Source organism: Cyprinodon tularosa, unplaced genomic scaffold, assembly GCF_016077235.1.
Source record: "Cyprinodon tularosa strain WSP-4 unplaced genomic scaffold, ASM1607723v1 ctg55, whole genome shotgun sequence".
Taxonomy (NCBI): domain Eukaryota; kingdom Metazoa; phylum Chordata; class Actinopteri; order Cyprinodontiformes; family Cyprinodontidae; genus Cyprinodon; species Cyprinodon tularosa.
In genome coordinates this window covers 181,062-252,546 of record NW_024039285.1, presented here as the reverse complement: position 1 = coordinate 252,546, position 71,485 = coordinate 181,062, and the positions used below count along the sequence as shown (strand labels likewise).

Genomic DNA, 71,485 nt, shown 5'->3' with positions numbered 1-71,485 from the left:
GGCCCTACATTTTGCCAATTAGTTAAAGGGGTTTATGTTATTTTTCATTTTTTTTGTATTGTACATCCTCTTGTTCACTGGAGAAAAGTAAAAAAAATTAGTCAACTTTTGATGAATAAAAATCTTTCGAAACTAATTTTGCACATTTTTTTTCTTTAAAACTTTTTAAAAAATTCAAGTGGAGGGGAAAAATCAAGTATTCCCAAAATTTTTTGGTGGGGTGAAAATATAAAAAGATAGAATTTGGTGTTTAAAATTAAAATTTAAACTGCTTTTTTGGGGGTTTAGTGAAGAGGGTCCCTTTTTACCCGGGGATAAAAAGGGGGTTAAAACAAAAAAAATGAGGGCAACAGGACAAAAAAACGTGTCTGTTTTTGAAATTTTCAAAAATTCCAAAATTTTCAAACAGTTCAAATTTTTGTAAAATTTTTAAATGCATAAGTCTTAAAGGTTTTTCCTAATTGAAAACAAAATATTTTTTTAATTTATATTTTAAATTTTTTTTCCAAAAACCCGTCCTGAATTGGGGAAAATTTCTCCCAAAATGAGTCCTGAGTTTCTCTAACAGGTTTTCCCGTGTATAAAACCCTTAGTCAAAAAAACGATCAACCAGTTTTCTGAAAACGATTTGGGGGTGCATCTTTGGTTTAAACCCTCAGTTGGCAACATTATTTCTCTATATAGTCAGAAAACAACACAATGTTAATTTTCCCCCGAGAATTTATGAACAATTTTTGGACAGAGTTTAACCCGCCCGGAGAAAAAGAAAGGGGGTGAGGCCCGAAAGGGGGAAATAGTTGGGGAAAGCAAAAAAATCAGAAGAGGCTGAGGACATCTGCCCGTTTCCATTTTGTCCAAAATCAGGGCATGGGTGAGAAACCCCCAACATGACGTGATGGGAGGTCCTCCCAAACCCCAATTTTTCATTCCTTAACCCCACTAGGAAAAAAGATCCTCAGTGGAGTTTAAAGGGAAAAAAGTGACTTTGGAAAAATTTTAAATTTGGAATGTAAAATTTTTTTCAGCACTGTACCCCGTTTTCCCCTTTAGGAAAATTTTTTCCCCGTGGCTCCTTTTTACTTTTTTTGTTTTTCTGCTTTTTTGTTTTTTTTCTTTATGGGAAACACCAAGGGATGGGCCCCCGAATAAATTTTTAGCCAAAAACGGGAAATAGTGTTTTCCCAAACCTGGTCTTCAGGGCACCCTGTCCTGCAGGGTTTTGGTTTTCCCTTCTGCCCCCACCCTTTAAAAAATATCTTGGATGATTAACAAGCTTCTGAAATACTTGATTTTTCATCCAATCAATTTTAATCAGCTTTTTCTTGGGGTAGAGGCACATTTTAAAACATGCAGAGAGGGGGGGGGTGAGGAGCAGGGTTGAGAAACACTGGCGGGGAAAAATTTATCCTTTTGGGAGTCTCTTCTCATGATAATCAATTTGCTGTTTATCGTACATTGAGAACTATAACTTTTTATTTTTTAGTCACTGATATTTTAACAGACAGAATTTTAAGAGCTGAAAATAAGGATTTTTAAAAACAAACAAATGCTATTTTTCCTGTTTCCAAATTGTTTTTAGAATTGGGGCTTACTGTTTTGTAAAAAAGCCCAAAAATGCTTGAAAAAATGCACCCAAAAATGAATGAGGAAAAAAATAAAACCCAGCAAAAATTGTCTCAGCTGTATCAAATTTTTTTGCCCGTTTAAAAAGGGGTTCACATTTTAAAAGGGTTTGTTTCTGCTACTTTCAGGAAATGTAACTTACAAAAAGGGGTTTAAGAAAAACCTATTGGCCTTCATGAGACTCAGATAAATGGTGATATCTATTTCATAAATTCCTAAAACATTTAATTTTTTTTTTTTGTTTTTTTTTTTGTGTTTTTTTGTCTGGTTGCAGACCAGGGATCCCCACCGTTGGAAAAACAAACAAAGGTTTTTAATATGAATTTTCAGTCAAAATGTCGCACCAAACCCGGTTTTAAGGGAAACCCGTGGGCCATATTGGCCCCCAAATCAACAAAGGTGGAAAAAAAACAAATTTTAAACGAATAAAATTTTTAAAGTAGTGCATCTTTCTAACTTTTTCTTTTTTTTTTCCCCGCAGAGAAAGGGAAAAACCCCATTGACAACATCGGTCTCAATTTCAACCTTTGACTGGGAAGGGCTACAACCATCCTGGGCAACGTCTTATCTCAGCGACTTGTGACTCTCCCAACCCAGAAAAAAGAAAACCTTTTTTTTACCATTTTGCTTCTACAATATGTTTTTTCTCTTATGTGGACAAATATGTTTGTTTTTTTTCTGTTTTCCAGATCTCAGTAATACCGTGAGGAAACCCCGGCAGAAAATTTGAATCAGTTTTTTTAAATTGACTTTTTAAAAAGAAATTGTTTCTTTTTAAATGGATTACTCGTAAACTGTATTTTTTTTTTAATTAGAAATTATTTTCTTTTTAACTTTCTGTATGAAAAAGCTTGACAAGTTACAAATTCCCCTTGGGGTGTTTTTACTATAATTTTGTATGGTAAAATTCTGGTAGGGAAAAGGAAAACCCTTTAAATTTTCCAAAAAGTTTTTTTTGGGGGGGGGGGGTTTTTCAATTTAAAAAGTCAATATATAAACCGTCTGGATGTGTTTTTTTTCTCCCGGGGAAATTATGCCTCAGTCAGGCCCAAAAAAAAAAGGGCCGTATTTTACTAAAGGCAAAACCACATTTTATTTTTTTTTTAAAATTTTTGGAAGGGAAAGGTTTTTTTACCGTATATTAAAAATACCCGGTTTAAAATTTCCTTTCATTTTTGCAAAAAAAAACGGGGAAAAAAAATTTGGGGCCCGTGGTTTTTCCAGAAAATTTTTGTATTTTAAAAAAACGGTAAAATCCTGCATTTAGCAAATACGGTAAAAAACTGGCACTGTGGTTGCCGAATTTTCCGTATTTTAAAAAATTTCCGGGTAAAAATCCCTGCCTTTACAAATACGGTTTTAAAAAACCCGGCAGCTGTGGTTGCCAGAATTTTACCGTTTTTTAAAAATACGGTTTTTAAACCTTGGGTTTTGAAAAAACCCCCGGGGAAAAATTTTGGGCTTGGGGCCAAATTTTAGGGGTTTTTAAAAATTTTTTTTCGGTTTAAAAACCTTTTCATTTACAAAAAAACCGGTTAAAAAAAACTGGCACTGTGGTTGCCAGAATTTTTCCGTATTTTTAAAAAAAACCGGGGTTTTTTTAAAATTTTTTTCCCGCCCCATTTTTTTTGCAAAATACCCGGTTTAAAAAAAAATGGGGAAACTGTGGTTGCCCGAATTTTTCCGTATATTAAAAATAAAGGGGAAAAAACCTGATTTAGCCCAAAAACGGTAAAAAAAATGGCAACTGTGGTGGGCCCAAAATTTTTCCGGAATTTTTTAAATTCGGTAAAAAATGGCAGCTTTGGTTTTTCCCGAATTTTTTCCGTATTTTAGAAATTACCCGGGAAAAAACCCGGCAGTTTTTTGGGTTTCCAAAATTTTACCGTATAAAAGCGTTAAACTTCTGGCAAACCTAGCTCCAGTTTTTTTCCCCAAAAAAGAAGGGGGGTTTTTTTTTTTTTTTGGGGTATGGCTTATTGTTGCTACTTTAGATTTGGGAAATGAAAACTTTTACAAAGAAATGAAAGATTTCAAGGAAACGGGGGCTGGTCATAAAATTAGAATATCATGAAAAAGTAGATTGATTTCAGTAATTCCATTTAAAAACTGAAACTTGTATATTATATTCATACATTATATACAAACTCATATATTTCAGATGTTTATTTTGTTTAATTTTGATGATTACAAATGACAACAAATGAAAATCTCAAATTCATCATATCAGAAAATTAGAATATTGTGAAAAGGTTCAAAATTGATGGCCCCTGGTGCCACACTCTAATCAGCTAATTAACTCAAACCACCTGCAAAAGCCTTTAAATGGTCTTTCAGTCTAGTTCTATAGGCTACACAATCATGGGGAAGACTGCTGACTTGACAGTTGTCCAAAAGACGACCATCGACACCTTGCACAAGGAGGGCAAGACACAAAAGGTCATCGCTAAAGAGGCTGGCTGTTCACAGAGCTCAGTGTCCAAGCACATTAATAGAGAGGCGAAGGGAAGGAAAAGATGTGGTCGAAAAAAGTGTACAAGCAAGAGAGATAACCGCACCCTGGAGAGGATTGTGAAACAAAACCCATTCAAAAATGTGGGGGAGATTCACAAAGAGTGGACTGCAGCTGGAGTGAGTGCTTCAAGAACCACCACACACAGACGTATGAAAGACATGGGTTTCTGCTGTCGCATTCCTTGTGTCAAGCCACTCTTGAACCACAGACAGCGTCAGAAGCGTCTTGCCTGGGCTAAAGAGAAACAGGACTGGACTGCTGGTGAGTGGTCCAAAGTCATGTTCTCTGATGAAAGTAAATTTTGCATTTCCTTTGGAAATCAAGGTCCCAGAGTCTGGAGGAAAAGAAGAGAGGCACTTCATCCACGTTGCTTGAAGTCCAGTGTAAAGTTTCCACAGTCAGTGATGGTTTGGGGTGCCATGTCATCTGCTGGTGTTGGTCCATTGTGTTTTCTGAGGTCCAGGGTCAACGCAGCCACATACCAGGAAGTTTTAGAGCACTTCATGCTTCCTGCAGCTGACCAACTTTTTGGAGATGCAGATTTCATTTTCCAACAGGACTTGGCACCTGCACACAGTGCCAAAGCTACCAGTACCTGGTTGAAGGACCATGGTATCCCTGTTCTTAATTGGCCAGCAAACTCTCCTGACCTTAACCCCATAGAAAATCTATGGGGTATTGTGAAGAAGAAGATGCAATACACCAGACCCAACAATTCAGAAGAGCTAAAAGCCACTATTAGAGCAACCTGGGCTATCATAACACCTGAGCAGTGCCACAGACTGATCGACTCCATGCCACGCCGCATTGCTGCAGTAATACAGGCCAAAGGAGGCCCAACTAAATACTGAGTGCTGTACATGCTCATACTTTTCATGTTCATACTTTTCAGTTGGCCAACATTTCTATAAATCCTTTGTTTTTATTGGTCTTCAGTAATATTCTAATTTTCTGATATGATGAATTTGAGATTTTCATTTGTTGTCATTTGTAATCATCAAAATTAAACAAAATAAACATCTGAAATATATGAGTTTGAATGTAATGTATGAATATAATATACAAGTTTCACTTTTTAAATGGAATTACTGAAATCAATCAACTTTTTCATGATATTCTAATTTTATGACCAGCACCTGTACAAATGATCCGGCTCAACTGTTGCCGACAAAACTTTTAAAACAGAACCCTGTTTTTGATGCCACATAGTATTTTGTTCAGTTAAAAATGCAGCCATTCTATTTTAGTACAACATCTTGCTATGAAGGTTGTTTTATCTATTTTTACATGTTGTAGTAAAATAATTATTGGTGGAACATTAAAGCACTATAGTTTGTAGCACTATTGCCATGTATCAAGAATGTATTGGGTCTCCCAGCCATGGGGTCTTCGTCCCATGCAGTTAACATGTTCTCCCTGTGCCTGCGAGGGTTATCTCCAGGTATTCCGGCTTCCTCCCAAAGTCCAAAAAACATGTCTGTTAAGTATATTGGTGTCTCTAAATTGCCCTTAGGATTGGTGTCCATGGTTGTATGTCTCTGTGTTGCCTTGCGATGGGCTGGTAAGTCCTTAGTGTACCTTACCTTTCCCCCATAGACTGCTGTAGATAGGCACCAGCACTCCATAATCCTGGATGGATGTACTGCTATGACAGACAGAACCGATCGTTACCACATTTGATTTCACTCTTTACAATGTTTGATCTTTGATTATTGTCCTTCTTGTTCTTTTCAATTATCTCATTTAGTAGAAATACTAAAGACATGACATTGTACCACAAGCAGACAAAGTTTTGTGGTAGTGCAATGTACATTGTGAAGTAAAGTAATATATTATGCCTTTTGAAGCCTCCCAAAGTCACCTGTTGGCAAATGGGACAAAATAATGTCTGAAGTCCAAAAAATAAGTCCATAAGAAAGTCCAAAGAAAAACACGTCTTCTCTCCCCGTCTGGGTGCTTCCCATTTCATGACATCACCAAATCACACAACTTGTAAACTCACACAACTTGTGGCCTCTCCAAAAAAAAAAAGATGTGTTTTTTTTTTTTTTAATGACAGACATAACTTAAAGAAGGGAGGTTATTGCTCTATTTGGATTAGCTGATAAAAGAGCAACTTTGTCTTGACTTTGAGGCAGAATTATGGTGCTGTGCCTCACGTCTCCCATCCCTGATCAGAGAAAGTTGGTGTTTTCTTTAGTGTTGGCACAGCCCAGTTAGGCTTACTGCTTCCTGGAGGGGGCACTCTTAAGTAGTTATTTTCCAAATGCTCACTATGACAGGACAAGAAGGGGCTAGTGCTCAGACAGCAGAACCCATGAAGATAGCTCAGAGATAAATGAATCAATCCTGTGCCTGATTATAATTATTATTCTATTACAAAGTAATAGCATTATAATAGAGTTACAAGTTTATTTTGCATGAGTTAAGTCTTTTACATAGTTTTATTCACAGTAGTGCAAATGGGGCATTTGATCAGAACGATACACACTAAATCCTTTTTTGGGGTTAGTCATGAAGAAAAAGGAACATAGCAGAATATAGGTTTTGGACAGTAATTTAATCTTTGGGGAATCTGGGGATATGGATGTGATTTTGTTGTTGTTTTTTCCAATGGGATCACTGAAGATGGTCAAAGCTGACTGGAAGTTGGATGAAGTTGAATACAGGATAGTTCTAAAAGACAACCTATGAGACTACCATACAATCAGAGCTACTATAGATCAGATCAAATTATGTCTTTGTGTTAAATTGGCCCGTTCAAAGCCCAGACTTGTATAGAAGGAATCTGTGGCAAAATTTAAGCACTGTTGTTCATTGTACTCTCTAGTTAGACCTAGGTTGAGCTATTGAAGAAAAGAAGAATGGACAAAGAAGAATGGACAAAATTTTCCTGTACAGATGTGTTATGTTGGTACCAAAATAACCCATAATAGGTTCTTCAAAATAGAGCTCTAAGGGATTAAATATAGTAAACAAATACATCTATAAATGAATTTCTATTTTTTATTTATATCAAAACATAACATGCATTGCCATTGTTCCACTTAATGATTAGTTATACCTTGTGTTGGTGTACTACAAAGAGATCCCAATATAATGCATGGAACTTTGTGGTTGTAATGACCATTACAAAGAAAAGGCCAAAGCCTAAATATTGCTGCAGGAAACTGTTCTCCATGCCTTCACCTTACAGGAAGTCTGTTATTGACAACTTGTGTCATCAATGAAACAGAGCACACTAGAAATCCTTAAATATGTGCATGCATGTCTGAATAGTGTGGGGGATGTGGAATGGGGGGGGTGCAAACTTAAGAAAGAAACACTCCAGGGGGGGTTGATGGCCTCTGGTCTTTAGGTTTTGAGTATAATGGAGTAAAAGTATGGGACCCTATTGAGCTCCAAGGAGATCCCATTCACTCAGCACATTAACCCAGCCTGAAGCCATTACCTTAGTCTAAGAAAGTTTTGTTCTCTGTCTAGGCTGCAACAGAGGAGCGCGCACAAAATAATGAACCTTCTGTCCCTGAATAGACTACCCACTTCTCTTTTTACTAATATTTACTTTGACTAAAAAATTCAGCAAGAAGCTAAAAAAAAAAAACCAGAAGATGCAGAATAGGTCTGTCACTAAGCAGGTTTTGTTTAATTAACATAGAAGAGACATTTTAAATATAATTTACAAAACAAATATTTCAGAGACATGTTTCTTAGAACTGCAAGCATGAAATAAAAACTTAACTATGCTTTGCTTTTAAGTTGCTAAGAATAATAATAATCAGACTAACTATGGGTAAAGGTAACGTTCAGAAAAATTTTTTGTTTTATAAAATAAAAAAATATTTATATAATTCAACTGAAAGTAAAGAAACATCTTGCAGTAATGTTTAGTTACTGGAAAATGCTCCTGCATTTTCCCCCTGCTTGGGAAAAAAAAAAATTTCTTTAAAAAATGCAATTTATTCACTAGTCTTATTTTCATTTTAAGACAACAATTGGTCAAGGTTATTTTCCTTTTGTAGAATATAAGAGTGTGACTCCTCTGCACTTTAGTTGCCCCTTTAAGCCCCTGGGATCTCAGAATGCGTGTTTTATCATACTGCCACGGCAGATTACTCCACACATCTGTTTCAGCACCGTGGAAATGAAGCTTTGGATCCTGTCAGCCCTTTTTGTGCGCCTTCTCTTACTGCTGAAAACTTTCTCTTCAATAGGACAGCGGGAGGGAAACAAGGGAGGACAATCCCTGTCCAGCATGTCCAACAAAAGCCCCCTGATTGGCTGACTAAATACCCCCCCACAACCCTAGACATTTAACCCAGCTTGGACCCTTCCCCCCACTAAGTTTCTCTCATGAATCAACCCCTTCCTCCACCTTTCCCACCTCCATAAACCATAGACTTCACCCCCCATTCAACCTCTAATTATTGTGGGTCACTGGGGTTTTTTCAGCTCAGTTGCTTTTGCTAAATTTTGTATTTGTTGTCTTTTAAAATTATAAAAAGATGTCATACGTGTAGTTTCTAGAGTAATACTGTGACATCAGCTTATGTAATGCAGATAAAAGCTGCATTGCAAAGCATTTAACATAACTTTACTTTCTATTAAACTAGGTTCTCCAAACTATGTGCATAAATATCGTTTTAACAGTTCTAAGAAATCAAAAATCTTGGGAGATTGAGGTGATTTAAAATCATACAAATCTAAACTATAAGAATAAGAAAAAAAGAAAAAGAAAAAAAACTTTATTGATGTCACAATGGAGAAATTAACTCTGCACTCGCTTTAACTCTTAACTCGCTTTTGGGGAGCAGTGGGCTGCCACTCGGCAGCACTCATGGAAAATCAGGTGTTATGGGTCTTGCTCAGAGACCCAGAGTTGCAGTCTGTGGGAGTGAGTTTCAAACTCACAACCTCAGGATTCCGCTAGCTCCCTCAAAAAGCTTTGGGGAGGTGAATAATACATATATAACTTAATGAGCATGGACTACCTCCAAGATATTAGATACAATGTAATAACTTAATTGCAAGTGATTATAGAGATAGATAGATAGATAGATAGATAGATAGATAGATAGATAGATAGATAGATAGATAGATAGATAGATAGATAGATAGATAGATAGATAGATAGATAGATATTTGGCACCTTATTTTGACTATTGAGCTGACAATGATATAGTATCATCCTTGAAAGTGAAAGTAAACTTAATGGAATGACCTAATTTCTGATTAACGTGACTAAGAACTATTTGACCACTTGGGGGAACAAAGTACAATGGAGCTCTGCTGCCTGTCGAGGCGATTCTTGATGTTAAAAAAAAACAACCCTAAATACTACAAGAAGAAGGTTGCAGTAATAGTAAGATACCCAGTCCTTGCGTCTCCAAAGGCTTTGAAACTTTATGTCCTTTATCACAGAACAGAAACTCATTAAAAGCCACCTACAGACTTGATATTACGCTTAAAAAAACAAATCAGAATAAATAAAAATCTTACACCAATGTTCTTTTTAACATGTTTTGTAGAGATCAACTGAGGCCTTAGGCCGAAGCTTATTATTTACTATCCAATAGGCTAAAGAGCAGCATGGGATCTTGAATCAATTGTCAAAACATCTTAATAATCTAAAAAGAACATATCATTTTGATTTTTAATTCACTGGAAATATTGTATTAAATATAAAATGTTGTATTGGCTATGTGCTATTGTTGTTTTTGTAGGTCAAAAATGGCACAAACTGTATAAGTTAAAATAAGGCTGTCTTCACAAGGCGGATTTGTTGAATCTTTGTCTCCACATGGTTTAAAATAAAATTCCTTTCTTTTTCCAGATGCCAAAGTTGACAAAAAATCAAGACATTACATTTGTTAATGGGCAAATTAGAGCACAGTCTAAGTCTAAAAAACTGTAAATATAGTTGTTAAATAAGATATTTTCTTTTGGAACTGAAATCTAATGATTGCTTATGTCGCTTTAAGTAATTTTTTGTGCAATAATTAGAGTAATGTGTTCTACTGAAAATGACTTTTAAACTAACCAAAACAAATACAAACTTTCCATAGAGCTTCAGCAGGAGCTTGACCAAGAGAAGAGTCTGAACTCTGACATCACTAATCTTCGTGGTCTTCCACTGGGACAGCTGTTTTCTCTCTTCCTCCACTCCATGTGAAGAGTGACAGAGGAACAGAGTGAATGAAGTGCTCAGACATTGTACTGCTGCCCCATTGTGTGTTTTGCATCTGCATAAAAGAGGTGCCACTCGACTTTTCATCCAACCATTGGGTTGGAGAGCAGATCTTTTTTTCTAAGGAAGAAGAATAGCTGCCACAAATGGTTTTAAGACCCTTTATCGCAAGTGAAAGAGGAGCTATAGTTTTTCTTTTCTTCTTTTAGCGCATGGAGAGCTGCCTCAGCCATAACATGCATCCCTGGGTTGTCTACTTAAGAAAACTAAAAGAATCTTTACAACTGTGATAAGAATAATTGCACATATTCAACAACCATATTCTGTAATATATACTCTTATGCACAGAATAGATAAAATAATTAAATACTTCTACTACAGTGATAATAATATGTGTAGCTCCAGTCAACTTTGGTCTTTCTTTGGTTATACTGAAGTCAAAACATACAATAAACCAATGATTAAAAGTAATTTTCTCTCGTTTTATTTGTGCATTTTGCTCATGGTCTGTGACAATAGGGGCTGATTGTCACTTTGTCCTGTTATTATTTTGTTTTATTGTAGTTTTGGTTGTTGTTTCCATAAGCCCCAACTGGAGCCATTTTTTTTTACCAAAAGCGTGTCAATTTGTGCCCACTGGTAAAAAGGTTTGTAAACATCTCAGCCATCAAATGCCTTAAAATGAACTTTACTGTCTAAAGTCTACGGTAATAAAATGTCAATAAATAACTCAAATAAAAAGAAACCAGCATGGGGCGCTGCATGTTTTTTGGTCATGGATAGACAAGCAGTGCATTAATGATTATTGCACTCTATTAGCTTTGTCAGAAAGGAAAAGCAAGTGAAGAACCCAGTCCTTTAACATAAAACAACATTAAACAATCAAGTTGTGTTTTTATAAAACAACATTAAACAATGAAGTTGAGCAAAAACACCTTTAAAAAACATTTTATTCACTACAGGTTTACATTCATGGGTCTGTATTTATTTAGGGCACATAAAACCTCGGCTCATCAAGTCACAAGGATATTTTTCAAGCAGAACAACAAACAGAGTAAGAGAGGACAAACTAACCAAGTAAGCACCTTCATTTTGGCTCCAAATCCCCAACAATGCAAGTTATCCTTCTTTGGTCTGTTTGAACACATATTCCACAGGAATTAACACTTGTGTCTTAAGCAAACATCCATGTTTACATAGACAAGTGTGTCATTCTAAGAGCTTCCTATTGCAGATGTCACAATCTGCCCTGGGGTTTAAACACATTTAGGTAGCTTAAATGAACTTTGGTTTCTCTCAAATAAAATGGAAGTAACCATTTACTCCGGAACATTAGGCACTTGAACAAAGCATATATTTTCATCTGTAAACACACGGGGCTGTACAAAGGTGCGAATCACCTCACTGTACAGTGCAATATAAAAGCATTTTTTACATAATGTGACATTTAAATAAACACTGCATGTTTAGGTAAAGGACTACCGCTATACAATAACATAAAAAATGCTGTGAAGATGAACTTAAACCCTTCAAACCAATCTTATGATTACATTTTAGAGCCAGCCCAAAGCTACACATAAACTTTTCAACTGCTTAGGGCTCTCAGTTGGGCTTGGAAATTGATGGTTTTACTTGCTGTGATAAATGACAAATATTTAAACTAAATCTTCAACAGGATCCCCCCGTATTGTGTAACAGTTTTATATGTAGTGTTTTCCATTATTCTGGTTTTACATTAAGATTTATAGAGAAACATCCTAAACAAGAACCAGAAAAACTTACTAGTTCTTGAGTAAAATTATTTTATTTCACTGAGTATTTTAACAGCATGAACTTTGTAGTGCACCACTAAAACCGAGCACACGCTTGTTGCAAATAAGGAGCTTTGATTTTGCAGCTAACTATATACATATAACTATCATTTGTAGTGAAATTGGGTTGCATTTATGTGATCTCTTCAAATTTCATTGTTAACTCCTCCTCTCTTACTTGTGAATTTGCATGGAATAAACTACAAGTGTGGGGCCAAATTCAGTTCAGCTGAGGGCCTCATAAATCTTTAGGCTGGCCCTGGTGGAAAAAAACTTTGAATGATTTTTCCTCCTCAGATAAATCCAGTGACGTGCGGTGAGGTTCATAGCTGGTGAGGCACTGACGTCATCAGAATCAGATTTGCAAATAGATGCATAGATTGACAGCAGTTTACAGGTTATGTTTCACTTCTGCATCCTTACACATACAAACTGTAGCTCACAAAACACACATTTCCTTAAAAAACAAAACAAAATAAATGTTATTACTGTCTTACCTTTACTTATAAATGAATAGAAGTCCTCCTTATCTTCCTTCAGTTTTAAAAGTCTCTCTGTCTCAATGGAGATCACTGCCAGGGAAGAAAGCCTTCCTTGATCCGTCCTGTTCCTGCCTTATGTTTTCAGTCTCTTGAGCACCCCCTGCCATGAGGCAAGAGAACTGCCTGCCTCACCTCGAACTTGTTCTCTGCCGTTTATAATCGCTCATTACACGAAACACGTTACACAAACACAGTTGGTGACAAAAAGCTCTGTACATTATATACATAAGCCAAATTATTAGAAATAAGTTCACATATTACATTTGTTTAAACCATTTTATTGACGCCGTACAGCAACATGCTCTCTCCGCTTTGCAGCCAGCGCAGAGCCAGGGGTTGCGCAATCCAAGGTGAGGCAGAGCTCGCTGCTGCCTCACCGGCATCGCTTCCAAGCATTTGAATGGGAAAATAAGAAAATTCAGCGATTTTGAACAAATAAAAATCGAAATTGGTGAAGCTACATGAAAAATGAATATTTTTTAGTACAAACCACCGGATGAATATAACAATTTAAATTACTTTATGATTATATATTTTCTTTCTTTCCATGATGGCTGGTGAGGCACTGCCTCACCTGCCTCCCCTGACCGCACGTCACTGGATAAATCCCATGAAAATAACCACTAAGATGATGATTTTAAGATGTGCAGGTTGAGAGCTTCCTGAACTGTCAACATAATAATAATCATCCTGGTAAATATCATCATCATCTGTGTCCTCCATAGTGTCTGAGAATCCGCTTCCTCCATCGCTGGACTCCGAGCACAGAGTCCTCATGCTCAGCTTGATGTATTCGCAGATGTTCCTATCAGAGCCGTCGCAGACGCATGCGTCAAGCTGCAGCGCTTTCGGTATGGAGCGCATGTTGGCGATAACTTTGCGACAGCCCTCCGAACATCTCTGCCCCCCGAAAAGTTTCCTGCATTGGAACAAATAATCCCTCATGGCCGAGCTGCACGCCGGGTCCGTCTCGCACTGCAGCCGGGCTTCGGTGCATCCCATGGCGCGGGTGCGCGGTACGCACGGGTCGATGGCCTGCTGGGTGCTCCTGCACACCAGGTCCATGGCGCAGTCGCAGTCCTCCAGATCCGGGCCGTTTTGGGTCAGATTGAGCTGGATCAGGGATGATATGCAGTGACTGGGGCATATCTTGCGCACGCCGCTAATGACGGGCGCGCAGGCATGGATGTACTGGTCGTACGCGTAACGGCAGTCGGGTTCTCCGTGACACTTGAGGATGGCTTTCCAACACGCGGGGCGATGCTTATGGTTCGGAGATCCACCAGAAAAACCGATGGCTATGATCAACTCGCAGCATATCAACAGTAGAACCCGCTCCATTAATGTAGCACGACTGAATTGATCCAAAGATGTAAAGCTGACTTCATAGCGTCTCCATCATAAAGTCTCCTTGCTCATATTTTCACAGATGGTGGTTTTAAGGCAGCGAGGCGCCGCAGTTAAGTGTATAACTGGCCACCAGGGACTGCCGCGCTATTAAAACCATTTTTGGAAACTTTCAGAAATGAAACTTATCCATTTCAGTCCATTTCCATCGTTTCGCAGCCCGACGTCAGAAAAAAAGGAAAGCCCAATAAAACCAGTCCAGAATACTCACTGTTTCCCCTTAAAAATGTGTGAAGTTTTGGTTTTCCAGAGAGGATCCGATAGCCCACACTAGCTCCAGCCTCCCATCTCTGGATAATGAGGGAGCTGCAGCTATACAGCCTGATTTGGTTTAGCAACAAAGGCTGCTGATTGGTCTGCGGTGAACTGTGACGTAAGCTGCACAAACGTAGTGCTACTGAAATTCTGCCAGCCATGCAACCAGTGGCGGCTGGTGAAAAATATTTTTGGTGGGGCTGATATAGCCTAGTGTATGTCTCCAACTAATCCGGAATAAGAATTCAAATAAACAATTGGACAATACATACAATTTAACAGTAATGATTTAATTTACTATATAATAAGAGTAACAGTGATGATTTGGGTCACTGTGACGGGGTTCTTTGGCCTCCAAGAATCCAGTCTCAGTCGGGTTACCGGTGTTGGTGATTTATTGAGCTCAAAAACTCAAAACAGGGTGCAAAAGAAACTAAACATACAAGATACTCTGGGCCTCAGCCTCCCTCCAGTTACCAGCAATGTAACAAAGAAACAGAAAACAAAAATTGCCACTTTTCTTCCCACAGCCCTCATTAAATAGTTTAAGCCCCTCACATCAGGCTCTCTTATTTCTGATTTCTTCTCATTAATCAGTTTTGTCCATATATTACCTCCACAAACAATTGATGTACAAAAACAAATAATTTTTACAACTTAATTCTTTTACACAGATTCATTGACTTATTCAATTACACCAAACTGGGTTTGAACCCAGCAAAGACGCAGCCAGACTGAAGATGACAAGTCCCCGTAGCATAAACACGTACACATACCCCCCCCCCCCCCCCCCCCCCCCCACACACACACACACGGCTAACCCCACTGAAATATTAAGTGTGCACCCTCAATACGCCAGCAGGTAACCAGGAACAGCTTGTGTGTTTTAAGTTCATGGAGCTACTGGTCTCAGCGCGAGTGTATTGGTCCTCACAAACACAGTATAACAGGAATGTGTGTGTGGCGCGCAAAGTTAGAGAGGTTGTTTTAAGCGACGAGGTGGATTCGTCACAGTCACAATAAACATGACATGAAATGTTCATATCCTACAACAGGGATATTCTTCTGGCAAACGGGTAGATAAATAAGGATCTCACCGAATTTGGTGGAAGCTGCATCTCGGTCGTTACATTCGCCATCTCCCCTCTAACTGTCTGCACCTGCGCTTGGGTTCAGAAGCCTGTTAAAGCGCAGTATTTTCAGCGCCCCAATACCATAAAGTTCCGAGACGCTGATTGGCCATTAAATTCACCTAGCAATAGTACATGATTGACAGATTCTCTGCAAATGTGGGTCAGTCTGATCAGCGCCCCCAGAACAGAGACGGTAGGAGTCTGTCTGTGGAAATCCACAAATTAATGACAGTAGATAGGGAAATGTAGTTTATATAATTTGTTAAAACTGACATTTATGAGTTAATTTCTAAAAATATATTTTACGTTTCTCTCTTCTTATCAGGGAGGGCGGTGCCCCAGCGCCCCCTATGGGCCGGCCGCCACTGCATGCAACAAGCCAAATATATCGTCTTACACTATACTAAAAATGATAGGAAAATGCAACTCTTGGTTATCTTGATTACTCTAATTGCAAAATTCCACATACATGAAACCAAATTTTCCAATTATCCTTTCTTCCCTGTGTTTGAAAATTATTTAAAAAATTACTTCAATTGTATCCAAAGAATCAACAATAAAAAATGTATACACACTGTTAACGTAATCCAGGAAATATTTGGAGAAATGTAACATATCTTGCCCTTTTTTTATTTTATTTTTTATTGTTGTGTTTAAATATCTTCTGTTATTTATTTAAGTTAAAGTATGTTATATCTTAATTTTAATTGTACTCCATCATTGAACACTTATTTTGGAGATACTGTTCTATATCTTGTGATATTTTTTTGTCAATGTTTTGTAATTTGCAACTTTTCAATAAAGTTTTGGATTTAAGAAAAGGACAGAAAGAAAGTCTGCTATGCTGTCTCATCATAAAAATATATAGAAAGAAGAAACTAAACAAAATTGTTATTGTAATTGAAAGAAAGAAAGAAAGAAAGAAAGAAAGAAAGAAAGAAAGAAAGAAAGAAAGAAAGAAAGAAAGAAAGAAAGAAAGAAAGAAAGAAAGAAAGAAAGAAAGAAAGACACCTGAAATTAACAAAAACTGGCGGATCAGTCATATAAACCACCATTAAGGTTAACAGAAGGCATCTTTGACTAGTTTATTTTTTTAGGCTGACAACAGAGCAGCATACAGGCAACAAAACTAGGGCTGGGTAAAAAGATCAATTTATTTTGGATCGATTCCTTTACATTTTTGCAAAATTGATGTCTAGGTAATAAGATCGATTAGTTGTACAGTGACGTACGCATTCAAATGAGCAGGCATGTGCAAATGCCGACCCAAGTAACACTCCGCTCAGCAAGCTGTCCCAACAGAAGTCTAGAACCCACAGGCGTACCTTTCTGAAGGACTGGTGTTGACATGACCTCACCAACTTTTGACTGGTGGGGACAGTCCTCACAAATAATTTCAATACATAGACTTTGGCAATATTTGGGACAAATTTTTAAACTTTATTTAGCTGCTTTTAAAGGAGGATAATCACTAGTGCAGCCAAAAGGAAAAATATCCATCAGTCAATCCACATTTTGGATTGATGGATGGCTGAATGAAACTGAAATTGTGTTTATACTAGGGAGGCATAATATATTGCTGTTTGCATCGGAATCAGCTGTTATTTATCCTTTTTTATATATATATATATACATTGTCTATCTATAAACATAAATGTCAGTGTATTTTGGGTGTTTTGTGTTCTCAACAATAGGAAAGCAATCAATTCAGTAAATATATGTTTGATCTCATTTTTGGAATATTACAAACCCTATTTAAAGCGTTTGTGTGGAGTAACTGTAGGTCCATAAGCCACCACCCTCAGAGTGTCCCCACCAACTTTCAGGGTATACCCAAAATATACCCTTGCAGGAACCATTTTGGATTTAAAACAGCTAAAGATAATGAGCTGGATATGTGACATTAAGGTGACTTCCCATTACACTGATAATAAGTGGCGCCTTGCATCTCGTGCTACAGACCACCAAGACTACTGTACTTCAAGCCGGACAGCTGCAAATAGGGCCAAAAGGTTGACTAAAGACATTATCAAATGGGTGCTGACCAGCAAACACCCTGTAGTCGTTACAGACAATGCTGCAAATATGGTTTGTGCAGTGGAGATAATGCAGCTCATGCATGTCTGCTGTGTCCCCGCTGTGTCACGTCTGCTCGCTCAAGTGAGGCTTCGCTTTTTCACTTTTCGCAAACAAGTTTGCACTTTTGAGACAGTTTTGTTCACATCTCAAGTTTAAATTGTCCAATTTACAAGTTTGCACTTTGTCTTTAATATGACAGGAAAAAATACATGAGTATTTTGAAACACAGTTGAACCACTTTCATAATTGTAAAAACAGACTGAATCAAAATCAAATTGATTCAGGACTTAGGCGAAAATACCCTGCCCTAGACAAAACCATTCAGGAATTTGCAAGACACCTCTCTCTTTCTGACCCTGTCACATCACCATACTATAACTTCAGAGATCCGGCAGCTTTTAGGGGTCTTAGGATTCAAAATACCAATTAGAGGGATTAGAGAGGAGTCAAAACAAAGAGCCGAGGACTTAGCGTTCAAACCCTCCTCTCTTGGCCTCATTCAGCTGGCATTCCTCTCCAACATACTGACTTCAGAATTCATATAAATCATTAAGGTGGAGTTTAGAAAAAGCTTAAATGTTAAAATGCTCCAGTGTTTGTTGTTTACAACATCGTGGCTTCTAATCTGTTCTTTTGAAATGGGAAAATACTTTGTAAAGTTTATTTTTCCTTACAGTTCAGAGTAAACTGTAAAACACAGCCTATGAATACTTATATGTCACTTTTAAAACGATTTATAATGCACAACGCTGCCCAGATCTCATCAGCGTTGGAAGGCAGCCAATAAAGAACAGCTGCCAGATTTAGTGGAGCTGGCAGCTCTAATGGAGCCCTCCCTGTAACTGTACCTCTTAAACTGCTTCTCGCTTACATTCTTTACTTCCACACCAACTATTTTAGATTGCTCCGATTTATGGAAGTATTTTCTACTTTTTAAAGAAATACTTATATCTATGTGGTTGTTCACAGCGAGTTGCATGTTTCTAGAATTGGAATGCGGTTCCCCAGAGTAGATTTGTAAATAGTTATAAAGAGGCAGACATGCTCTTCAGTTTGTCTCCACTGCTGTCAGAAGTCATTATATACAAGCAGCTCTGCCAGAACAATACGCCAAGCTTTGTACTAAACAGGAGAAATGGGCTGAAGGGAAAGAAGCAAGTTAGTTTTCTTTTTTTACTTGGCAAGTGAAACATCTCAAATGTCTGCTTTGTTCTGCCAGTGGAAAGAAATCTGTTTATGGGAATTTTCTAAAAAACAAGAACTTTAACCTTTTGTTCTCTAATACTGGTACAGCAATTATCAGTCAAATGGCTATGAAGCTCACGTGGTATAACCTGGAGAACTGTTTTAAATGACCGATTACAACATGTGCTCAACAGCTTCAGCTGTGAATATCCCTAAAGGATATTCACAAAGAAATTAGTTTAGGTGGATCCGCAAAGTTATTTTGTCTTTTTAGTGTTGTATCTCCCCCTCCTTGAACCGCCACCTTAATGTGGTTGAGGGGTTTCAGTGCCTGGGTGATCCCAGAGGCTATGTTGTCGGGGGCTAAATGCCCCTGGAAGGGTCTTCCAAGGCAAACAGGCTCTGGGTGACAGGTCAGACGAAGAGCGGTTCAAAAACCCTTATGACGAGGACTAAAATGAGGCACGTGACGTTGCCCGGTACGGCGGAGCCGGGACCCCACCCTGGAGCCAGGCCTGGGGTTGGGGTTCGTCGGCAAGCGCCTGGTGGTCGGGTTCTTCCTCGCGGGACCCGGCCGGGCCCAGCCCGAAGGAGCGACGCGAGGCCATCCCCCAGTGGGCCCACCACCTGCAGGGGGAACCATGAGGGACCGGTGCAAAGGAGATTGGGCGGCAGCCAGAGGCGGAGACCTCGGCGACCTGATCCGCGGGCGCTTAAACTGGCTCTGGGGACATGGAATGTCACCTCACTGGCGGGGAAGGAGCCCGAGCTTGTGCGGGAGGTGGAGCGATACCAGCTAGAAATAGATGGGCTCGCCTCTACACACAGCCACGGCTCTGGAATCCAGCTCCTTGAGAGAGGCTGGACTCTCTTCTACTCTGGAGTGACCCGCAGGGAGAGGCAGAGGGCGGGGGTGGGGCTGCTTGTCTCCCCCCAGCTCAGCCCTCTCGTGTTGGAGTTCACCCCGGTAGACGAGAGGGTCGCATCCCTTCGCCTTCAGGTTGAAGGGAGGACTCTGACAGTTGTTTCGGCCTATGGGCCGAACGGTAGTACGGAGTACCAGGCCTTCTTAGCATCCCTGTGGAGGGTGTTAGAAAGCACCCCTCCCGGGGATTCCATCATTCTGCTTGGAGACTTCAACGCCCACGTGGGAAACGACAGTGACACCTGGAGGGGCGTGATTGGGAGGAACGGGCCCCCAGCTCTGAACCCGAGTGGTGTCTTATTATTGGACTTCTGTGCAAGTCACGGATTGTCCATAATGAACACCATGTTCAGGCATAAGGATGTCCATCTGTGCACTTGGCACAAGGACACCCTAGGCCGAAGGTCGATGATCGACTTTGTAGTCGTATCTTCCGATCTTCGGCCGCATGTCTTGGACACTCGGGGGAAGAGAGGGGCGGAGCTCTCCATCGACCACCACCTGGTGGTGAGCTGGATACCCTGGAAGAGGAGGAAGCCTGAAAGACTCGGCAGGCCCAAATGTGTAGTGAGGGTCTGCTGGGAACGTCTGGTGGAGCCCTCGGTCAGGGACGTGTTCAACTCCCACCTCCGGGAGAGCTTCTCTCAGGTTCCAAGGGAGGTTGGAGACATGGAGTCCGAATGGGCTGTGTTCTCTGCCTCTTTTGTCGATGCAGCTGCCCGTAGCTGTGGCCGTAAGGTTTGCGGTATCGCCGAACTCGGTGGTGGACACCGATAGTAAGGGATGCTGTCAAGCTGAAGAAGGAGTCCTATCGAGCCTGGCTGGCTTGTGGGACTCCTGAAGCAGCAAGCAGGTACCGTGAGGCCAAGCATGTCGCGGCCCGGGCGGTTGCAGAGGCAAAATCTCAGGCCTGGGAGGAGTTCGGAGAGGCCATGGAAAAAGACTATTGGTTGGCCTCAAAGCGATTCTGGCAAACCATCCGGTGCCTCCGGAGGGGAAAGCAGTGCTTCACTAACACTGTTTTCAGTGGGAGTGGGGAGCTGCTGACCTTGAAGGAGGATATTGTCGGGCGGTGGAAGGAATACTTTGAGGATCTCCTCAACCCGACAGACACGCCTTCCGTGGGGGAAGAAGAGACAAGGTGCTTGGGGCTGGATTTGTTCATCACCCAGGCTGAAGTCACCGAGGTAGTCAAAAAACTCCACGGTGGCAAGGCTTCTGGGGTGGACGAGATCCGTCCTGAGTATCTCAGAGCTCTGGATGTTGTCGGACTGGCATGGTTGACACGTCTCTTCAACATCGCGTGGAGGTCGGGGACAGTCCCCCTGGATTGGCAGACTGGGGTGGTGGTTCCCCTCCACAAGAAGGGGGACCGGAGGGTGTGTTCCAACTATCGGGGAAGGCCTATGCCAGGGTGCTGGAGAGGAGAGTCCGGCTGATTGTCGAACCTCGGCTGCAGGAGGAGCAGTGTGGTTTTCGTCCTGGCCGTGGAACGGTGGACCAGCTCTACACCCTCTGCAGGGTGCTTGAGGGTTCATGGGAGTTTGCCCAACCAGTCCACATGTGTTTTGTGGACTTGGAGAAAGCATTCGAACGTGTCCCTTGTGCTGCCCTGTGGGGGGTGCTCCAGGAGTATGGAGTCGAGGGCCCTTTATCAGGGGCCATCCATTCTCTGTACAAGCGGAGCAGGAGTCTGGTTCGCATTGCCGGCATTAAGTCGGACCTGTTCCCAGTGCATGTTGAACTCCGTCAGGGCTGCCCTTTGTCACCGGTCCTGTTCATAACTTTTATGGACAGGATTTCTAGGCGCAGCCAAGGATCGGAGGGGGTCTGGTTTGGGGAACAGCGGATCTCGTCCCTGCTCTTTGCGGATGACGTAGTTCTGCTGGCTCCCTCCTGCCAAGACATACAGCGTGCGCTGGGGCGGTTCGCAGCCGAGTGTGAAGCGGCCGGGATGAGAATCAGCTCCTCCAAATCCGAGGCCATGGTTCTCGACCGGAAAAAGGTGGCTTGTCCCCTTCAGGTTGGAGGAGAGTCCTTGCCTCAAGTGGAGGAGTTCAAGTATCTTGGGGTCCTGTTCACGAGTGAGGGAAGAATGGAGTGGGAGATCGATAGACGGATCGGTGCGGCTGCTGCAATAATGCGGACGTTGCACCGGTCTGTCGTGGTGAAGAGAGAGCTGAGCGAAAAGGCAAAGCTCTCAATTTACCGGTCGGTCTACGTTCCTACCCTCACCTATGGTCATGAAATCTGAATCATGACCGAAAGAACGAGATCCCGGATACAAGCGGCTGAAATGAGCTTTCTCCGCAGGGTGGCTGGGCTCTCCCTTAGAGATAGGGTGAGGAGCTCGGTCATTCGGGAGAGGCTCAGTGTAGAGCCGGTTCTCCTCCACATCGAGAGGAGTCAGTTGAGGTGGCTCGGACATCTTCTTCGGATGCCCCCTGGACGCCTCCCTCGGGAGGTGTTCCAGGCACGTCCCACCGGGAGGAGGCCCAGGGGACGACCCAGGACACGCTGGAGAGACTATGTCTCTCGGCTGGCCTGGGAGCGCCTAGGGCTTCCCCCAACAGAGCTGGAGGAGGTGTGGAGAGGGAAGTCTGGGAGTCTCTGCTTAGTCTGCTGCCCCCGCGACCCGGTTCCGGATAAAGCGGGAGACGACGAGTACGAGTACGAGTGTTGTATCTCCATGGATCAGCCTTTTGGGAGACCAAAAATAAAATATTTTAAACTTAGTTCCAGAGTTGAAAGATTGGGGAACACTGGTACATCTGAAGTGTGTCTTGTAGAGACCATTGTTTGCATTGAACCATTTAAAGCTGCAAGCTGTGTTGGCAACCTGCTTGAAAACCGCTGCCTTAATCCCTGCACAAGAATCCTCTGCCATCACAGGGCTGGATGATGACCAGCCTATGGGCCTGAAACAGGTTATCATAACACAAATTGAGAGAATGTTGTTGAATAATGTCACGGAAACGATTATGTTGTAGTTTTTTCTCTTTGTTGAACTAACTAATGGGACTGGCATACATACTACAGTGTTTACAGGTGTGCTTTCTTCTTTCATGTAGATGCATATTTTTTCTGAATCGTTTTTGAAAAGATACAGTTTTTGTCTCAATGTGGCCAGTGGGTAGGTTGTGCAGTTGGAATGATTTTCATTTTAGAAGATGAATCTGTCACCTGATTTATACTATCTATACCCATGTCTAGGCATAGAGTCAAAGGGTCATTTTTTCTCTTTATTTATGGTTTTAGGCTTTAGTCTGAGTGCCAGAGTCCTTCTGAACAACTTTTCTTAAAGGAGCCATTACACAGATCTGACCAATTTTATGTTAAAACATGGGTTGGTATATACCAACCTCCCTAGCTTGGAGCATCATATCCAACTGGACTTTTTTTTGCAATCTATTATCATAAGACAAATATATACTTTACAAAGAGGTCAGCAAGGACTTTAAAAAGGTTGTAACCAATTCATAAACTTGATATTATCTTAAAAAGAGCATGAACTGCTTTATTTCTGATCTAGCTCAAAAAAATATGGCTTTTCAGCATCTGGCCCTCTAAAGAGCACCTAAAATAAGTTGGGGAAAAATCCTCTGGATTATAAATAAAAGATTTTTCAATCCCTGAAGCTAGTGGTAAACTGTTGTGGATTATTAAAAAGGGCAGTGATAGCTTCTTATCTGTAAGAATCTTAATTCAAATGGGGCACACAAGAAAGCTTGACAATATTCCCAGGAAATAATTCCACTGAGGGAATTAAAGTCTAATAAACCAGGGAGGCTGCAACAAAAAGGACCCCAGCAACGACAAAAGTTTTAGTTTTGTTTGAAACATGAACTCTCCTCATCACACACTTATCCTTTCAAGAAGAAATGGCTGGTTACCACAAGCATGTCAACACAGAGAGGCCTTTGTTCACAGAAAGGGGAATGAAAATTACTGCCCAACATCTCAGGGCTGAACAGAGAGATGGAAATATAAATGTTTGAGGGACTTCTCATAAGGGATCTTGATTAAAAAAGCTTTAATCAAAAGCAGACCTAATCAGGCGCTCTTATTTAAATTAAATCTTAACTTGACAGAAAAATTGCTGCTTAGATGAGCTCTAAAGCTGACAACAGGGGGAATAGATCTAGTCATAACACTGAGCTCATGAACATCCTAGTCTGAATTTAAATCATCCATTTTTAATCACACTTATCCCTGCTGGGGTCACGAGGGGTGCTGGTGCCTATCTCCAGCTGTTTACTGATGAGACAACCATTAGACAATCATTCATGCAAACATACAGAAGCAGATTTTAGAGAAACCAATTAACCTAGCAGTCATGTTTTTGGGAGGAACCAGGAGTACCCAGAGAGAACCCACACATGCTCAGGGAGAACGTGCAAATTCCATGCAGAAAGTCATCGAACCCAGAACCTTCTTGGGCAAGCAGTGCTACCCACTGCACCACTGAGGAACCCTGAATATAAACCAGCAAAACTAAAAAAATATGATCTTAAAAAAGAAAAAAAAAGTACTTTTTCTTGAGTGTGCAAGAGTAGGAACTTATTCTGTCTTTATGAAAGAAGCCAGAACTCTTGTAAAGGGGTTTTTGATATACAGTGTATATGAAAAATTATACAATACAGAAACTAACCTAGAACACATGTATGTGTCTACCTTACTCTAGATTAAGCAGAATAGCCTTTTATCTCCAAATATTTGAGGTTATCAATATGTATTGTTCTTGTTATAATAAAATGTTTATTAAAAGTTACCATGCAAAGTTCTTTACACTTCATTTTCCAATTTTAAAAACTTCCAAATGCATGCAGTTGTAATACAATGCTCTGTCCTCTTCAAAAGTAAAATAAAAGAAAGGCTATCAAAAATATTGTATTTATTTATTTTGGTGAGGAATGGATTTAGAGCATTAATAGTAAAATAATCCTCTAAAGGGAATTTTTTTATACAATCTTTGAGTGCATTCTTAATTTGGTAGAAAATGGCATTTAAACTTTTTGGTAGCCTAATAAAATTGTATAAAAACTCTTTAAAAAATCCTAATTTATTGCAGTAGTTTTGTCTTGCAGAAAAATGTAGACAAATCTGGACCTTAATTTAAGCACTAGTTTTTGATGTGGGGAAAAAAATCACTAAATTGTAACAAAACCACAGATGGATGAGTTTCCCACTTTATGACAAGTTCTGTTAAAATTTCCTATAGCCAGCTCATTTTCCTGAGTATACAGTAACTTGCAGATAGATTGTTATAATTCCAGCTCATGGTACTTCCCTGACTTTTCCTTCTTGCAAAAAAGATCCAACCATATACAAGTAAACACATTCAAGAGCATCCTTTGATACACCATATTTTCGTTGACATAGTAGAAGCCTGTAGTTTGATGGTTAGTCTGTCCTCAGAGACAGTAACCACACATATGCGCTTAATCCAAACATGTGCTGCCTAAGGCAAAACTCCGACTGCAGCAGGGACAGTGTGTCTGAGGACTCAAGTTCATTATGGTAGAGAACAGGAGGCAATTTAGGGGGAATAAATACATTTTTTTATGAAAGGGCATGGGAAAGGAAATGAGTTACTAAATATAAAAAAGGCAGCATAAAGTGAAATTTTGACTGTGGATTGAAGAAGAAGGACCTGATCAAATTAAAGACAATTTAAAACCTGCCATGGTGTAGAAAGTTTTTCCTATATCTTCATTTAAAAAAAAAAGTTTAACTCTGAGCATAATAGCAGAATAATAAATTGTTTTCAATAAATCTTAAATAAAGATCAAAACTTTCTGGAAAAGCTGAATCATATCTTATATATTTTTCATGATAAACATAACATTAGAACAGAATCACCAGTATTGTCAAAAGTGCACACATTTGTTACTTAAGTAGAAGTATAGATACTGCAGTTTAAAAACACTCTGGTAAAAGTTGAAGTATCAACTTGAGTTCTTTAGTCAAATAAAAGTGAAAAAGTATGTGCTCCAAAAACTACTTAAAGTGTAAAAGTATAAAGTATCCTTTAATAAAACAGCCAGATGTCACTATATGAATTGAAAGCTCAATTTTTCGACTATTTTGGAAAATTGTCTGAGATAGAGCCAAGGATGAGGAAGGTCTTGTTGGTCTCCATCTCTCGATACGCTCTCGCCTGTGTCCGACCTTTCAGACATTTCAACATCTTTTTCTGAATCCCACACTGTAGCATGGCATAGACAATTCACGTTTGCAGTTTGAAGAACACCTGCTTGCTTCTGATGATTTCCTTTGGCTAACCAATGAATGTTTGCGTTATACGACTCATCCAACCACAATGGTTTTCACTAGATGTGGATGGCGCCAATGATCTACATTGGAGGGCGCAAATGACGGGAAATAAATATTTATAAACATTAAACTGAAGCCAAAAGTAACAAGTAACGGTTGTTTTAAAAAATGTAAGGAATGGAAAGTACAGATACTTGTGTGAAAATGTAATGAGTAGAAGTCAGAAGTAGGAAGAAAGATAGATGGAGTAAAGTATAGATACCTAAAAAGTGTACTTAAGCACAGTGAGTACTTGACACCTCTGGAAATCACTCTACATATGCTCGTGGCATCACATATGAGCACAGATCTTTTACAAACTTAGAGGTTTAGGAAATTTTGTGTCAGCATTTTGATACCTTTTATATATTAAGGGCAGGATTCTTCAATCTCAGTTGGACTTAAACAAATCCAGCAGTTTGGGTTCAAGTTTAGAACATGACTTTTATCCAAAATAAAATATTGGACAAGTTAACTATGTGATCCCAATGTATCAGGATCATTCAAACATGAGACTAAACATCACACATTTAGATTTGGGTGTGTCTTATGTTGAAGGTGTTAAAAAAAAACAACTATATCTTAGGTTTTTTCTGTCTGTATAGTTTTTAATGATTTTGTGTTCTGCAACAGAGGAGTTATGAAGCAACAGGTACAAATGTGGATGCTTCAGATTCCTAATATTTAGATTAGCAGCTAGCTGGCCTCTGGGTGGTCTGAGAGATACAGGGTTTTTTGTTTTAGTTAAATAAAAGGTTTCAGGGTCTGTGTTATGTCACGGTACGGCTCTGTCAAACAAAAGAAACCAGGTCTAGAGTGCAGTATCATAACTCTGGTTTCCGATGAGTAACATAAGAAAAATCTTTTTAATGGCATTAAAGTTGGGTGGATTTAATAAACAGGCTGAAAGAAAGGAAGAATTAGATGATTAGAGCTGGTAAAACTAGCAGAGTATGAATGTATTTTTTTCTAAAAACCTTATGTTCAGTCGGATTGAATGAAGAAAGTCAGAAACAGAAGTTTCCAAGTCTTGCCTCAGATTCGCAGTAACATTTCATTTTCTTTCCCTCGGGGAAAACCATGAATATTCTTTGCTTTGTGTCCAACAGGAAAACTGACTTCGGGTTTCCATGACTCACTTCATATTCAACAGTACAAACAATCAAACTATGTAAAAGACACTTTGGAAAGGCGTGAGGACTGGATGATAAACAGAATAATAAAAATATGTGCAAGTATGCATTTTTTAAAAACTGAATAAATAAAATGTCAGGATGTAATATTGCAAACACCATGATTGTTCCAGTAGAGTGAGGTGTTTATTGAGTTCAACAGAGAGACAGCCTGTGGAAATAAACTGTATTCTTTCTCTGTGGCGCTTCCCAGAAGTCCAGTTTAACCAGCCTCTGATCAGGAAGTGTGGCGTTTTGTTTTTGGCTCTAGACTTGTACAGGTGTTGGAAGGATAAGGATCTGATTGTCTTAAAACACATCTCTCTTCTCCATGAATTTTCCAACCTTTTCTATTCAAACAAGTTTCTGAAGAACATTTAGTTTACAGTAGTAAGAAGAATGGATTTGTTTAAGCCTACTCAGCCTGATCAGCCTAAAAAGAAACAAAAGTGAGTCTCCAAGCAATATTGCAGATATGAGAAAGAGAGAGAAAAAAAAAATTAATAATCATATCAGCATGTTCTCAATTAGGAATGCAATGGCGGATGATATTGCTTTGTTCCTTATATTTAGATAAGATCACTTGTGAATTTTTTTTACACACATTTCTTTAGGATTGCCTTTGACTGTTCTAGTTAAACAGTTCAACTGAAACATCATTAGTTCAACTTTTTTATTTTCTTTAGTCCAACTGTTTTTAATATTCTTTTTTGTTTCTGCATTTTTTATTTTTTCCTACTTGTTTTGATTCTGTTTAATTTTCCTATATTTTAATCCTGTAAAGCACTTTGCATTGTCTTTGTACTGAATTGTGCTATACAAATAAATTTGCCTTGCATTGCCTTTTTTAGACACAGGAATCTTTCTCTAAAGTAGAAAACATCATCAGAAACAAAAGGTTTCAGTTTTGCGGAGCCAACACAAACAGTTTAGCTTATTAATGTAATTAAAACTTTATCCTTACTGTCTGGTTACTGGTTATAGCTGCTCCACTGTTGAAGACTTTTCTAACACTCTGCATGTAAACTCTACTAAATATTGTTATGCAAATAATAACAGCAATACAACTTTTCCCTTAAAAAATCTTCGAGTCATGTTTTCTAAAAAATTTATGTTTTATTTTTTGTTTTTAGAGACAAATCTGCTGCAGACTCAGCAGATTGAAAATAAAATTTAACCATTAAGCTTTCAGTACAAAAAAGTGTGTGTGTGTGTGTAAAACAAACTTATTTCATTCACAATGGATAGAGTACACTCAAAAAAGTGGGACTAAGCTAAATTAATATTTACAGAATAAATACTAGTACGGTAACCGTTACATAAAAAAATTGTCTGTCTGCAGTTTGGTATATTGTTATGATGTTTGAATTAAATTTGAAGTATTAAACAGTTGCATTTTACTCATTTTTGTTTGAATAATATCAGCTGAAATCACTGAGTAGAATTTGATACTATTTTATCAGTAAAGTCAACAATGTCGAAAAATTAATAAATTCTACTAATGGGAATTCTGTAGTTTTAAACACGTACACTTCCGCCGAAGGCATTTGCGCCATACGCACGTTGATGTCTGCCACACCCGCCATCAACTGATATCTGCTCAAGGTAAGAGGCTTTAATAACAACACAAAGCTGTGTACATACATACATATATATACATACATACATATATATACATACATACATATATATACATATATATAATTAAAAGTTAGTCAGTCAAGTATTGAATTTTTAAAATATTCAAGTGAGGATTCAGTAAGTATTAGTATTAAAAAATACAAGCAAATTGTTGTAATATCAGTATTTTTCTGTGTAATTTTCAGTCTTTTTAAAGAACTTTGTAACTTTCAGAAACAACCTGATCTATTGATGCGTAGAACCACCTGCTACCAATTCTACACCACTTGTAAAGAACTTCAGCATAAAAACAGCACAAAAATAAAGAGCTATCTTGATTATTATTTATTATTCAAAAACAAACCAAAAAGAAAACAGGAGAGCCTTGATTCTCCTCAAACTGTAAAAGGTTTAATGTTGAATCTATTACCACAAAGAAACTACAACTCTGATTTGAGAATGTATCTGAACAACCTGGCCACATGGCAACAACTAATGCCTTAATAAAATGAATAAACTATCAATAATATCTGCCCCGAGTTTCTCACATTTGGGGAATGTCATGCTAATCTCTAGATAGATAGATCGGTTAATCCACAATGTGTATTCATATTGTTTCACATTTGAGGCGCACACGTTTGACGCGTTTTTAAAGAAGATAAAAATCAGCTTTGGACAAAGTTTTGTTTAAATTAAGCAAAGCTGTTTGCCTTTGGGTTCACTAAACATGCCTACTATCTTCCTCTAGTTTTATTTTAACATTCATCTTTAATTATCCTCCCATATTTGTTTTTTTTTTCTTTGTATGGCTCAGTGTTGATGTTTACTGTCTGCTCTGCTGCTTAACTCCCAGATTGTCTATAAGGTCAATAAAATCAGAAGAACTGTAGGAGGAACGTCTCACTTTCCTTTTTTAGAGCTAATTTGTTTTGACACTGCAAGGTGACAAGAACAATTGTTCTGTTAACATGAGCTGTCAGGTCAGACCCCCCAAAAGAGACACAATAATAACCACCAATCTGCCAAAGCGCTGTACTATAGTAATATTAGAATACTTTCTCAAGTTGACTTCAGTTTTAAAACATTTACAAATTTACAACCACTTATTTCAAGACAATTTACAAAAAAAGACAAAAAGATCCTGTTCACATGACTTGAATCAAACCTTTATTATAGTGAGAAAAAACAGGAGAAGATAGAACGACAGGAAACATACTTCAACAGAACCAGACCCAGAAGGGGGATTTATTATAATACAGTCTTATGAAATAGAAACAAGTCCCAACAAATGTCATCTAAAGGCAATTAACATGACAGCTTTAATACAGAAACATGTAACAGAATTCAACACAAACAGAATCAAATTGAAAAACAAACATCCAGTCCAGTCCAATCCTATTTACAACATGGGGAAGATAAATTCAGCTTATTATGGTGTTTAGAGAAATGTCTTCAATCCAAGGAAGCTCAGCCAATCACATCCAGTCGTTAATTTTGCAGCAGTCCCTCCTGAGCAATGAAGTGGTCACAGTAGAGAGGAAAACTAGCTTCAAACAGGAAGGAACCTCCATGTCAGCGCCCATCTACTGACGTCCAACAGACACAGAGGCGCCGGTCCAAGGAACAGATGACCTCATCTGGAAAAGAAGAACAGGAGTTAGTGAAAAGGGGAACGCTGTTTTTTTTTTTATATTGGGCCCTTGATTTGACTTTATTACATCATGCTCTACTCACGCATATGAGTTTTGTGTCATTTGGAGTTCTTCTGAAGATATTCTGTTAGGTTATATCCAAGTAACGTCTTCCTATGGGCAGTCGACTTGAAGGCACAAACTAAACTGTTCATAATTTATTCTTTATGGTACGCCAGCATTCATAACATGTAGGCTAATCACTTTCCCCCAGAGATCCGCGGTTATATTTTTTATATTTATATCTTTTAAAAACAAAGCGGTACGTGTATGACGTCATCCGCGCGTCGGACTGGAGTTGTGACAGGCAGTCCGGGCCACAGGCGGCTACGCTCTTCCCCTTATATTCATTCAGCTAGCTAATCTGAATCTTTCAATTCCATTTCCAGAGCAATATCATCTGTGGTAGCAGCACTAGACATCTTCCAGGCATGTGAGTAAAACTAGCAGCAGTTCAGCGGACAAGAAGAATGAATGTAGCCAGTGCGCGCGGATGACGTCATAGACACTCCGCTTTGTTTTTAAAAGAGATAAATATAAAAAATATAACCGCGGCTGTCTGGGGGACAGTGATTCGCCCACATGTTATGAATACTGGCGTACCATAAATGATAAGTTATGAATAGTTTAGTTTGTGCCTTCAATTCGTTGCCCATAGGAAGACGTTACTTGGATATAACCTAACAGAATATCTTCAGAACGGCTCCAAATGACACAAAACTCATATGGGTAGACCATGATGTAATAACGTAAAATCAAGGGCCCAATGTAAAAAAAACGCTGTTCCACTTTAATCAATAAGAACATTAATCTGTGAGCTAACAACTCAACAAAAAAACATAAACAATGCTAGTGGTTTGGTTAGTGTTAAGATAAAAAAAATACTATTGTAAAAGATCCTATACATACAAAAATACATTGAGACAAACGTTTATATATATAAGACAAATGTGTATATGATTGTGTTCTCCCGTCTCTGCACCAGCCTGAGGACCATTTTTCTGACTTCACCATCACATTGAGGACTGATTGTTGTAAAGGGGGACATTTTGCTGGTCCTCACATGCTATCTTGCTGACAACTAAGTTTAGAACAAAAAAACTACAATATCCTTTAAATTACAAGACTACCATGAAATTGAAAGTTTATTTTAAATCTAAATGTTTATTTCACTGTTAAATAGGGCTTAGAATTTTATTTTCAGAAAGTTATCAATACAAAAAATAACTAGCTCTAAATGGTCCTTTTATTTAGTTAAAGGAGAAGTTCACTTTTTAACACTTTAAGCCCATTTTCTGTAGTGTCCAGGATGAAATCGAATGATCGACACCAAAATTTTGACAATTGCTCCTGTCTCTGCTTTTTGGCTCATTTAGAATCCACCCCTGGCTGCTTCAGAATGGCTTCCCTAGTGCATGTCCGATAATGTCCTTAAAACAACCTTAAACGTTCTTTTTTTTAAATATGCTACTCACCGGGTCGTCAGCGCTGTTCATTGACGTTCCAAAAAAAGTTTCGTAAAGAAAAAACGTTCCTGTAGTGTTTTATTTAGCATTTTGTAAATCCCATTGAGTTCTGTAGGAATAGTCAATATTCCCCTGCCACCGGAAACGGAAATGGGGCCTGTTTACACAGTTGTAGTCTTTTCGCTTCACTCTGTGTACTCCGACGTCGAGAATCAAGAATCCACCTTTCGTATTCCATTTTCAGAGTTTTTTAAAGTGTTTAACAGAGACGTTAGCACCTCGACGTCGGAGTACACAGAGTGAAGCGAAAAGACTACAACTGTGTAAACAGGCCCCATTTCCGTTTCCGGTGGCAGGGGAATATTGACTATTCCTACAGAACTCAATGGGATTTACAAAATGCTAAATAAAACACTACAGGAACGTTTTTTCTTTACGAAACCTTTTTTGGAACGTCAATGAACAGCGCTGACGACCCGGTGAGTAGCATATTTAAAAAAAAGAACGTTTAAGGTTGTTTTAAGGACATTATCGGACATGCACTAGGGAAGCCATTCTGAAGCAGCCAGGGGGTGATTCTGCATGAGCCAAAAAGCAGAGACAGGACAAATTGTCAAAATTTTGGTGTCGATCATTCGATTTCATCCTGGACACTACAGAAAATGGGCTTAAAGTGTTAAAAAGTGAACTTCTCCTTTAATTCTACCACATCCCCTGCAATTAAACTGTGCTCCCACTAGGGGGCACACACCCCCACTTTGGGAACTATGACATTAGGTTTAGTTCAGATTAAAAGACATTTTAAGCTGTCAGTAAAAAATATTACTGACAACCAAATTAGAAATAGTTTCAATCTATGAGATATATTTCTTTATCGGAAAAAATAAGGTTTCATTGGCTGATTTGGTAACATAATCATCAATCTTTGAAGTTTATTCACTATAAGCAGAAAATTATCCTAATTAACAGAAATAAAGGCTTGATAACATCAAGGTTTAAATTTCAGATCTATAATTTCTCAGAACCAGAACCAGAAAATCAAGGGGCCACTTGAAAAAAACGGCGTTCCCCTTTAACAGACGTAATAACTGAAGACCATGGATGCTTGGAGAAAATGCCTGGAAATGCTTCAAATCTTCAGTCTGTCGTTTCTCTGCTTTAATACGTTCTAAAAAAAAAACCCTACAGAGATCAACCAGGGGGAAATTCTTCCATATTGGATCAGAAGCTGCTTCTTACAGTAACTGTTTATCTGTGGTCTAATGGAAAAGTCAGAACTTCTGATTCTGGTAAAGGTTTGGTTACAGAGAGACAAATAGAGGTGAACATCCATTCATGATGGAAAGATAAAGATTAAAAGTTACAACCCCAAATGGGATGGTTGTAACATTTGTATCTGCTTGTTCTGGATCTGTTTTTAGTATCTTCACTAATACTGATGAACATCTGGATGCAATAAAGGTTCGTTACCTTCTTCTACTGGGTGTAGCAGACTGATGGTTTAGCTGCAGGGTCGTCAACGTTGTTTTACTCCAGGACTCCAGAATGTTAAAGAGAAATATAGGAGCCATGTCTCTCCTCCTTAGCGGTCTGTGTGCTTCATCCTCTTCTTCAGCTCCTTCATCAATGAAAGCAAAGTGTCCTCAGAGTCTGTCTGCATGTGATGTCTCTCTAGTCAAACAACAAGCAACATACCTCCAAACACGTGTGGATGGACTCTGTTCCGATGTGATCCGACTGCTAGAACACTGCTTCCATGTTCAACCTGCTTTCCCTGTAAAAAAAATAAGACAAATTAATCTACAGAATTTCCTCGACACCAAGTTGAAATCTGGGGCAGGATGTTGTTTTCATCATAATCTTAGTCTGTCTGTGTTTCAATGACTGTTAGCTTTTGATCAGGCCTGGGGAGCTTGAGTTGTGGGTTTGTCGTGTTAATAAAGTCTTACTCCGTGTGTTTTCTGTTCCAGTCTTTCTCTGTGCCGTCCTCAGGTGGGGACTGGGAAGCTCCTCACCATCCTGGATGTCCCGGTTCCTCACAGGAGTTCTGCTTTTGGACGTCCGCAGTGTCTGAAATTAACATGAAAAACTAAGTGAGGCCATCTGAAATGTTGACTTTATAATTAAATGATGGATTATTGTTGCTCCTTACTGAATATGCTCTCACTCTTTGTGAAGGTCGGCAGCTCAGATGATCCTCCGCTGGTTTGGTCGCTGCAGATCTCATCAGCATCTTCTGATGGCCCAAAGCTTGGAGAGGCTCGGTCCAACATGGGATTCAAAAAACACAGAAGAGATCCACTGCGGTCAGGACAGGCCTTGATCATATGGAGAATATTTCTGCAGAGGGTTCTTTTCCCTCCAACTAGGCCTGAAAACTAACTGACCAGAGGAACATCTAGAACTAGACCAAGTCACATCGGAAAGCTGTTTCTAACAGTCGGTGCCACTCACAACCAAAACCACTACATGAGTCCTGTCCTCTGCCTCAAACTTGACTAAATCAGTTAGCCCCACCTAGCGTCATCTCTCTACCTTCTCACCAACATCCCAGAGACCAGTTCAACTGATGATCACCACAAGCTGTGTCACTGTCCATTGTATCCAGTTTGTCCCCAGCAGCATCGTTCTACTCTAGATCAGGCTTTCAAACTTCACTCCACCAGAGCTGCTATGCTGCAGTTTTTATTCACATCTCTTCTCCATCAGACCCGAATCAAAGAGCTGAATTCCCTCATCAGTCATTCAGCTCTGCAGAGGTCTGGTAAAAGGCTGTTTGTTTGATCCTGGTGTGTTGGAGGAGAGATGCATCTGAAAACTGCAGAAACACTGCTGTAAAGGACTGGAGTGAGAAACCTCTGCTCTAGACAGCTTCTAATCAACCTCCACTACAGCCTTTTCTCTCTGCCTCAACTCAACTCCACGTTGTCCTCAGCAGCGATGTCCAGCTGTTTCGTTGGATTGGTTTGCCTCCTTGTGGTTTTCAACCAGGATTAATTTTTTGTCTTCTGGTGTTTTTATTTGTTTTTTGTTAACTTGCCTCCACTCTGTGTTTCACCTTGTTGAACATTCTTCTTGTTCTTCTATCAATCCTTTGTTTGTGTTGTCTTCTGTTAACTGTCAGACTGTCCAGCTTTGATATTAGATGTAGAACATTCTAGATTATTTCTGCCTTAACCAGCTATCATGTACCAAACTATGTTGTCATGTCCTCAGATGTCTGTGCTAAAAAAAATTCTTAACATCTAAACTATTTAGCAGCGGGAAAAGCCACGGTGCAAGACGCTACCTAAGGCATCCCTAGACCTGCCAGATATGAAAACAATCAATAAATTATATCCATTTGAAACTCCTCTTCTTAAACATCACTCTCACGACGAGGCCTCTTTCCAGGGCGCTCCTCTTCATCGTCTTCCTCTCTTCTCCTCTTCCTGGAGACGCGGTCTTCTGGGCGCTCCAGGGACTCCTCTGGCTCCTCGTGGTTCCATGGAAGGCTGAAGTCGGGGGGAATCCTCTGGGTGAACTGAAGATGTGGTGGAAGGTGGCCATCGTCTTCATCGTGATCTTCTTCATCTTCAGCGTCTTCCTCTCTTCTCCTCTTCCTGGAGACGCGGTCTTCTGGGCGCTCCAGGGACTCCTCTGGCTCCTCGTGGTCCGATGGAAGGCTGAAGTCGGGGGGAATCCTCTGGGTGAACTGAAGATGTGGTGAAAGGTGGCCATCGTCTTCATCATGATTTTCTTCCTCAGAGCTTGTGTCAGGAGACTCAGCAAAACTTGCCCTAACATTATCAGCATAAGCATCAACCTCCTCCTCTTCATTCTGCTCCGCCAGTATTGCTTCTAAGTCTCTACGACTTAGCCCCAACTCTACGACTACGAGGTCTACCTCCTCGCCATGCTCCAGCACAAACTCTATGGCTACGTGGTGACTGTTTTCCCCATCATACTCTATATTCACCACTAGTTCTCTGACTTCCACCTCCTCATTATCATCCGCATTGTCAATGATATTAGACTGATTTAAATTACCCTCATCCTCTATCAAGAGCTGAGGCTCCGGGTCAGGATCAACTGGAAGCGCGGCGTCTGGAACTGTTAGGAAAAAAATCGTTGGACCAGGAACATTAATTAAGGAACATTCATTGAAAAGAAATAAAGGCTTTATTTTAGGTTGCTGGATGTGCCTGTGTTAGTTTGTCAGGTTTAAGTAGATTTAATCTATAAGAACATCAATCTGTGAGCTAAAACAACTCAATAAAAAAACATAAACAATGCTAGTGGTTTGGTTAGTGTTAAGATAAAAAATAATACTGTAAAAGATCCTATACATACAAAAATACATTGAGACAAACGTTTATATATAAGACAAATGTGTATATAATTGTGTTCTCCTGTCTCTGCACCAGCCTGAGGACCATTTTTCTGGCTTCACCATCACATTGAGGACTGATTGTTGTACATTTTGGACATTTTGCTGGTCCTCACCAGCTATTTTGCTGTTGACTAAGAAAAAAAACCTACAATATCCTTTAAATCACAAGACTACCATGAAATTGTAAGTTTATTTTATATCTACCAGTAAATGTTCATTTCACTGTTAAATAGAGCTTAACATTTTAATTTCAGAAATTTATAAATACAAAAATAATAATTAGCTCTAAATGGGCCATTTATTTAGTTTATTTCTACCACATCCCCTGCAATTAAACTGTGCTCCCACTAGGGGGCACACACCCCCACATTGGGAACTAAGACATTTAAGCTACAGTGTGTAATTTTCAGCAACATCTAACGTCCAGACTGCAGACCGCAGCAACATGAACATCTCCCCCCCACCGCTTCTCCCCCCCCCCAACAGTACGGCGAGCGTTACGGGACAAAATGTCTTCCACAACGTCTGCATCACCTACCTTCTCAAGTGATGAGGTTTGTTTACATAGATAATTTTACAGATAGTATTCTCAGGCATAATACTGCTATCTATTGTTCAGTACCGTCTCAGTTCATCTCTCTCAACTTGCCGTAGTTACTTTCGAGCGTAATGGGCGATCTCTCAATCGCTAGTTTGTTGTCTCTGGGCTGCCGTAGCGCAAAGATGTCTGCCTCCATGGCTGCGAGACCCGCTCCTATGTAATTAGAAATAACGAATTCTAAGGCAACGCAAATATTAAGGTTAAGAGGCTGAGCTCGTAGATGATGATAAATAACATAGTTATGTATAATATATTACATTTCTGACTGTATATCCCTGAAATTATTACACACTGTAGCTTTAAGATAAATTAAGATTAAAGGACATTTTAAGCTGTCATTAAAAATTGTTTTCATTAAACACATACTACCAAATTAGAAATAGTTTCCATCTATAAGATAAATTTCTTTATAAGAAAAAAAAAAGTGTCATTGGCTGATTTGGTAACATAATCATCAATCTTTGAAGTTATTTTACTATAAGCAGAAAATTATCCTAATTACCGTAACAGAAATAAAGGCTTGATAACATCAAGGTTTAAATTTCAAATCTATAATTTCTCAGAACCAGATTCTCAGCTTATCAGACCCCCTCTTCAGTGCATCCTAGATTAAAAATAAAAAAACTTTTAAAATCAACCATACTTTAACACCTTTGACCATCCTTTAAAGTTAAAAATATATGCTATCTTAATTATACCAATTTGTTTACCACAGCATGGTTTAAAAAAGACCTTCCTTTTCAAGTTCAAATATATTTAAAAAAAAATCAATTTTATCCTGAAATATTTTTTTGTATTTTTTCAACCATTTTCACATTAAATTAATCAAAGTTTATTCTCTCAAACCAAACTTTGTCTGTGTTTTACATTGCATTCCTCCCATTTCCAACCAATAAAAAGTAATCGAATACATAGTACGCCTTAAAAAAAACTTTTTTTTAAAACACTGGTTAAAAACATATCATTTCCTAAACACATTTACTAAACTAAACAACTTGAGATTCTTTTTCTCTTTTAGTTAAAATTCAGTTAACTTCCAAAATACTCTTTTTCTTTTATTAAATAGGAAAATAAACAGTTTGGCTTGATTATATTTTATGTTAAATGTCCTTCTAATGTCCTTTTATATTTATTTAATGTATTTTTACCAACATTTCCATACAGAGCAAATTTATTTCCAGGGCATTTTTTAAAAATAATAGACCTAGCTCCATCTAGTTTTCAAACATTTCACATAAAATTCAACAAAGATGTTTTTCTGAAACACAAATGTTTTTGTTTTTTTCAAATAATTAAATCGCTGTTAACATTTCTGACAAATTCATTAAAAAAACACATTTAATCTCTGAGATGTCATGGATGCTAGATGCTAAGCTAGCTGTCACAACTTCATGAAAAAACATTAAAATAATAATTTTTCAATATATATATTTTTATTTATATAGTAAAAGAGTGAAACAAACCTTCCAGATGATCTCCCCATAGATATCCATAATAAAGGCTAGATGTCTCGTCCGCGCTGCTGGCCAATGGAGGTCGACGTCCGCACGTGGCGGCCATCTTGCCACAGGCCGCTCGCTCATTCGTAACATTGTGTTTTAAAGGCGCATGTACTTAAATAACCATAACTTCCTCAATTGTCTAACTGTTTGGTTTGTTAAAAAAAAGTCAGACATGTAGTTATGACACTGCACACTTATGAATAATTATAACCATGGAATTTCATATGAAAAGAACATTGAATAGAACATACAGGTGCAATAAATATACACATGCACAAGGTATTTATGTTAAATCAATATATGCTATTAAAACTCAGTGTACTGAATGGCAACATGATATATAGATATATCTATAGATATCTAAATCTATATAGATATCTATCTATATAGATATAGATACCTATATATATGTATATATATATATAAAAATATGTATATATATATATATATATAAATAAATATATATATATAAATATGTATATATACATATTTATATATATATATATAAAAATATGTATATATATATAAATATGTATATATACATATTTATATATATATATATATATATATATATATATATATATATATATATATATTTTAATATGTATATATATATATACATATAAATATGTATATATATATATATATATAAATATGTACATATATATATATATAAATATATATATATACATATTTATATATATTTTAATATGTATATATATATATATATATATATATATATATATATATATATATATATATACATATTTATATATATATGTATATATATATATACATATATATATAAATAAACACTTTTATTTGGGTGTGATTAATTATTTCACCGTCCTAATTTATTTATATTTACATACATACTTTTATAATATGAATATTATTGTTATAATAAAATATGAAATACTGACAAAAAAGGCTTATTGTGTGGCAACCTCTTGGTGTAGAAGCATAATCCAGGTTTCAAATTAAAGGTAACACTTTGAAGTTTCATGTAGACTATTCGGATTATATATCAGGGGTAATTACACAAAAGTTCCTATTTTTAAACCATTATAAAAGTGACATTTATTTGCTATTAAAATTGGTACAATAGTCCCCTTCACAAGTATATATAGATGTAGCATGTTGAAATCCCCACCTACACTACTGTGATGGTATACACATGGAAGACAGAGATTTAAAAAATTACCCAAAAAACATAGCTTGGCTAATGCCCTTTGAAAAGGAAGGTTTTATTGAGCTTCTGTATAATGTACAAGAGAGTGTTGTCCACAAGGCCATCAAAGCGGACAGGAAGGTAGCTGTGGTCATGTACTAGCGCAGGAATGTCAGCAAACGGGGATGGAAGATCTTCTCCTCCTGCTTACACATTATATAACCTGCAGAAACAAAAACAAAAGTGACCAACAACAATTCACGGTGTATAAGATTGGTATATCAATATGTGATTAAATTTCAATGATACACATGCCCTTTGAAGATGAGCTGGAAAGTTGAAAATGTTTGGCACAACACCATCTTTAAGTTGTCCAAATGAAACTAATACAAACTTATAAAAGGTTTGAGTCAACAACAATCTTGTAATACTATTATGTCATAGCAAAAGTCTGGCATCTTCCTTTTAATAAACTCAGCAAATTCCTGTAACATAATGTAAGATGTTTTGACAAACCAAATCGATTGGAAATCATGTTAAATTCTGCCTCTTCCATTGAGGTAAAGTTGCTGGTTAACGTTAGCAGCTAGCTAAACTGTAACGTTAGCTGCTAACTTACTAACGTTAGGTCTCACTTTGCAGCTTCTTGTTATTAGCCAGCTAACGTTAGGCTAATAATGAAAATACAACAACACTCAGATTATTGTTGTTAGCCAACTAATAACTACAACCACATCCACAAAGATTGTAATTTACACCAAAGATTAATTGTCATACAATTGTTATTGGTGTCAGTAAAACCTATATAATTGACCAATAGTCTCAGCCTTGATAACTTGCGCAAGTAGCCGTGATGCACAACTATGCTGCGCGATTAAGTCATTTTTCGACAAGAAAATCTGCAATTTCGACATGTTCAAGCATCAAGAATAATAGCCACGCTCATAATGTTTGTAAGAAACCAAACTGTTTGTAAATCCGTCAAGAATTCAGTGAGGTAAGAGTATTTGTGTTCGTGCTGATCACTCACCTTACATTAGGTACCACAGAGCCCAACAGAAAGCCTGCCTGAGGCAAGATGGCCGCCGGTGATGACGTTTGAGACTCCGCCGTAAGACATCTAGCCTTTATTATGGATATCTATGGATCTCCCCACAAGTTGTTGTCCTCTGGTGGCGTGCTCATCTTTAACAGTTTAGCAAATCACAGACTGCAGCAGTTCAAGCTTCCAGGTCCAGGTTAGAAATGATCCGTTAAAGATGGCTGCCACTTTTACAGGTGCTCCGTTTCCATAGCAGCGGGTGAGCGTGTGCACGCGCGCGTGCGTGAGAACCACTGGAAAACTTGCTAATTGCAGCTAATTCGCGAAAAACAAAGCACGTTTTTTGTGCAATAAAATAGTTTCATGCTCACCTAAAGGTGAGTTCAGTCAAAGCTGCATTTAATGAGGCAAAGGAGCGAGTTCTAAAGCTTACTGTCCGCTTTCTAAGTGTTTTTACTTTAGATATTGTGCAATAATTCTGAATTTAGAAAGAAATCTCAATCCGAATGAGAGAGGTGTTTTTTTTCTCAATCGTTATTCAGTTTTACATCCATGTACACACCTATTCAGACCTCTGGAGTAAAATAATCTCCACTGTATATGTCCAGTGGGGGACGAAGTACTCAACAGTAGTACTTGAGTAAAGTATTGATACTCGTTGTCTAATGTTACTTATGTAACTTAATTAAGGCTAATGATACTCTATCATAAAATATCCTTCAATGTTGTAAAACTACTCTTAAAAGTACATTTTCTGTTCCTAAAAGTTACTCAAGTAAATGCAACACTGTAAATGTAACTAGTTACTACCGGCCTCTGCTAAAACCTGTACTGAAGAGCAACAGTGGCTCTTAGGACCTTCAAAGGCACAATAACTCAAGGACTTTCTAAAAAACTGATAAAACAACAAAAGTTAGTTTTGTGACAGTTTTTGAGTTTTACATATATGGGACTACCAAATTGGTTTCATGGTGGCAAATTTTGCAGCACTGTTGTCTTACAGCTTCCTACTGGTCTGTAACTTTTGTTTTAACTATTTAAAGCAGTAGGTTGGTTATGTCATCCTTTGCCCTGTTTATATTCTGTTATGACACGACCAGAGAGCTGTGTTCTTGTTATGAACTTGGCATTAATTTTGATAGGATTCAACATTGGGATAATCATTACACCTCATTTTGGGCAACCATATATACAGCATATGACACCACAGGAGAACAATAAGCTTTATCTTGTCTTGTAGCCTATTAACTCAACTGTGATGATGGTGTATTTCTGATATGACTGTACCTGGTCTGGTAGCATGTAGGTTCTACGCAGTCAAACCAACAGAAGCAGAAACTGTCTCCTTAAGACCATCGCCTCCTCATTTGCAGAATGAGGCAGAGATACAAACAGAAATGGAAAAGGGATAGAAATAAATAAATAGGGTGAAAGAAATAAACAGGGTAAACAATAGACAGAAAAAATAGAATAATTACATCTAAACAGAGGTGTCAAGTAACAAAGTACAAATACTTTGCTACTGTACCTAAGTACACTTTTTAGGTATCTATACTTTACGAAATTACTTATTTTTCTTCCTACTTCTGACTTCTACTCATTACATTTTTATACAAGTATCTGTACTTTCTATTCCTTACATTTTTAAACTAAACGTTACTCGTTACTTTTGACTTCGGTTTTATGTTTATAAATATTTATTTCACGTCATGTTTGCCATCCACTGCAGATCATTGTCACCATCCACATCTAGTGAAAACTAGTGTAACTGGATGAGTCATATAACGCAAACACTCATTGGTTAGCTAAAGGAAATCATCAGAAGCAAGCAGGTGTTCTTCAAATTGCAAACGAGAATTGTCTATGCCATGCTACAATGTTGGATTCAGAAAAAGATGTTGAAATGTCTGAAAGGTCGGACACAGGCGAGAGCGTATCGGGAGATGGAGACCAACAAAACCTCCCTCATCCTTGGCCCTATCTCAAAGAATTTTTTCGAAATAGTCGAAAAATTGAGCTTTCAGTTCATATAGTGGCATCTGGCTGTTTTTTTTTAAAGGTTACTTTACACTTTTATACTTAAAGTAGTTTTTGAAGAACATAGTTTTTTACTTTTACTTGAGTAAAGAGGTCAAGTTGATACTTCACTACTTCGAGTGTTTTTAAACTGCAGTATCTATACTTCTACTTAAGTAACAAATGTGTGTACTTTTGACACCAGTGCATCTAAAAGCAAACAATTGAATAAAAGATCCGAAAACAATAATGACATTAAATATATAAGGTAACTACGATAAAGATGAATCAATAAATAAGCAAATTAAAATACATTTATAAACTTATTTCCTATTGTATAATTTAACTACTGTTGACATTTTATTTATTTATTTATTTATAACTACGTCAGAGTTTTGCCAATGCCATTAAGGAAACAACTAGGTTTTGTATTTTCATTTTTGTATTTCGAGACTGCGTTTCCCACAAATCCTTTCAAGAAATTGCGTCATCAAACAAAAAAACATGGCGGATTTCTAACCACACGGGTCCGCTACCCATTCCTGTTTTGGGAGTTAAATTGTGACTTGTATAGCGAAGAATATAGAATTTCTTCAACAGGTATGTTGCTACAAACTAGCTGATATATTCTCATTAATATTGTTACAGTTGTTGAGCCGCATGACTTTCGTAGCGCGAGGCTGTAACTCAGGCAGGCGTCGTGTTGTTATTGTGCGTGAGCTCAGCCTTTTTACTGGATTTAAAAAGTGCGCTTTGTTTTGGTGCATTATGTGATAGTCGCGCTCATATTAAGGTGTGGCCGATAATTATTTAGTGTTTTTATGTTTATATTAATCCTAAATAATCTAATGTCGCTAGCGTTGACAGTTTCACAGTTGAGCTTTAGCAGGGAAGCAGTACATAGCACAATATTTTTTAATATTTGTAGGATAATGGTGAAAAATAAACGTTTTTGTAGCAGCATTATTAGCTTTTTTGCCTTTATAATGCAACCACCCTTAATAATAAAGAACAATGCTAAAATACTATATAAGTTGCAGCAATATAATCTCCTCTGTTTTAACTTTTTCCTCAGTCTTACTGCACCAGACTACACATTGAGCTCAATATTGAAATAGTTGGTGGCTATATCACACCCTAATGAGTTGATTTGCACTTTTTGTTTCATTAAAACTTAAAAAAAAAAAGTAGTGCATGGTTTTGAGGTCAAATGGAACGGAAAAATACTTCTTGAAATATACAAATACATTTCGTTTAGTCTTTTTGTCTAAACTGAGATCTTACACTTCTTAGTTTGGGAAATTTGTATAAATTCAGTGTAAAATTTGGTAGAAAATGATGGTCAAACCTTTTTATTTTTTTGTCTTCTCAAATATACTTTAGTTTGGGCTTTGATTAGGACATTGTACTACCTGAAAATGTGTTAAATGAAACCATACTACTGTATCTCTGGCCATATGTTTAGCATCAATATTCAGCTGTATCTTCACTGCAGAGGAAAAACCTCATCACAGCAGGATACTTACTCCTGGCAAGCTAAAAGCATTGGCTTTAAAAATTGCTGATACAACTTTTAAGGCCGATGCCAATCCTGATTATTTTGACATCCCTAAAACATGCTGTCAGTTCTTTAATTTTATGTTTCTTTTTCTTTTTTTTTTATTTACATGATACATGTGACACAATGATAACCAAAAAGTACCCACTTCTCAACACAAAACATATCAACAATTGATAGCAAAGGGAATGGCCGGCAATGTTGATGCCAACACTAGAGAAAGTGCTAACATCAGCCAAAAGTTGGCAGAATCTTACTTTAGGAATATTTTTAATTTACCATCATCCCTCCCAGGTCGTGTGTTCAGGTCCAGTGGAGAGCAGGAACCTTGTAGACATATCAATCTAGGGAAGTTAAGAAACAACTTCTAATACCATCTAGCAAAGGTTCACAACAGGTCAATGATTAAAACTGCTGAGTTTGTTCGTTGGGGCAAACGACAAAATTATTTCTTCGATTGGTTTTTCCTGTGTTTTTTATCGTCATTAATCTGTAACAAGTACAGAGCAACAAAATTAACTCTGCATTTAACCCATCCCCTTGGGGATCGGTGGGATGCAATGTTCTGAGATGTATTGCGACAGAAAGTCAACAAAAAAAACTTCAAGGAGTATGAAGTCTTTTCAAGGCAGTCTGTGCACTTTTGAAGCCTTTTTGTATTAATAGATACAGAAGTTGTCAAATTAACTTTTGTAAACAAACTAAAACGTATTTGTCAATGCTGATAAAAAATGTATAATCTTGTGGTTGTTTAATGTACTATTTTGGTGATACATGATGAAATACTTTCTGAGCCCGGTAGCTGACTATGTCCATACTAAAGTTACCCTGACATTTGACTGCTTTATGTTTTATTTTCTCATCAGGTACTAAAACTGATGAACATGTGACTTTGGACTTGGTATATCCCTCCTAAGGACGTCACTTTGTGGTAGGACATAAAGCATTTCAAGTTTTTTCAAATTAAGTTTTCAGATTGTTTTAAAAGCAAATTACTTTGTAAATGTTTGCCTAAAACTTGTTTTTAACAAATCTAAGATTTTGTTGTTAAGTTATTCAGTAACTTATGTCTATATCTGCATTAATTGGATTGCATTTTTAATCAGATTTCTTTTTTAATTTCTATTGCTTTCTAATATTTTTAGGTTAAGATGTTTCGACGGTCAAGATTCAGTGCTCGCCCCAATATCGGCATAGCTGGGAGAGCAGCAGCAGCAGCTGGAACACCTCAGGGGCCCCCAGCAGCAAACCAGGACACAAATGAGACCCAAAAGGAACCAAAGGAGGACAATAATGCTTCTCTAACAAACGAACCAGTGGTGACCCCATCAGAAAATGCTTCTGGTTCCGGGTGAGTGTGATAGTAGACTTAAGAATTTTGAATTGGTTTTGCTTTTATGTTGGATTACAAAACTAACTTTAAAAATAACTGTTTCAGAGATGCCAATGAACAGAATGGGGAAGGTACCAGCTCCTCAGCATCAGTCCAGAGAAGGAAGCGGTTCTCCATCAAGCCCAAAGTGGCTCCTGGTCGTCCACCAACCCTCCCTCGGACAACAAAATCCCCAGTGAAAACAGTCTCTGTCCCCCCTGTAGATGCAGCGTCTGAGTCTGAACCAGAAAAGCCAACGACATCTAGTCAACCTACAAAAACTCCAGCCCCCCCAGGACTTCAGTCCCCAAAGAGCAGAGGACTCTCTGATGATGCCAAGCAGCACAAAACACAATCAAAGCTCACCCCGTTGTCGTCTGAGATACCGGGACCATCAGCTGTTTCTCCATCAGAGGACTCTAAAAAACAAACCCATCTGCTGAAAGACGGCAGTAAACATGTGGAAAACGTTCCAACTAGTCAAACGAAGGATGTTCATCCCAGAGTGCATGATAGGGTACCACCTTCTCTACCAGACAAAGAAGCTACAGAAATATCAGAGAAAGCCAAGACTCTTATATCATCAAAAAAGGTAGTTTCAGCAATATCCCCTTCAGCGCTGTCTCTGAGCAGACTCCTGAATGACCCGTCAGATGTGCAGAGGATGATAAAGGCCCAGAAGCTGAGAGACCTGCTGAGACAAGAGCGGTCCAAAGAAAAGGTTAGCTGGGATTATTCAAAGCTTTAAAATGTTTGTTTGATAAAGAAGATGTTGCTATTATTGGATGTGAACACAAGACATTGCGTTTCTTTATCTTACAGAATCTTAAGAGAGCTAAAGCCCGTGGTAAGGAATTCAGCTTAGATCCAACAAAGATGACAATGAGGGACCTGATCCATTATCTCCCAACATCTAATCCTATGACGTAAGTTCCTTGAAATATCTGACCTTCTCCATCAGTGATTGTTTTTTGTGCATGAGTGATGTTGCTTAATTAAAACTAATTTGGCTTTTTTTTTTCAGATCCAGCTTAGAAGCTGATGAAGAGAATGAGACAGTGATCCCGCCTTCACCAAGAGGAGAACAGTATGTTTTTTTTGTCATTATGATTACAAAACACATTATCTAGATTAATTTGTGTAAAATTTTTGATAACCTTTCTATTGACTATATTAACTAGCCTGACGTAGTCCTACTCAATTCTAGTCAGAATATGAGTCTGATACTGCTCCATAGAGCTGTGATTATGGGGCGTGTTTTGAACGAACCAGGAAAAAAAATGCCTCTGCACTCAATTGGATAGACCTACAACCAATAAGAGCAACGGAGTGCGTGACGTATGTTAAGCGACGCATAGTTGTTGTCAACAAAAATCAAAGCATACAGTTGCACGCCTAGAATAAGAAGATGAGCCTTGATCGCGTTTCTCTGTTCCTCTTGTTAAATTAATTTGCTGTCGATATCTTCTAGAACAGACCTAATAGCAGAATCTACTCACCTCAACTCTCCAGCGGCAGCCATTGTTGTTGTCACCCAAGCGCGCTTGGGTGACGTGGTTGATTACGTTACTGTTGATCATCTGTCCATCATTGTATAAAGCCCGCCCTGACAATTTGATTGGCCCGACAGATATTGTGCAAGCATACTCGCGCTACTACTGAGCAATGCCAGACCGAACTTCCCGACCTCAAACGTTGTGGGCGGGACTAAGTTCGGAATGGCACCCAGGCTATATATTAACATCAGACGGGCCAGAATTTACAAATCAGCTTTATCAGTCATGTATGAGGAATTTGACTTGATTTAGGAATACCACAGTGACACAGCAATAAAAATTTTGCATATGCATCAGAGCATGTGAAGGGAGTGGAGCACCGTGCAATTCCCGCTCCCCGCTCAGGAGGAAGTTCGCTCCGACGCTCAAAATTGCGCCAGGACTCTGCTCAAAATCCACTCCGCGCTCACCTTAATTTTCCTGCCCCTCCTGCAGCATCGCTCCACGCTCGCTCATATTTTCAGGAGAAGACATTTTCTGAAATTTTTCCTTCATGTAATTATGCCTGGGCCCCGGGACACACGGCGTTTGATTTAATGATGTGACCAATACACGTGTATTGTCTTATTTAACTGGCTGTTAAATTACCGTACAATTTCCAAGCTGTCAAAGTAACGCCTCGCTCCATTCATGTTGCCCCTCATTTCCTATTTAATTATTAACTTATTTTACCAGACTTAAATCCAATAAATGTTATTTTACAAATTTTATAATCCTAACATTTTTAATTGAAGTTGTGAGGACATCGGAGCGAACTGGAGCGGAGTGAATTCCTCGCTCAAGACTTTGAATTAAAAACCGCTCTGTGCTCCACCATAGTTCTTCCGCTCAGCTCCACTGCTTGCTCCACGCTCCACTCACATGTGCAGATATGCATTCTATAAAGAAAAAAGATTAAAACAACAGCGCAGTAGTGCAATGAGCTAAGGATGCTGGAGTAAATTATTAGAAATTTTATAAGTGGTAACCAGTAAACGGGCTGGATAAATGTAGCAGTACTAGGTACAGGGGTTTCTGACTCTGAGAGTAGAGGCCAGAACACACCGAATCCGATTTTGCGAGCGATCCGACAGAAAATGGTGTTGAATGAGATTGTAGCATTTAGCGCTCATTGAAAGTTAATGGGGATGATCACACTCAACATGATTTTCTGCAAGAGGGGTGGCGTAGCTCCAACTGAGATAGACCCCTTCTCTGCTTTAGTCTGACTACGTAGCAATTCAGCAGAGATTTCATGGGTCTGACAGGAAGAGAGACACTGTTACAAAGTGTAACGCATCCGATTTGAGGGGAAATACAGAATCTGTTAATTGCAAGGGGAAACAGTCAGTTTTGGAGTTGCATATTGCTTTTAAGGCAAGTGGGACAAACTTGTAAAAAATCAATCAATTGAACTATGAATATTTTACTCACGAGATAAAATGGATAAAGAAGTGATGCTCTTCGAGCCATGTAAAAGCAGTAAGGGGCAGAAAGCGCAGTTTATCAATCTCCTCGAAAAAAATAACTTCAGGAGGAGAAAAAATTGGATATAGTAAAATAGTAATCCTTTTTGAGGCTCAAAAAAACAAAATAACGAAGGGCAGATAGAGCAGGTAAGTGAAGCTCATCATTCGCCACACTATTAAAAAAAAACAGAAAACTGACAAAACTCTCAGATCTCTCTCTGAGAATCACCTCTCTGCCGCAGTCAGCATATAAACGGCCCCACAGCTATTATTGCTGAATTTTCCTGTTCTTTAAAGGTAGTTCCAATTATTTTTTTAATATAGGCCTTTAAAAATTCTCTCTGTTCTGGTTTGAGATGCTGCACAGACTCATTAAGTCGGTCTTTGGTGGAGGTCTTCTGGTCGGAGTGTCTATACTCAGCCGGTGCGGCCCGGCCTTAAGCTCTGCATTAGAGTAATAGTTTGTGGAAAGAAACTGTCCCTGAAGTTTTTGTTATTGTTTTTATTAATCGTGCTAGAATTTTCTTCTCATCTCTCTCACTCATGCCACAGCTTCCCAATTTTTGACCTCTGTGACCTCTGCATCCTAACATCAAAATAAACCTTCATTACAGCGAGGTAGAGCTCAGTCCAGACTAAATAAATTTTACTAGGGCTACAACTAAGGATTATTTTGCAAATCAATTAATCTGTCCATTATTTGTTTGTTTTATCGATTTATAATCAGATAGCCGAGGGTTCCTTAAGACTTTTTATAAAATTTAAACAAGGTGAAACTAAAATGTTTCCACATGTATTGGGCATACTGGCAGATGAAAAAGTTTTTTTCAATCTTAAATGCAAAATGTTTATATATACATATAGATTTTTTAACAATCTTGGTATAATTTCTTCTCTAAACGGGTTGCTCTTTCAGCTATAGGTATGGTTTAGAGTCAATATATTTCAGTTGATGATTAATCGATTACTAAAATTGTTGATGATTATTTCAATAATCAATTAAAGCTACAGTGTGTAACTTTTAACGACATCTAGCGGTCAGACTGCGACTTCAGCAACATGAACATCTCCCCCCCACCGCTTCTCCCCCCCAACAGTACGGCGAGCGTTACGGGACAAAATATCTTCCACGACGTCCGCATCACCTACCTTCTCAAGTGATGAGGTTTGTTTACATAGATAATTTTACAGATAGTATTTCATTAGTCTGTGTAGGGTATAGATTTCATGTAGACTTAAGATAATAAATATACCCATTATTTTTTCTACATCGTTGTGACGTTTTGGCGATCTCGCAATCACTAGTTTGTTGGCTCTGCGCTGCCGTAGCGCAAAGATGTCTGCCTCCATGGCTGCGAGACCCGCTCCTATGTAATTATAAATAACGAATTCTAAGGCAACGCAAATATTAAGGTTAAAAGGCTGAGCTCGTAGATGATGATAAATAACATAGTTATGTATAATATATTACATTTCTGACTGTATATCCCTGAAATTATTACACACTGTAGCTTTAATCCGGTTAATTGTTTCATGCAGCTGCAGCCATAGACTCCTTGTTATTGGTTCTCTGCGATCTGCTGCATCTCTTTTTGTAAAGCTTGAATCTGCTGCTATGAACTTCAGTGTAGAACATAAGCTGTTTTAGGGATGTCCCAATTCTGGTTCCAATATTGATGTTAGAAATCGGTCTAATATCAGCCAAAATATAAATACCAGAATATATCCGCCTGTCTCTTTAACCTCCAATATTATAAAGCCCATTGAAACACTTTGCTTCTATCAGCTTTTTTGTGAAGTTTTTTTAACTCTTTGGTGAATAAGAAATTGGTCAGTTGTTCTATTACCTGATGTTAAAGGTATTATGGAGGACGTTCTTTTTCCAGGTGGATCATCAAAATAAGTGGTCCTCCTAATTGTCAATCATTCTGGTGATAAGTTGACGTAAGGCCTTCCTACGTGTTCGCCCCCATTTTCACTTAACGGATGCAAGTCTGACATAGTGGAAAATTTGCAAATCTTCTTTTGGGAAGTAAGCTTGTATGAGTGATGCAAACAGCACCTTTTAAAGAGAGCATACACGAGGAGAAATGGGCTTGTGCACGCTCTCGCACGTGTTTGATAGGTGTTCCCTCTCAGTAGCGGGTATACGGTTGTGCATGTGCAATTTTTCTTTTAAAGTGGAGAGCAGTGTTGGGAAAGTTCTCTTTCTACGTGAACTAGTTCAAAGTTCAGTTCACACATTTTAAAATGAACTAGTTCAGTTCATAGTTCATAATTCAAAATTTTGAACTAAGTTCACTGTTCCAAAAAATGAACTAGTTCATAGTTCATAGTTCATAGTACATTAGCATTGAGGGGACAGCATTTCCCCATTCAGGGGGGGATTTACCATTAGGCAATACTAGGCAGTTGCCTAGGGCCCCAAGTTCCTGGGGGCCCCATAAAACTCTGTTAACATGTATGGTTAACACAGTTATTCCTTACTTGTGCACTTTAACTATCTTTTTGATAAAAAAAATCCTTTCGCTAAGAGGACAGCAGCAAAACAATTGAAAAAAAATTATGCAAAGAGCGGTGACTTTTCAGGCTCCTCTAGCACTTTAATTTCAAAAAAGGGCCTTGTGCCAAATCTAGCAACTTTTTTCTGCTACTGGAGACTTTGGCGACTACATTCATAGGGCCCCCTGCCTGTCTTTGCCTAGGGCCCCAAATTTCCTAAATCCGCCCCTGTCCCCATTGTTGCTTAAACGCTGTGTTGCTGTCCATTCACTTCACACTAGTAGCAGCTGCAGCTTTCACCCCTACAGTATATTCTCAAAAACATCAGGAAAAATGTGCTGCTTGAATGGTCTTTTTTTGGTCTTTTTGGTCTTCTTTTTGGTCTTTTGGTCTTTTTTTATGGTCTTTTTTTATATATATTTTTTGTAACTGTTTACATTTCCTACCTTTTAATATATCTATATATTTTTTATATATTTTTATTTTATTTTTATTTCACGGTAGCTGTTATGGAAGTCCCAAATCTCATTGTATTTGTCACAGAATATAATGACAATAAAGGCTTTTTGACTTTTGACTTTGACTTTGACTTGAGTAATTATTAAAAGAAAAATAGGAAAGTAGTCTTTAAGGTGCAAATGTTTTTTTTTTATTTTAATATTTTTTTCCATTTGAAATTTCATTTCAGTACATACTAAAAAGGAATATGGAATCCTGGAAAATTATACCAGGCAGGTTTAAGTGTGGATTTTTTTACTGAAAGCCGGCGGGCAAAGTTTGCAGAGAAATGTAAGATTGTTGCCATCATCCTCGCCGGCCACCTGGTCATAAAACTGTTTTAAGTGATCATACTGCTGCTTTGTCGCATCCACAGTCGCCTCCACGCTGCTGTGGCTTCAACGCTGCATTTTGTTTTGATGACGCACGCGGCTGTAGGCTACGACACTGGTAGCTGGTGTTGCCAGATTGGGTGTTTTTCCCGCTATATATATTAAGGCCTGTTTATGGTGTGATTTAGCCGGGGTTTCGCCTGGAGGACTCTATAGAAATCTGGCAACCGATTGAACGAAGTTGAACTGAGATAGGGTGCCGTTCACAGACACCAGAATGAACAAGTTCACAATAACGTTCATTTGGCAGTAATACAGTACGTTCAGTTCACGTTCGCCCGAAATATGAACGAGTTCATGAACTTTCGTTCAGTGAACGCGTTCAGGCACAACACTGGTGGAGAGGGTGGGTCTTTTAAAAAATTTACAAAAATCCTCCCCTATACCTTTAAGTATTGTTAGCGATATATCAGTTTATCAAGGCTTTTCTATCATTCCACTCCATGAAATAAGTAATAAAAGTATGTATGATTAATGCTTATTTCTTATTGGTTCAATATAGATATCCACCAATACGCAAAGCTGCAATATATGTATCAAATCGAAAATAAAAAGTTGTTAAGATTAATATCCCTGTTATTGAATCAAACTATACCCCAATATATATTGATATTGATTTATTGGCCTAAAAATGTTTTGACTTGAGTTTGTTACTTAGGTAGTTTTAAGCTTCTACTTTGTGCTTTTGTTGCTCAGAGGAGTTGAATGTGTTCATTGTGGATTTTGCTCCCTGGAAATAGAGCGAAATGCCTTCAGCTACAATAACTGATGTCCAGTTTTATTTATTTTTATAACTTTTTGATTCTCTGAATTTGTCAAGTTCTGGATCTCTGAGGATCTTTAGCGCAATGCTTTCATTAGCCACCGGGTGTCACTGTTGTTGTATAGACTGAAGCCTCCAAACGCTGACATGTCAGATAGAAATCGTCATGAGGCCTCACCTGCCCTGGTTTCCACCAGTTTCCTCTGGTTGCCAGGTACTTTATTTTTTAAGGCCAGTGACGTTCAGCTGCCGTTAAACTGCTTAGGATCACAAACGCAAATGTATCTATGTAACTTACCTTTGACTTCCTGTTTAACTATTTAAACCTGTTATAAATGTATACATATGTACAACATCAAGCAAATCCTTCAACTCAGAGTAAAGAAAAGAACATTAATAAACATTATTTACTGCATTAAGCAGGGAATTGTTGTTTCAAATGAAGGGAATGATTGACACTTACCCTCACAGTTACAAAGAAATTTCTGGTCTGCCAAAATAAAGTAATTTCCAACTTCCTTCACATATCTTTTTACATTAACAATCTTTGACAAACCTGAATTTTTTGTTGAGATTTAGTTTGATAAACATGTGTTAACTTAGACTCAAGGAAAAAAAAATGTCTATGATTTTAATTCATAATTGAAATGGAAAATGTCTTGTGAACATTTTCTTGTGCGTCTTATTCTCTGTGAAATCTGGTAAACTCCAAATTTTACTACAGATGTTCACTCCAAGCTTATTCATTTTCCATTTTTATTCAATTTATCCATATTTTGGAGAAAGTTGTGACTTTTTGGGGCATTGAATCGCATCTGTAGGCATGTAAAGGTTTAGCGTTGGGCTGCTAAATATTAGATATTTCTTTTATGTCCTGCAGATCAACAGAGCATGTACCTGAGGTTCCTCCAACCAAAGAGAAGCCCAGAGAGGATGAGGACGAAGAAGAGGAAGAGGCTGCTGCAGAGGGAGAGGAGGATGAATCTCTCATGGTGCCTCAGGTCAAAGTAGCAGAAGACGGCTCGCTGATCATCGATGAGGAAAGGTAAGTCTGTCATGTTCTTTCTTTATTGCTTTCTAGTGATTTTTTTTTTTTTTTACAAGACCCTCCCCCCACCTAACCTTTCACCGGTTTTACATAGAAAAGTCAAAAATAATAAATATGTTGCTATGAAATTAACTGCATTCTCTGAAATCAGAAAACTTCCAACATTAGTGTATTTATTTTGAGTTAAACCTTTGATTTTACTGTGTAACAAAATTAAAAATTGCTATCAATATGATAAAACATGAACTCTCAGAGGGGTCCTCGGTTTATTTCTATCAACCCTCCTGCAAATGCCCCCCCATTTTAGGAACCACTGTCTTAGATAATGCTCCTTTCTTATCTTTATTGCCACTTATCAAACCTCCTCTCAGCTTAACAGTGGAAGTCCAGCGAGCCAAAGGCCCGAACCCAGCATCCAACAGAGACCCCATTTTTGAAAGGGGCTCCACTACAACTTACTCAAGCTTCAGAAAGTCAACTTACTGCAAACCCTGGTCAATTGAAGGTGGATGATGCGGATGATTGTCTGAGTTCATTGCAAAGTTGCAATGTGCTTTGAAGCATGTCTGATATTCCGTTTTGTATTTGGTTTTCCTCAGAGACGGACATGTTCTACCTGGCGGTAAGCATGGTGGGGACGGACTTTTCTATGATTTGCCAGCTGTTTCCGCACAGAGCTCGGACAGAAATAAAGGTAGGATTACCAATTATTAAATATGTTTTTACAAGGTGTAATGAGGAAGGGGCTCACCGGTGATCTATATCTTTGAAAACGTTTTTATTTTCAGAACAAGTTCAAAAAGGAGGAGCGAATAAATAGTTGGAGGATTGACAAAGCTTTCAGTAAGTGTTCAGGTTGCCAAGTACAACATTAGATAATTCATGATTGATGGGATTTAACGCCATGGTTTTGTTTGTTTTTATTTTAGGAGAGAGGCGTAAGCTGGATATAGAGTACTTTTCTAAGCTGCTGGATAAAATTTTGGAATATCAGAAGGAGAAGAAGAAACTTAAGTCACTTGTTGAGAAGAATAACAAAACAAAGTCCCGAACAAATGCTAAGGGAAATAAGGGTAAATAAACCACTTGTTCTTTTTTCACAGTACAGTGGAGCTTTTAGTTTGTGTCTCTCTTTTTTTTTTAAACCTTGTTTTGTCTACCTTCACAGGCAAAAAATCAGCCAAAAACTTGAGTGACGTGGAGGAAGAAGAAGATGATGAGGTTTCTGACTTGAAGGAAGGGCAGGAGAAAGAAAACGAGGACCAGTGTAATGAGGAGGAAGCGTCTGCCTCTGTGCTGAATAAAAAACGCAAGAGGAAGAAGACAGTAAAGGCCTTGGCAGAAGAGCCAAATGAGAAGAAAAACAAAACAGGTCCTTAAGAGAATATCTCAGACCTTATTAATCTTTGTTCTGTTAAATATTGTTACGGCCACTTAATATTAGAACAGTTTTGTAGTTGGTTTCGAATTTCTTCGCCAAAATTATCTTACTGTCATTCTGAAATAAGGACAGTTTTATAAAAAAAAAAAAAAAAAAAAATGTAAACACTTGAAAGGTGCTATATTTGAAATAATAAGGCTATGGCCTGGAAAGTTTTACAAAACAGCCATAAAAGACGTATAAAGACTGCTTTCAATGTTTCATTCGTTTGCTTTTTTTGGATTCATAGGCTTCCTGTGCATAGCTAACGAGTTCATAACAGAAAATGAATCCAGGAGCGAAATCTTCTCATGACGGAATTGCTGAATAGCCAGTCACACCGAATTAGTCATCAGATTCAGATTTCAGGATGCACAGCTTGCCAGCTTGGCTGTTAAAGGACATTCTGGTTTTTCTCAGCGTTTCAGGATAATTTTTAAGCAAAGAGGAGACTATAAAGCAGTGAACCATTTTGCAGCATGTTTGTCCCAGCAAAGCCTAATCTGTCCATCACTAAACATATCCATGTTTTATGGATTTAAAGGCTTTATATATAATCCCCTTTTCATTATTTATTCTGATTGAACAACTTCTATGCTGTTCAGTTCTTTTGTTGGATTTGCATCCTGCAAAAGTTGCTTATAAGCTGTTTCCCATGCTCAAAAATATCCCGATCTGTCTGAGACATGTTCTGACTCAAAAGCAAAACAATTATTGGATTGTGCTGTACTAACGCCAACTAAAGATGCGTCAAGTATGCATCCCAGTTAGAATCAAAGCAGAAACATGTGACCTTAATGCAGGGTTAGGGTTACGGTTGTTTCCATGTGTGCTGATTAGATGGCCAATCGTCATAAACCACCCCTCTCAGTCGGATTATAATTTCATATCCTGTCGAGTCTCATCAGAATTTTGCAACTGGCTTGTTCACATGAGACATTTAAGTTCGATCAGCCATTTATTCTAAATACTTATATCCATATAAACATAGAGCTACAGATGACACCGTGCTAGCAGGAGGTACATACTCCTGCATGCGGTCCTTGAATTGGAGGAACTTGGTACAGGAAAGTCCTTAAAATTTCTCGAATATGATGTTAACTGGAGAGCTGTTATAACAGTTTAACCTTATAGATTAGCATTTAACTTGGTTCTCATTTAAAAACATTTTCAGATTTATTCGCTTTTGCAGTAGATTAGCAGCTTTCTATCTCTATTGTTACAGCATGGATAACATGGCTCCATTAAAGGGGTCATAGAATGCAAAACCGAGTTTACATTGTGATAGATGAATAAGGATAGGTCAGTGGAAGAAATAAATGTACAGAGAAGTTCAAACCCCATCGAACACTCCTTTCTCTGCAAATCTCACAATTCTTAACTTCCACCATAAAACGGGCGAATCCAAACGAAGCACCGAATTGACGTCAATTTGGATATGTTGCCTTATTTTGTTTTGGCCTGTACTTTTGTCACGCCTCGAAATTGACATACAGACCAGTCCACTGGTTCAATGGCCCAAGAACATGAATAGAGGTAGATGTAAGACACCAGTTTAGCTGTTTAGCCTACAGTTTGGTTAACTTCTACAAGAATTAGAAAGCAGGCAGTTTCTCTATTGAAAATGAGCCAGAACCATGGGAGTAAATGCAGTATTCCAGGCTGCAAGGTTTGCTGCTCAGCTGTTCATTTACTGTAAGCATTTTACCGAAGGCAGCTTTCAAAATCTTGGACAGTTAAAAGCAAAACTTTGCTAAACTTTTTACTGAAAAGAGGGGATGTTCCGACCGTAAGGCCATCACAGCCGCAAGCTGTAAGTACTATTTTGTCGCTAAGCTGTTGATAGCAATGCTAGCACATCTATGGTGACCAGATTTCAGGGGGAAGCACAGGGCCGCGGCCACCATCACCGGGTCGGGTTTGGGGGCGTCGGGCTCCATCCCCCGCTGGCTCCCTGCCCCCGTCCGCCGTAGTTCCTGGACCAGCCCCAGAGCTGGCAGCCCAGCCAATGTTACACACCCTATTCAGAGACCTTAAGGACCAGCACCAAATACCCTATATAATTATTCTATGACCCCTTCAAAAAATAAGGCACAGTTTCTTATTTTGAGACATTTAAAACTATTGATGCTAATTTATAAGCAGGGTCTTGATATATTAGGAATAACTCCAACCCTAAAAAGAGCTGTTATTGGTGGGTTTACTGCTCTGGAAAAGCATTGGATTTTTCATTGTCTGACAGGCTGATTAATGATCAGGGTTGGTCAAGAGTAAAACGAGCGATTTGAACCAACAGCGGATTTCTTGCTCAAGTCAAAGTTAATTAACTGACTGTCTAGTTGCTTTGCCTGATCTGTCCATCTCTCAAAGGGCTTTTTTTTTGCAACTATTTAAATTATGTAAAATGCTTTTTTTTTAACCTAAAGTTTAACTGTTGTTTTTCTTTGATTTTGGGTTTTCCTTCTGTGTTTTCAGGTGATTTACCTGAAGAAACAGAGGCTGCACTTTCTGAGAGCCACACCAGTTCAGAAATGTAATACCTCCTAATTTCTTTAAATTGTGTCCTATTTGCTCTATTATTATTTAAGCGACTTGTTTATTCCCTTCAAATTTAGGTCTGAAAACATTCCTAATGTAAACAAGCCAGCGAAGCTTTCACGAGACAGAGCACCAAAACCGCTTCTACCTCTGGGTCTGAAACGAAGTAAAAAGGGAAAAAGCAACGAAACTGGATCTGATAATGAAGAAAAGAACGATAATGATCAAACCCAGAAAGAACAGGTTATTTATTTGGGCTTAGAAGCATCAAAACATCCTAAATAATGTGATTATTTACTTATTTTAGGCGTTGCTTATATTTTAGGTGAATGACGGTGAATCAGATGCTTGCAGAACTAGTGGGAGAATTTCTCCTGGAGGCGAGATTTCTTCTGAAGAGGAAGAGGAAACAATAAAGCACTTTGGACCTACCAGGTAAAACATTACAGCTTCTCCTCAAAGATTACCTTAAAAGAACATAATTCTGCAAGTTTTGATCCTTAAATTATCTTCAGCACAGCTTAATTTTTTCCATTTGATTCATAGATATGGGAGGGTTCCCAAACCCACGGTGGCCTTCGCCTGCAAAGATGAATCACACTCCTCTGCTACTGAAGCTAATTCCCCTTCTGCCTCCAAATCAAAACCTAAGGGCACTCTTAAAAGAGGCAGCCCATTAAAGCCACAATCTAACCAAAAGCCTAAAAAATCCAAACTGGTAACTCTTAGATCCTCCAAGTCAGACTTCAGTGATGAAGATGATGAGGAGGGGCAAGTTCCAGGTGTCGGCTCCAGTAAAGACTCGTCTGCCCTGGTGCCTTCTGGCCTGCACTCGATAAACACTGTGATTTCTGAAGTGGACGACCCAATGGCCGAGGTAGGACATGAAAAGTTCTGATTGAAAAGGCATGGACATGCATCATTCTTTTTTTTTTTTTTTTTTTTCGAACATTTTTTTTTTTTTGCTTTATGCATGTTTTTCATCTATTTTTTTCCCCTTCATTCTTTACTCCTCCCATCCTGTTATTAGCTTGATATCTTGGCCAGTATGCCTGATATGCTGAGCATCTCCCAAGATGCACTGTGTCCTGATTCATCTTTTCATCAGGCACAACATGAAACAGGCTCTGCTGAGGCTTGTCATCATCAGTTGGATCTGCTGGTTGTAAGTCAAGTGTGCTTAAATTATAGTTTATGTTAAATTGAATCTTAATCCCCAGTTAAATATCCAGTTTGTTGATTAAATTAGTTTTAATGCGTGATCTTATCGGTTTATTTAAGGACATATTACTATAGTAATTCAACTGTTCTCTAAAATTCTCTGAGATCTAAAATATTAAGCTTTAAACAATAGAATGTCAGCCTCACTTAAATGTCACTGGAAAAGTCCTGATATACATAAAAATGTAATTCATGCATTACTGTTATTTGTTGGCAAATACAACTATGACTGTTGTGGCTTGCTTTGATATTGGCCATGTTACAGTAAAAGCACATTTCATTCATTTTAAGCTGATTTAATCAATGCTTTCTGAGGTCCCCTAATTAGTCTATTTGCATGTAATTACATCTCTGTATATACTATGAGATATAAGTCCCATCTACGCTACCCTTTTGAAACCTTACCGCGGTCGGTCCGAGCTTGGTAACTGAGATAACTGTAGAGTGTAAATGGCATGCAAAACTGAACTGAACCGTGCCAGACCCCTTAAAACCGTGCTAAACCGGTATTAGTTCATCAGTAGGACTCCGAGCGGTTCAGTTCTGACTCATTTCTCAGCCTCTGTAATCATGAAATTTCAGACATTCATAAAAATACTAGCTTCCCTACCGTGCCACACGAGCAGGGGGAAGCACGGGGCCGCCTGTGTCCAGACCAACCTGTTGTTTCATTCTAGGGCTTTTAACCTGGCTTGCATTAGGGCAAAGATGCCATTTTCAGCCAAAGCAATGTTACACACCCTATTCAAAGACCTTAAGGGCCAGCACCAAATACCCTACATAAAAAAAACAGGCAGGTCTGGTTACATGATGATGTTTAAAGTGACGGCAGCATCATGGTCTGAGTAGTGTTGGAGGGAAGATAGAAAAATTTCATTGTGAGCAACAAAAGTTGATAGAATGGAATTGAAGTGTCTTCCCTGGAAGAAAACTCCACTTAACATATAGCCAAAGCTTATTGACGTAATATGAATAATTTAGTCAAAGTCCAGATGTTAAATGAAAATGAGAATCAGTGGCAGGTGATCAGTGGCAAACGCTCTGCACTGATGCTAATCCATCAAGCCAGAGCTAGTGTGTATCACCTTTCTTCCATTTCACATTTCTGCTTAGTTTATCACATAAAATACTCCTAATGAAATTAGACGGAGGTTTTTTGTAATAAAATTACAAATTCCAGGTGTTTTAAATGTCTTTGTAGTGCATCGTAAACTGTAGATAAAGGGTAGAAAGAACTGTAACTGGGGTTACTGAGAACATATGTATGTTGTAAGAATTTTATTATTGAAATAACCTCTAAATTTTTTTTTTCTGCTTTAGGATGTAATAGACTTTTGTACAACAGAACAAACCGAAGGTAAGTTATATGTTCATTCTTTGAAGCTCCTTGTGAATAGAATTGCAGCTCTTTTAAGGGCTTGTATTTGTTTTTTTTTTAATACAGTTTTTCATGATGAGAGCTATAATGAGGCGGCTCAAACCCTCTTGACCATTGGCAATGTCAATCACGTTTCTCAGTCAGCACAGAAAGAGGTGATCCCTCATGGTTACACATCAGGTATGAGCATCAGAAACCACAAAAAAGTCCTTAACTATCTCCTGATTTTTCTATATTTCAGATGAATTACTGTTCACAATTTGTCATTACAGAGATGGCAGCGGACAAGACACAACCAGACCTCTCTGACGGAAAGATTTTGCCTAGTGTCCAAGATGAATGTGCCCTTGCTACCTTGCCAACTCCGTGTCCTCAAAAAATGCAAGAAATCTCAGAGACTGTTGCCTGTATGAACCCAGAAACCAGTGAAATGAGCAGCGGGGACACGTCTCGTCTGAAAACCAGTGAGCAAATAGGTGACGAGCAGAAGACACGGAGTTCAAACAACAACTCTCAATCTACCAAGAGGGCACGCTTTTCAAAAGTAAGGCCTAAACCAAACGTTGAGCGGACCTCAAGGACTGCAGCATCGACACCTGAAACAGAGATGTCCAAAGAAAAGAAGGTTGAAGAAAGCCGCTTAGACGCTGCTGCTGAGGGAACATCAGCGGTTAAAGAAATAAGCCTACACAGATCAGATTCTGAGGCCTTGTTAAAAGATGGCGAATCTCTCAAAGAAGTTCAGGGTTGCTCTCTTTCCAGAGAAGTAATCCTAGCCACTCATAAAGAGCCACACATTACACCTCAGGATTGCATTGGTGAGACAGATTTAAGCAACTCCTTGATATCCAAGTCAGAAGAAAAATTGGTTTTACAGGAGACATCAACAGATTCAGTCCAAGATGGCAACATCGAACATCCTCCTCCTGAAAAAGATTTGTCAGCCAATCAAAAGGAGATGGGTGCAGCTACAACTAGAAGGAGTAGAATATCAAAAATCAAACCACACCTCCCACAGAAATCAAGGTCTACACTGAATAAATCTCAGATAAACAGAGAGAAGGAGGAAAAAGAGCCGCTAACAGGTTCAGAGCCCAAACCCTTGGAGCAAACCATCAATAATGTGGAAACTTCATCTACCAGTTTTAACTTGATGGAGGACCTTCCTGCAGGGGAGGTGAAGAAAAAACAGGTTGAAGTAGAACCTCAAGGAGAACATCAGAATACCCCTGAAGAGCAGTCCGATTCAGAACCACAGCCTGAGCAAGGATCAAATGCAGGACTAATTGCAGACCCACAAGAAATATGTTCTGCTAATTTAATTTTGCCTGTAGAAGACAGGCCAGCTGGTGAACAAGAGAGTAAAGTTCCACCTGCTGGTCAGTTGAGAAGAAGCCGTTTGCCGAAGGTAAAACCTACACCAAATCTAACACAGACTTCAAGGACCATGAAGATGAAGCCTCAGTCTCCAGCAGAAACGGTAGTGAAAAGTCCTGGTTTACATCCTGAATTACCTACAAAGTCAACTGTGCAGGTTTCCCTAGAAACCGAAAGCACTTCAACGTCTGAGCAAAAGCTTATATTAAAGGAAAAAACATTTGCCAGTGAGGAGGAGAAGACAAGTTCTGAGCTAGTTGATCAGAAAGACAAAAAACAAACCACCGGTGACTCAGAGTCAGTCTCCAAGCTCACGGATAAAAATTCAGTTTCTCCCAGTGAAACGAGTGAAAGTAGTTGTAATGATGCAATTACATCAAATATCGTCCCAACAAATTTTGATCTTCACCCAGTCCAAGACCAGCGAGGTCAACCTGCTGTGTTTGTCCGACCGGAGGCAGAGTCGTCCGTCTGCAAACATGACGGCGAAACTATTGGACAGCAGAGGAGGAATCGGTTATCCAAACTCAAACCCAAACCTAACATACCTCAGACCTCAAGATCTGCAAGGCTTAAAGCTGAAACACCTGAAAACCAGTCAGGGAATCACGCAGATCCTGAACACGATGTAACAGGACTGGAACAAAACCAGACTATTTCTGAAATACCGAACAAAGATACTGATCCTGCATCAGATTCAATTTCGCCACCGACATCCGAATGCATTGTGAGACCTTTAGAGAAAAAAGAGATGGGGTCTGATGATCAGGAAGGCATGAATGCAGCCTCATCAGATACTAAGGAACAGGACTCTACTGTCAGTCCTGGGCTACATGAAGAACAAGAATCAGTATCTGTTGAGAACCTTAAAGCGGATCATAGATGTTTGATCACTAAAAGCAATCAAGCACTGATTGACCAAACGCTTAAAGAACCACAATGTGGTCAGCAGTCAAACCTGAACTCTGAAGCTGTTCCAGAAAGAAGCGACCATCCTGAAGCTTACATTGCAGCCTCAGAAGAGTTACCAGTCATTCCAAAGGAAGATAAAAAACCATCAGTCAGCCAGGTCAGAAGAAGTCGATCACAAAAGCCTAAACCAAATTTATCACAGACTTCAAGGGCCATTAAGACGAAGGCTCAGTCTCCAGCAGAAACAACAGTAAAAAGTCCTGGTTCACACCCCAAATTAGCTACAAAGTCAACAGTGAAGGTTCCTCTACAAACTCCAAGCACTTCAACGTCTGAGCAACAGCTTGTAGCCACTGACTCTGCTTTACGTTTAAATCCACCACTGACATCAGACTCAATTAATCTATTAAAGGAAATGCCATCCATAAATGAGGAGGAGAAGACAAGTTCTGAGCTAGTTAATCAGAAAGACATGGAAGCAGGATCGAATCAAAGTGCCACAGATGACCAGAACTCTACTCCAGTTACTGCTGAGAGAAACAGAAATCAAACTACCGATGACTCAGAGTCAGTCTCCAAGCTCATGGATAAAGATTCAGTTTCTCTCAGTGAAAGTAGTTGTAATGATGCAATGACATTAAGTATCGTCCCAACAAATTTTGATCTTCACCAAGTCCAGGTCCAGCGTGGTCAACCTGCTGTGTTTGTCAGACCGGAGGAAGAGTCGTCCGTCTGCAAACATGACGGCGAAACTATTGGACAGCCGAGGAGGAATCGATTATCCAAACTCAAACCCAAACCTAACATACCTCAAACCTCAAGATCTGCAAGGCTTAAAGCTGAAACACCTGAAAACCAGTCAGGGAAGCAAGCAGATCCTGAACACGAGGTGAGAGGACTAGAGCAAAGCCCGGCTTTTTCTGAAATACTGAACAAAGATACTGATTCTGCATCAGGTTCAACATTGCCACTGCTTTCCGGATCCATTGTGAGACCTTTAGAAATAAAAGAGATGGGGTCTGATGATCAGGAAGGCGTAAATGCAGCAGCATCAGATACTAAGGAACAGGACTCTACTGTCAGTCCTGGGCTACATGAAAAACAAGAGTCAGTATCTGATGAGAACCTTAAAGCGGATCATAGATGTTTGATCACTAAAAGTAATCAGGCACTGATTGACCAAACGCTTAAAGAACCACATTGTGGTCAAGAGTCAAATCTGAACTCTGAAGCTGTTCCAGAAAGAAGCGACCATCCTGAAGCTTACATTGCAGCCTCAGAAGAGTTACCGGTCATTCCAAAGGAAGATAAAATGCCAACAGTCAGCAAGGTCAGAAGAAGTCGATCACAAAAGCCTAAACCAAATTTATCACAGACTTCAAGGGCCATTAAGACAAAGCCTCAGTCTCCAGCAGAAACGACAGTAAAAAGTCCTGGTTCACATCCCAAATTACCTACAAAGTCAACAGTGCAGGTTCCCCTACAAACTCCAAGCACTTCAACGTCTGAGCAACAGCTTGTAGCCACTGGCTCTGCTTTACATTTGAATCCACTACTGACATCAGACTCCATTAATCTATTAAAGGAAATGCCATCCACAAATGAGGAGGAGAAGACAAGTTCTGAGCTAGTTAATCAGAAAGACATGGAAGCAGGGTCGAATCAAAGTGCCACAGATGACCAGAACTCTACTCCAGTTACTGCTGAGAGAAACAGAAATCAAACTACAAATGACTCAGAATCAGTCTCCAAGCTCATGGATAAAGATTCAGTTTCTCCCAGTGAAACGAGTGAAAATAGTTGTAATGATTCAGTTACATCAAATATCGTCCCAACAAATTTTGATCTTCACCAAGTCCAGGACCAGCGAGGTCAACCTGCTGTGTTTGTCAGTCCGGAGGAAGAGTCGTCCTTCTGCAAACATGACAGCGAAACTATTGGACAGCAAAAGAGGAATCGATTATCCAAACTCAAACCCAAGCCTAACATACCTCAGACCTCAAGATCTGCAAGGCTTAAAGCTGAAACACCTGAAAACCAGTCAGGGAAGCAAGCAGATCCTGAACACGAGGTGAGAGGACTAGAGCAAAGCCCGGCTTTTTCTGAAATACTGAACAAAGATACTGATTCTGCATCAGGTTCAACATTGCCACTGCTTTCCGGATCCATTGTGAGACCTTTAGAAATAAAAGAGATGGGGTCTGATGATCAGGAAGGCGTAAATGCAGCAGCATCAGATACTAAGGAACAGGACTCTACTGTCAGTCCTGGGCTACATGAAAAACAAGAGTCAGTATCTGATGAGAACCTTAAAGCGGATCATAGATGTTTGATCACTAAAAGTAATCAGGCACTGATTGACCAAACGCTTAAAGAACCACATTGTGGTCAAGAGTCAAATCTGAACTCTGAAGCTGTTCCAGAAAGAAGCGACCATCCTGAAGCTTACATTGCAGCCTCAGAAGAGTTACCGGTCATTCCAAAGGAAGATAAAATGCCAACAGTCAGCAAGGTCAGAAGAAGTCGATCACAAAAGCCTAAACCAAATTTATCACAGACTTCAAGGGCCATTAAGACAAAGCCTCAGTCTCCAGCAGAAACGACAGTAAAAAGTCCTGGTTCACATCCCAAATTACCTACAAAGTCAACAGTGCAGGTTCCCCTACAAACTCCAAGCACTTCAACGTCTGAGCAACAGCTTGTAGCCACTGGCTCTGCTTTACGTTTGAATCCACTACTGACATCAGACTCCATTAATCTATTAAAGGAAATGCCATCCACAAATGAGGAGGAGAAGACAAGTTCTGAGCTAGTTAATCAGAAAGACATGGAAGCAGGGTCGAATCAAAGTGCCACAGATGACCAGAACTCTACTCCAGTTACTGCTGAGAGAAACAGAAATCAAACTACAAATGACTCAGAATCAGTCTCCAAGCTCATGGATAAAGATTCAGTTTCTCCCAGTGAAACGAGTGAAAATAGTTGTAATGATTCAGTTACATCAAATATCGTCCCAACAAATTTTGATCTTCACCAAGTCCAGGACCAGCGAGGTCAACCTGCTGTGTTTGTCAGTCCGGAGGAAGAGTCGTCCTTCTGCAAACATGACAGCGAAACTATTGGACAGCAAAAGAGGAATCGATTATCCAAACTCAAACCCAAGCCTAACATACCTCAGACCTCAAGATCTGCAAGGCTTAAAGCTGAAACACCTGAAAACCAGTCAGGGAAGCAAGCAGATCCTGAACACAAGGTGACAGGACTTGATCAAAGCCCGACGTTTTCTGAAATTCTGAACAAAGATACTGATCCCGCATCAGATTTAACAACGCCACCGACATCCGAATGCAGCGTCAGACCTTCAGAAATAAAAGAGATGGGGTCTGATGATCAGGAAGGCATGAATGCAGCAGCATCAGCTACTAAGGAACAGATTTCTACTGTCAGTCCTGGGCTACATGAAGAACAAGAGCCAGCATCTGTTGAGAACCTTAAAGCAGATCATAGATCTTTGATCACTAAAAGCCATCATGCACTGATTGATCGAACGGTTAAAGAACCACAGTGTGGTCAAGAGTCAAACCTGAACTCTGAAGCTGCTTCAGAAACAAGCGACCATCCTGAAGCTTACATTACCGGCTCAGAAGAGTTACCTGTCATTCCAAAGGAAGATAAAATGCCATCAGTCTGCCAGGTCAGAAGAAGTCGTTTACAAAAGCCTAAACCAAATTTATCACAGACTTCAAGACCATCAAGGTCAAAGCACGAAGACAAGGCTCCGGTGCAACCTAAACTCGGGGAACAGCGGACTGCCATGGAGGAGGAGAAGTGTTCTAAGTTCACTGATGCAAACCTGACACCTCAGGATGGAGTGAGTGAAAGTATGAATGCTGCGCCAACAGTTGATTCACCTTCAACCAGTTTACAAAAGGGGAGCACTTTCAACATAGATGCTTTGGTCCAAGACCGCACTAAACCTACGAATGTGGGTAACTGGCCTGCCGGTGATCAGCAGGAGGAAAAATCAAATGCTGAAAAGTCAATAGAAAAACCACAAAGTCCAAACCCTGAAGAAAAAAGAGAAACCGAGAAAAAGACACTGACCAACGTTGGACAAGTTTCAACTTCAGTTGTCACAGAAAAAAGCACACCAACAAGAAGACAAAGGTTCTCCAAACCCAAGCCTAATCTGAAGTCGAGCTGTGGAGTTGGAAAGCTGCAATCAGACAAGCACAGTAGACCTTCTGAAGAGAAGCCCTCTGCTGTTTCACTGGAACAACAGACAGATTCTTGTAAAATGACAATGTCAGATAATGATCCAGGTGAGCCTGAATCCCTTTCATCTGGGGTTGGCGGCTTGGATATGCCGTCACTGGTCTACAGCTCAAATACCCAAACAGATGCTCCTCAGACTGCAATAACGAACATCCCTTCAACTTCTAATACCAGTGTCTCACCTCCTAAGAGAGGCTCCTCTGTCCAAGGGTAAGACATACATGTGCTGGTAAATTAATTTCCTTTGTGTTTTTTCTACAGCTTTAGGGAATAAATCCTTTCCCTTTATTTTTGCTTGGTTCACCTTTTAAAGCAGTGATGTAACACCATCAGAGTTAACAGGCTCTTCTAAGGCATCAGGAAAAGCAGCCAGAGGGAGGCTGAATAAACCTAAACCCAACCTGAGATGCAGCAGTCGTCCCCAGCAAACCCAGGCAGTTGGAAAGACACAATCAACAGGTTCAGGTTCGATAGCCCTTCCTGTTCACTAGGCTGTCCTACATAGGTGGTTGTGGTTTTAATGGTTCAGCTAATGTGATCTAAACTTGTTTTTCTTTTCTGTAGACTCTGATAGTTCCTCACACCCCCTTAGAACCTCTGGTGATCAAAAACCTGCGTCTGAACTTGGTGCATGCAGCAAGGAGCAGGAAGAAAGACTAATTAGGAAGCAAAATGAAAAAGACACCAATTCAAATAATGCTTCTCAATGTGAGCATAAAGAAGGATCCACTAGCGAGGTAGGACAAATACACGCCTTTACTAACATTTCTCTTAAATGATTCATCCTGTACTAATATATATAATTTTCAAATTCCCTCTACATTTTTCCTGTAATAACTATATAAACGGTTCCTCTATAACTCAGTAATGTTGTGGCCAGTAAGTTTGCTTTTTGTGAACTCACTTTTTTGAGACACATTGTGGTTTAATGATATTTTTTCAGATTAAAAAAAACATTAATACCTTAATAATATTTAGAAAAAGAAGACTCTCTTATTCCCCTGTGGAACAGTCTTCAGATGATCTAGTTTCTATAATGGGATTTATGGACTGTATAAACCTGAACAGAAAGAGAGAGAAGGCGCCCTCTAATGTTTGGTAGCTGTAATTACGTTGGTTGTACTTAAACATCGAAGTATTAGAAATGCATCTTTAAGTGTTATTTAGCTATTTTAAAGCATTTTTCCCTGAATATCCTAGAGTATTACTTCTTTTTTTAATGTGACTATGATTAATCAAAGTAGTAAAGATGATATCCAATTTGTAGCCAAAGCAAAAACATCAATGCCTCTTTAACATTCATATTTTACCAGAAAGAGGAATTTAGATGATCTTATTTAAAGGCAGTAAGGGAGTTCACATACCTTAATACTCATGACATATAATAAAAGATTTTATTCTTATGTGTTAGACACACAGAAAGCAGTACATGATAGTGAAGCTCAAGGGGTTATTAGTGTTTTAAAATATCATATTTATCCAACCACCTGCCTTTGGAAGTGATCTTCTATAAAACTATAGTTGAACTTCCAAGAAAAACGTGTGTTTGTAACTGTAGCATTGTAAATGTAGATGAAGTATAAAGGGTGTGAATGCCTTTACAAGACTCTCTGGAACGTCCTTTTAATAAATAGGGCGATGAAGCAATTTGTCTAGTTTGAAAAGTCAGCACTTTGATCATGGATGGAATGTGCTACACAAAAATATGCTGTTGCATTCCCTCAAATTTCTCACTTTGATTCCTTTAATCTTAGCATCAAACATCAAGCACCGAGGGGATTCAGAGAGATTCGCTCCTGTCAGCACGTAAGTCAGTCCGAGATGATCCTTCCCTCAAAAAATCTTGTTTGAAGTTTGTATTCTGTTGCTGATTTCTCTTTCCTGATCGTTTTTGTCTGAATGATGCCGCTTCTTCTCTCAGTGCTCCCAGAACAAGTGCCTTCCGATCCAGATGAACCATTTTTTATCCTTTCTCTGACTGAGATCCCAGTCACATCAGCAGGGGGAGTGGGAATGAGTGAAGCTGAGAATCTCACTTACCTTCCTGCAACAGATACATCGGGACAGCAGTCAAGGTTAATGATAAAACTGCCTCTCCACCTAGAAAGGTTTGGAATGTTGAGTTTTCTGTCTGAATCCTCCAACTTTCCTCTCATTGCAGCACTTCTGGGGTTCCCTCCCTTTGCAGCACCACTGGGGCGAGTTTGGAATCCGGAGTGCACCCTGAAATTACTGTGGAGCCGATAGCCATCAACACCATTGCAGAGCCAAGTAAAACGATCGATGATGTAGCTGACAAGAAAAGTCGACGGACAAGGTGAGAAAGAACATCTGTGTAATTTATCATGTTGTCTTATAAGGTAACTTTGAATCGTATTTAAATTGTCTTCTTTTACTTAAACACAGAAAAGCCGAAGCTTCTACCTCCAGCATTTCTGAACCAAGCGTTACTGAAAGCAGGAATCCCCCGACCAGGAAAGCAGCAAAAACTAGAAGTCGAGGGAAATCCACATCAGGAGCGTCACATATGTCCTCATCAGAGCCTAACTTGTCTGCATCAAATTATAGTATTCCCAGAAAAACAAAATCACCAACAACTGTGGGGGCTCCCATCGACCTGACTTCTTCATCTACGGTAAAGAGGATACAGATTTGTTTCAGCTCCACCGTCAGTTTGATGAAAACTAACCTTTTACTCCATCCTGCAGGCTCCGACTTCACCTGAACGGGAGAGCGGCTTCGTTGAAGAGGAGCCTACCAGCGTGTCGCAGTTCTTCCTAAGTGACATTTTTACAGAAGTGGAAGAGGAATAAAAGCACTTTTGTATCATGCCTGCAGTAGTTTATTCAGGAATCTATTTACTTTTTCTATTTTTTTTTTTTATCTGATATATCCTTTAAACTTAAGAAGTTTGGTTTTTAAACTGCTGCACAGATTTAAAGTTTGGTTCTACAAAGAGAAAATGTAAACAATGTAAATATGTCTGGAAAAATGACTGAATTCCTCTCAGCTGACTGACACTTTAACACTGGGTCTCAGATTTGATAAATCAGCTGTGAAAACAAATGTTGTGAAGTAGGACTGATTTACCTTTTGTTTTTCCTCATGTTTATACTTTAGATTTTATACTACATCAGTGTCTGTCAGAAACTTATCTCCACAGTGAGAGGCCATTGTAATATATATTTATTTGGTAATTCTGTTTATTGTAATAGAATGTAATTCTATAAATATGAATGAAATTCTAAGACATTTTGATATGTTCTGTAGATGTGTTTGTATTGAGGACCTTGTACAGAATATTATATTTGATACTTCAAGCTACTTACATGTCTGCATCTTGGACTTCCTTGTGTACATAACGCCATTTGGAGTTATAGGTATGATTTAAGAAAGTAAACTTAAAAAAGGCACACATAAAAAAAGCATTTCTGTAGATTAAGTCATTTTTTTGTTCCTGTTGAGTGTTCTGAAATGTGGCAAAATATATAAGACCAACAACATTGCAGCGTAGTTTAGCTTTGTTCTTATTTGATGTTCATAAGCTAGACTTTTGTGACTTCTATTTAATTTCAATTTTTTGGGGATGTTAAAAGTTTTTGCCAAAAGAGATGTAATCTAAACATCCGCTAACTGCTGCATTGTTTGTCTGAACTCTTTAGTTTTTATTGATCTAGCGCAGCTCTTCTGGTGTTAACTATAGGGTTCCTAAAACGTAATGTGCGATTTTTATTTTCAGGTTGGTTAAAATATTAAAAAGGATTTTTTTGCTTTCTTTTTCTTACTTTTTAACGGGAAAATAAATGTAATTTGTAATATATCGAATCTATCTTGCAGTGATAAAGCTCTAATGCAATATTTGATATTAAATGACGACTTCCTGATGTTAGCAACTGTCACTGGTTTGTTTGGATTCATTGAGTTTGTTTTTAATTTCAATGTTTTATTTCACCATATTCATAAAAAAAAAAAAAAAAGAATCTGAAAAAAAAAGGTGTTTTAGGTTTCAATTTTAGTGTTATTAACCTAGAATACATACTAGCTTGTGGTGTATCTCCCCAGCTAAGAATGGAAACATTATTTTGAGATTAATTAGAATTTAATTAAAAATAATTCAAACCAAATTTGGCAAATCGCAATGACATAAATGTCAACATCTATGATATAAAAAAAAAAAAAAAGTCAAACTTTCCTTTTGAACCATTGCTGGATTGGAAATCTACTTTGGTATCTATATTTTGATTTATACTAAAACAATAAAATATCAAACAGCTAGATACATTTTTGTTTTTTAAACCCAAATGACCAGAAAATCTCTAAAATGTAGGTGTATTTTTTAATTAAATTAAATAGTTAATGAAAGACCACATAAGGTGTTATCCCTTGTGACCTAAAAAGATTTTTAAACATCTATAGCAAAAAAAGTACATTCCCCAAAAACTAATTAGCACTTATATATAAATTTTTTTTATTTCGTAAACTGGGTTTAAAAGTTAAAGTTTGCAAAAAAAAAAGGGCTCTTACCAACATAATGAATGAAAGCTGATTTTTTTTCAGAGTATAACACCTTATATCATCTCAATGTCAGACTAAATTC

At 38.7% G+C, this 71,485-nt stretch overlaps 2 protein-coding genes and 1 long non-coding RNA gene across 6 annotated transcripts; 1 reads left to right on the top strand and 2 right to left on the bottom strand.

The window, feature by feature from the left end:
* Positions 1–13,272: 13,272 nt before the first annotated feature.
* Positions 13,273–14,397, bottom strand: gas1b (growth arrest-specific 1b). Its single transcript, XM_038305018.1, has one exon. It carries the CDS (start codon positions 14,017–14,019, stop codon positions 13,273–13,275), a length of 747 nt encoding a protein of 248 aa, XP_038160946.1. The 5' UTR covers positions 14,020–14,397.
* Positions 14,398–30,042: 15,645 nt separating this feature from the next.
* On the bottom strand, positions 30,043–34,009 carry LOC119796471. The gene is made up of 4 exons (XR_005282473.1): positions 33,876–34,009; positions 33,622–33,700; positions 33,397–33,544; positions 30,043–30,406 (listed from the first exon to the last, which is right to left on the bottom strand). It is a non-coding gene; the product is annotated as an uncharacterized LOC119796471 (long non-coding RNA).
* A 9,105-nt stretch (positions 34,010–43,114) lies between these two features.
* On the top strand, positions 43,115–70,787 carry zgc:162472 (uncharacterized protein LOC553495 homolog). Of its 4 annotated transcripts, none has more exons than XM_038304943.1 (27): positions 43,115–43,230; positions 45,055–45,119; positions 45,334–45,539; positions 45,627–46,281; positions 46,383–46,486; positions 46,585–46,647; positions 53,600–53,764; positions 54,139–54,272; positions 54,367–54,461; positions 54,556–54,610; positions 54,697–54,840; positions 54,936–55,139; positions 57,663–57,720; positions 57,803–57,968; positions 58,051–58,160; positions 58,272–58,602; positions 58,834–58,890; positions 60,267–60,303; positions 60,391–60,504; positions 60,597–67,098; positions 67,202–67,353; positions 67,453–67,625; positions 68,643–68,694; positions 68,810–68,963; positions 69,050–69,205; positions 69,295–69,523; positions 69,597–70,787. In XM_038304943.1, exons 3-27 carry the CDS (start codon positions 45,340–45,342, stop codon positions 69,699–69,701), a joined length of 10,215 nt encoding a protein of 3,404 aa, XP_038160871.1. In that variant the 5' UTR covers positions 43,115–43,230; positions 45,055–45,119; positions 45,334–45,339; the 3' UTR covers positions 69,702–70,787. The 4 variants fall into 4 exon arrangements, with proteins under 4 accessions (XP_038160871.1, XP_038160870.1, XP_038160869.1 ...); XM_038304942.1 differs by having other exon boundaries at positions 58,756–58,890; positions 67,205–67,353; XM_038304941.1 differs by having other exon boundaries at positions 58,756–58,890.
* Positions 70,788–71,485: the final 698 nt, after the last annotated feature.

What these genes read in the sequence shown, in the direction of transcription:
- gas1b (XM_038305018.1), bottom strand. Translation starts at nt 14,019, where the DNA reads ATGGAGCGGGTTCTACTGTTGATATGCTGCGAGTTGATCATAGCCATC.
- zgc:162472 (XM_038304941.1), top strand. Translation starts at nt 45,340, where the DNA reads ATGTTTCGACGGTCAAGATTCAGTGCTCGCCCCAATATCGGCATAGCT. An exon ending in CAAACCCTGGTCAATTGAAG is followed by an intron (nt 54,273 to 54,366) that starts GTGGATGATGCG and finishes GGTTTTCCTCAG; the next exon opens with AGACGGACATGTTCTACCTG. An exon ending in CCCTCATGGTTACACATCAG is followed by an intron (nt 60,505 to 60,596) that starts GTATGAGCATCA and finishes TTGTCATTACAG; the next exon opens with AGATGGCAGCGGACAAGACA.